Below are 63,116 nucleotides of genomic sequence, written 5' to 3' on the forward strand. Positions count from 1 at the left end.
GGAGCACAGTGTCGCGTTCCTCTGTTTTGGAAGCTTGGGATTCCACTCGGAGGACCAGCTCAAGGATATTGCCGTTGGCCTCGAGAGATCCGGCCACCGGTTCCTCTGGGTGGTGCGAGCACCTCTTCGTGACAACACGTTCGCGGTCCATGGTGACCCGGACCTCGACACACTCCTGCCGGAGGGATTCCTGGAGAGGACAAATGGCCGTGGCCTCGTCGTCAAGCTATGGGCACCGCAGGTGGACGTGCTTCGTCACAAGGCGGTAGGCGCATTCGTCACGCACTGCGGGTGGAGCTCTGTGCTAGAGGGGGTCATGGCTGGTGTGCCGATGCTCTGCTGGCCTCAGTATGCAGAGCAGAAGATGAACAAGGTGTTCATGGTGGAGGAGTTTGGGGTTGGTGTGGAGGTGGTCGGGTGGCAGCAGGGGCTGGTCAAGGCTGAGGAGGTAGAGGCCAAGGTAAGATTAGTGTTGGAGAGTGAAGAAGGGGCCCGACTACGGGCGCGGGTGACGTCGCTCAAAGAGGCTGCAGCCATGGCCTGGAAGGAAGGTGGGTCATCGCGTGCAGCATTTGGTCAGTTTTTGTTAGATGTGGCGGACCTAGAGGGACGTACACGTGCTTGATGCATTGGTGCCTCCTGTTACTACAAACATGCATGCGCACATTGTGCCTGTGATGTTCAATTATACAGCAGAACAACTACAATTTGGAAAGGATTCTTGCTCTTCTTTTTTATTGTTTGCTCCTAGAGGGACTAGGAGAGAGTGAACATTCAATCTGATGTATGCATCGAGTAGTCTTCGTGGCATAACACCACTATCAATGTTCTTTTTTTTTCGAGGAGAGCCACTTTCAATGTTTTGCCCTTGTTTACTTTTTAGAGATGGAAGAGTATATTAAATCCATTCTTAAAAGTAAACTTCCCAATGCACAGGTTGTTGTTTGTTGAAATTATTGCTTTTTTTCTTATTTTATCTTCTTTACCAATACACTAGCAAATATGCCCATGCGTTGCTACGGGTACATGAAAACTACATCGATATATTACCATACTATATAATATGGTCTATATGTAGCTAATCATGTTTTGATATGACTTAATATGTACCTTTTGATGAAATGGCTGTAGTTGAGAGTTCTAAGAGTAATATCTATTTAGATGTTTGCAAATTAATCAATTAATGTATGGACTTATAAATTATGGTTATGAACCACAAATTTGATTGTTGCATATCATTTTGTACCTTTTTTCAGATAATGTCTTGGGTGTTGAATATAATCCGATGAGAAGGACTGCATTGAAACTTTATATTTATTTCAATGCCCTTATTACCTACCTAAAGGACCTTTCTTTGAAAAATATATTTGTAAAGGGCTGTCATCTAAAAATGCAAGACTCATCTAAATATCTTACAAACTTCTGAAGTTTTGTATTTAGAGCAATCACTTTATTCTGAGGTAAAAACACGGTACATAGAGAATGGTACACCGATAATGCGAGTAACATCTGCAGAATTACTGCATATGCTCACAGTGCTCCAACTGTTACAGTTCCATTAATAGTTGGAACTATGACAACAAATTCTTCACTAGTGAAGCTAGGATACATCTTCTGCATCCACTATCCAAAATCACACCAAGTAGTCCACACGTGGCATTACAGGATGGATAACCCACACGGTGACACATTCAAGCAACCACCGCAGTCCCAACAGAGCTGGAAGTAGGAACAACATCAAATTCAGACCGATCTTGACCATCCCATATCTCGGGCAAAGCTTCCTTGATGTTATGAATGCTCTCCAGAGCATGGTCAGCCCCGGGAATAAGTGTCGACCTGCCAACCTGCAAAATTCAGGAAGTTTTGTAAATTAAGTTTTTCCATTGAACATGATGATGGTTAATGTGGAATCTGGGCTATGTACGACGTCTTACAATCACAGTATGGAAGCCTGTAGCCTTTCCTAAAGCTATGTTCCGAGTGCTGTCATCAAAAAAATATCTGAAAAATATATAGAAGGTAAATTTCCACCGGGGCATTCCTTACTTGTTTGAACGTGTACTTGGTCATGTTTCGGAGAGGAGAATTCTTACTATCTTCTTAGGATCAACATTTGCAATTCGAATTGCAGCTTTCATGGCTTCAATGGAGGGCTTGCAGAGGATGGGTGATTTGGGTCTGAACCCATTTGATTCATTCAGAACAACCAAGTCGGCAGATGTTTCATCCTTGAACAGCATGCAATTCTGGGACTGAGCATATCAAACCATTGCAAGATTTCAGTGTCTCAAAGCATATCACACCATTAAAGCAACCCTGTAAACCCAGCCTGTGCAGAGCCTCCTCCGCATGTGCTTTGTCAGAGTTTGGAATACCTGCAACAACTAAAATTAGGTTGGTAAAAATGCTCTCTTAATCATTTTTTCAAGCATGTCATTTGTGAGTACAGCAACAAAACAGAAAAACCGGTGCTTCTCATACTATTTTTCTCTGTGGAATTGAAAGTAGGAGGGTCCTCAAAACAGGGTCGGGCCTCAGATTGTGATATGGCAAGGTACCATGAACATTTGCATGAAACTCATCATTGTCAAACTCGTAGCCTAATGCCTACAGAGAATAGCGATGGTGTGATTAGAAAGGAGAAGAAAATGTACATGTCATGGTAAACACTCAATGAAATATGAGTTGTACCTTAAGGCCAGCCATTGTGGTGCCCCATCCGCGACCTCGGGGACGACCTCATCCTTGAGATCAGCCCTCACCTGCCGCGCCTTCCTCGCCGCCGTCCGATCGTCCCCTGAATTGCGCCGCCGATTCCGCGCGCTCCGCGGGGATCTTGTTCTCACGGACGACTGCTCGTGGGAGGCGCTGCAGGAGGACCAGTCGGGCCTCCTCCGCCCCATCGACACCAAGACCCTCGTCCACGCGCAGTACCGCCGCCGCCTCCTGCTCCGATCCGCCACTGCCGCCGCGGCCCGCATCCAGAAGGGTCGAGACGATGAGTGCACGCAGCCGCAGGCCGCCGCCAAGCGCCCGACCGACCTCGCTGCCGAGGCCGCGCGGGGCAGCGGCAGGGCACCCCGCTTCGGTCTCCGCCCGCGCCCAATCCCCTCCTGCGCCTCTCTGTTGTGGAGAAAGGAGAAGCCTTTTCCCCTTAACCCCCTCCCTTCCCTCTTTTTCCCACCCGAGCCCCCCTCTCTTCAGAATATGAACTGCGGGTTCATTACCAAAAACTTGAGGGGCTTTTTTGCAAAATGACCATGACGGTTGGAGGGAGGGGAACGAGGGAGCTGAGCTCTTTCCCCTTTAACCCCCTCGCTTTCCTATTTTTTCCAACCGAGCCCCCCTTATACTCAGAATTGGACTGCGGGTTGATTTCACGAAACATCAGGGTTTTTTTTTTGCAAAATTAGGGTGGCGGACGAAAATTGCTGGCAGAGACGTTGCTTGCTTTAATAATAGGTATAGATACAGATAGACGGACAATTAACTTTATTTTGTGAGTAAAGAAAGCTCTTTATTAACTGAACAGATTTGTTGTTACAATCATTTTGGATAAGGTGTGACACGCACGCAGGAGTTCCTCAACCAAACTGCAGAATGTAGTCTAGCTAACAAAGCTAATTCATTTGCTAGCTGATTACCCTCTCTCTCTTACTTGAGTCATCCTCCATTAGCCAAGCAGTTGGGATAGCTCAGTTCTGACTTGTCGATGTTCTCGCTCTGCAAGGCCGCGACTACTCATGCGCAATCCGATTCAATTATCACCGGCTGCCGACACCGTTGTGTAGCTAGGCGAATTCCTTCCACACATGCTGTGGTCTCGGCTACTGCAGCTCCTGCGCGTCTGAATAGTACGCGCCATGCACTGAAGTGCACATTTCCTTTACTGTCACGCGCGACCACTCCTATATTCTGTTAAGAAAAATATGTGTGATGTCTATGCGATTTATCATAGCGAAATGTAGCACTAGAGCGGCCTACACGCATGCGACGGTAACGTGCAATAATGCAGTCCGCAGTGGTTCAAAAGCACCTTGTGTTTGGCTGCTTGCAACATTATTCTCTAACTCTTGTCTGGTTTCAGATAGTTTCGTACTCCCTCCCTCCGTTCCAAATTCTGTTCCAAATTACAAGTTATTCTAACTTTTTTGGAGAGTCAAACTATTTTACGTTTGATTATAGAGAGGATAACAAAGATTTATGTCACCGAATAGATATACTATGAAAATATATTTAATGAAAAAATCAATAGTACTTATTTGATACCATGAATGTTAGTATTTATTGTATAAATTTGGTCAAACTTGAGATGTTTTGACTCTCTAAGAAAGTTGGAATGACATAAATTTGAAACGGAGGAAGTATTGCTCATTTTTAGTGGCTAGCATCGGTCGACAGCTAGCCAAACAAGCTAGCTGATCGAGCGTGGTCCTGTTCATTATATACACGTGGAATTTGAGCCGTATTCCGGTAGGTTCTAGTTCCGGTAGGTTCTAGTTCTTGTCACTTTAGTTCAGGCCGACAACAATTGAGCCGGGTGCTACTGCTATAAAGGTACTCTTTAACTTGTCACCCGTCTTCTCCTAGTTTCAAACCATTGCTCAATTACTCAGGCACAATAACCTTCATCCAGGTTCCTTGCGGCCTGCTAGCCACAAAAGCAAGCCACAACCATGAAGAAGACTATCGTTCTCTACCCTGACCTCACCGTCGGCCACTTCATCCCCATGATGCAGTTTGCCGACAGCCTCCTAGGGGAGGGATACACCGCCGTGGTCACCCTCATCAACGTTACCATGAAGCACAACATCCCCTTCGCCGCTGACGTCGACCGAGCCGCAGCCTCCAAGCCGTCGGTCACCTTCCACACGCTCCCCTTGGATCCAAAACCCTCCCACCATCACCAACAACGTGCAGCTGCTTCTCGGGTACTTTGAGCTCATAAGGCACTACAACAAGCACCTCCATGAGTTCCTCAGCTCCTTACCTCCACGAAACATCCACACAGTGATTGTGGACTCACTGTCCAACGAGGCACTTGATGTCACCAAGGAGCTAGGAATCCCTTCTTACGTTTTCTTCACCTCAAATGCCTCCGCCCTCGCTGCGTTCCTCCAGGTTCCTTGGGTCCGCACGGAGGGTCTGCCAAGCTTCAAGGAGCTAGGAGACGCCACTCTCAACTTTCATGGTGTCCCACCCGTGCCCGCTTCTCACCACATGGGTGAAATGCTCGAGGACCCCGAGAGTGAGGTATACAAGGTGATGACAAAATCGTATAGTAAGAATCTGGAGGCAGATGACATACTGGTGAACACGTTCGCATCGCTAGAGGCTCGGGCAGTGGAATTGTGGAAGCCCTCACGAACCCTTGGTTTCTCCGCCAAAGTGGGTTCACAGTGCCTCCGGTGTAGTGCGTCGAGCGACTCGTCGAGAGTGCCGCTAGCACAAAAGAAAAGCATGAGTGCCTGGCATGGATCGACGAGCAACCAGAGCATAATGTTTTGTTCCTTTGCTTTGGAAGCGTAGGGGCCGCCAACCACTCGAGCGGTATTGTCGGACCTCGAGAGATCTGGCCACCGGTTTCTGTGGGAGGTACTCGGCAACCTACCGAGGAGTATCTTGAGGTAGTAGATTGGTTGGTAGGGATTGTCGAACCTAGAATTTGATGGTAAAAGAGAGGACACAAGACACAGATTTATACAGGTTTGGGCCGCCAGAGTAGCGTAAGACCCTACGTCTTGTTTGAGGTGTTGTATATTGCGCCCTGCACTTGGGTGTTGTTTGGTGTTGAGAATTTGGTCCTCTATTGTGGTTCTATGAGGTCTTCGCCTACCGATCTAGTGACCCCTGTCCTCCTTTATATACTGTAGGGGACGGGATTACTGGTCGGTTACAAGGTAGGAGTCTTAGTAGGATTACAATGTATGAGTCCTAGTAGGATTACATGGGAATTCTAGTAGAAGTCCATATTCTTCCTTCCTTGTGGGTACCGGGGATCTATCCCCGACAAGCCCCCGAGCACTTCATAGTCGAATGCAGCAGTCTTCGTGAACTTTTCAGATCCTCACCGAGTAGTTTAGTGCTCCTCGAGTACTTTGTCTGGCTTAATCTTTAAAGTTCCTCGAAACTACCATGAAGCATGGTGTGCTCAAGCTCTTGATCGTCTTGATTTTGTAATCTTCATCTTTGGAATGTGATATGGAGGGCGGTGAAAGTCGCACTCCATATGAAATAGCCCCTGAGCCTTAGGTTGCATCGAAGAATCAGATTGAGGGTCAATAAAATCTTAAATCTTCTTCTTTCATCTTGAAAAAATCAACTGTTAGGTATAGCTTATCAGCCCTCGAGTTTTGAAATGATTAAATAATCAATTCGAGGGTCTAGCGAGCTTAATCTTCATGGCAGTCGTTATCTGAGTAGTTTTGCGGCATCCGGCCCCAAGCTTATGCGTTAGGTGAGCCGTAGAAGCCACTTCGAGTAGTTATTTGACGCTTAGCCCCCGAGCTTGGAAGCTAGCTGAGCCACTGGAGATATTGCAGGTAGTAATCGGCGCTTAGCCCCCGAGCCTAGGAGCTAGCGTAGTTATTGGAGGTACGCTGAGCGCCCTGGAGAGTCGTCGTCGAAGATTGACCTGAAAAAATGCATATATTATGTAGCATATTTGTAGAATATTGGAACTACTAAAATTTATTCAGTGATGAATATAATGTAAATGTTGTGTGTCATGCTCTTATTTTGGCCATATTTTTCCCGAGTAGTTAGCCTGTTATGTTTAGACTCTCAGTCCCTGCTTAGCCATTCCACTGTGTGTGATATCTTTGTCTCGTGTATGCATACCGGCACTATTGCTATGGAGATCTTTGTCTTGCGTCCTATTGTTTAGGTATGACAGAAGATCCAAGACTTTCATGAATTAAGGCGTGTTCTGCTCGAGTAGATTAACAACCGCTAAGAGAAGATATTTAAAATAAGTAGTCGGTATTGCGACAAAAAGACTGCGAGATTGCGTGTAAAGTAGTCATTGAAACTTTTCTACCTTTTTGGCTAGAAGAGCGTGTGTTGCCGTGCATAGGATTTGTGCCTCCGTAGGGTGTGACCGCTGCGAGCCTCCAACACTCAGTGCACCAAAGCCATGGCCGTAGCCTCCGAAATTCAATGTACCAAGCCTGTTGGCGGAGCTTCCGAAACTCAATGTACAAACCCGTGGCTATAGCCTCCATAATTCGGTGTACCAAGCCCATGGCTGTTGGTTAACATGCCCCAGGAATAATTGGCAAACCGTAGCTTTGAAGGGTAATTTTCGTCGAGAGGTGTACACAAATAAGTAGTTGGCGCGTTGCCCTGCTTGTGGAAAATAACCAGGAAAATTTATATGAAATAATTAAAAAAATAACTTAGCTTGATTCGTGGACGATTGTCGATGAAGCCGTAGCAGTCGTCGTGAAGTCGTGATGGTTGTTGATGAAGCCGACTAGTCGGAAGCGATTCTGACTAGTTGTTCCGACTAGTTGTCGACGGTGTGAGGTCCACCCTCGACTAGTTTTCTAGCCGAGATGAGTAGTTGAAGTAGTCATTAGCGAGTTGGCGTAGACGTCTTGCTCTTGCAGAAGTAGTCAATCGCATCGTCGGAGATTTGTTGGTGTTGCCACACAAGCTGAAGTCCTTCTGGTAGCTTTTTTTGGTGTGCATATAGCTGAATACACCATTGATTTCCAGTGCCAGAGGGAACAGTGGTAGCTGTTTCTTTATTTTGATGCTTAGCGCGATTTTCCGTCTCCGATCAACAAAGCTGGTCTCCTCTTTGGACTTGACTAAGGAAATCGATTCCCTGTAGAATTCCTTCTTGACGCTGTCCAATTCTATTCCATCTCGATCTTGATGCTTGGAAACGATCAGCGGCTGGTGAATTGCTCCACTCCGCACTCCATTTTGAATTCCAATTCGGCGAGAACAGATGCTAGCTCGAAATTAGCTTGTCTGGTGACTTCGCCTCAGACTCCGACACAGTTGGACACCGAGTCGCTGATTGGATAGGAGAACAATGTTCTTGTCTTATAGAGTAGATTGATCTTGATGAGGTCCTTCAAGCTCGCCTGTTGATCTCAACAGTCACCCCTACCTGGCGCGCCAGATATCGGTGTTTTATACCTGGCAACCTACTAAGGGGTATCCTGAGGTAATAGATTGGTTGGTGGGGGATCGTCGGATCTGTAACTTGATGGTAAAAGTGAGGACACAAGACACAGATTTATACAGTCTTGGTCCGCCAGAGTAGCGTAATACCCTACGTCCTGTTTGGGGTGTTGTATATTGCGCCCTACACTTGGATGTTGTTTGGTGTTGAGAATTTGGTCCACTGTTATGGTTCTATGAGGTCTTCGCCTACCGATCTAGTTACCCCTGTCCTCCTTTATATATTGTAGGGGGCGGGATTACTGGTCGGTTACAAGGTAGGGGTCTTAGTAGGATTACAATGTATGAGTTCTAGTAGGATTACATGGGAATTCTAGTAGAAGTCTGTTGAAAATGCATCTAGGCCCCTAAGTGGGTTTGGTGAATTGAATGACAGAACGATTAAAGGACTAACTTGTTGCCTAAGATTGTGAGCAGGTTTATATTAGTATACTCATGTTGTAATATTAACTCATCAAGTGAATGGTTATCATATGGGTCACAATGAAGGTAGCAAGCAAGTATGTGATCCCTTGAAGACAAATAAAAGAACAACAACAAGCAAGAGTTGAATGAAGCTTGTGGATGAGTTTCATAGGTTGATCTATAACTCTCCAAGCAACTTGATAGCTTGTCTTACCAAGAGAAAAGGGGTCATCAAGAAAAGTATGAAATATTCATAAGAAGGAAAATTGCAAGACTTCATAAGGACATGCTAAAAGACACGAGCATATGATCTATTCATTGGTCTCATTAGTGGAAGCTTGCAAGTCATGAGAGATTCTTCATCAACTTAGATCAAGCATTTGAAGAGGATTTCAAATGAGATTTCATTTATTGATGTCAAAAGCAAAGCTAAACTCAATGTGGCAAGAATGGGTGAAGAAATCAAACGAGGTACTAGAGATGAGGGACTAAGCAAGCTTTGGATAAGCAACGGCTTGTGCCATGTGCATATTGCTAGGGTGAAGGAGCTAGTATTCGGGAGATTTCAAGGTATCATTTCTAGGCCTTACCGAGGGAAGCAATGCAACGCCTCTAGTCTATCATGGTTGGTGAAATGGAGTGACTTAAGATTCCAAGCACACTTTATCATAGACAAAGGAGAGTCTCAAGTCACTAGCTCAAGTTGGATGTGCTCAAGTTGAAGGTTAGGTTGAAAGCCCTCAAGTATCTAAAGATCAAAGTATGGCAAGAATGAAGATTTAAAAGCTCAAGTGGATGTTATGGTATTTATATTTACCCTTGAGTATAGGTATGCCGTACTAACAAGAGGGATGCAACATTAGCTAATTGACAACACCAAAAGTGCTCTTAGTTGACCTATGTGAGTTTCACCCTGAGAGATATCCCTGAGTGAATTAAAAGATTCCAAATCTTCCTTTTAAGGGATGGCTTATCCTTTAGGTCAAACAAAAGTGAGTGTTGGAAACTTAGAATTGTCCCAGCCAGATCAGTTTAGGGGCCAACGGCTAGTTCTCAATATGGACCGGTTTGACCGGTCTAGCAGATCGGTCTGCCTAGTGTGCCAACGGCTAGTTTTTGTGCTTTGAGGTATTTATACCCCACGACCTCCATTCTTGGGGGTTGCTACTCCTAAGGCCAAACTAGTATTCCTAGCTCATCCTAAGCCAGGCCAAAGCCAAGAAAAGCTCTCCCCAACCCCTCTTTGTGAGGTTGTGTGATTCTAGTGAAATCTTGTGAGTTGGGTGTGAGAGAGAAGTCAATTAAGAGCAATTGTGAGCTGAGAAGAGCAATCCATAGCTTGAGCATTTGTGGTTCGTGTTGAAAAACCTTTGAAACATTTGTTACTCTTGGAGGTTTGACTCCTAGATGGCTAGGTGTCGTCGGCTAGCTCCCAAGGTGTGGTGAGTAGCGGCAAGTTTGTGAGGGCTGTGATCTTGCCTCCGAAAGGGAAAAGATCAACTAGTGGAGACGAGGAAAGTGGTTGAAAGAGACCCGGCTTGTTGGAAGGGAGTTGGAAAAGACTCGTATTCCAATAGGCTCCTCAACGGAGACGTAGGATTCATTGGGTTAAATCTAAACTTCAGATAAACAAATCCTCGTGTCTTCATTGTGGTTTGCATTACTTGTTGGATTCTAGCAATTTACTTGTGCTTCCGCTTCGATCTACTTGGGTGTGTCATTACTGTGTGCAGGGACCGCTTCGTACTACTGAATATCATCTACAAGTAACACTCCTCAAGTTTGGTAATTGCTAGAAGTTGAAGAGGGGTAGAGCAGCTGTTAGTCAGCTGCACTGCACCAAACTGGTCTGACCGGCCTGTCCAGGCAGCAGAAACTTAAGTGGTTTGAATTTGGGTAAAAATTGTCAATTCACCTATTCACCGCCCTTAGGCAACATCAAGATCCTTTCAGTTAGTATCAGAGCTTGGACTCACATTTAAACTTAACCATCATGAGAAAAGATGTCAACAACAAGTGAGGTAACTTTTGAGCCACTCGATTGCGATGGCTCAAACTACGTTTCTTGGTCTAATTATGTACTCAATAATCTCAGGATCATGGGTCCATCATTTGAGCACATTTTAGTTGCTAGCATTCTTCCTCCAAGTTTTGATATTGACCATATTGATTGGTCCGAAATCACTCAAAAGGAGTTAGAATGCTCGCAACTCAATACTTGTGTTATTAACTTCTTGCGTAGCAATCTTTGTGAAGATCTTCAGGATATCATCTTTGACATTGAAGAAGTTTGCAATGATGCACATCTCATTTGGAAGCTTCTCATTGCAACTTATGCTACTCCCGAATGCAATAACGAAGACCAAGTAGAGGAAGAGTTACCTAAGGAGTGCTCTAAATCATGTCAAATCAGCATGCACACTCAAGTATCACTTCTCGCTAAAAAGAAAGGCCAAGATGATTAAGACATGGTTCCTCTGCAAGAACTGGTCAGACTGGTTGGGCAAACTGATCAGACCGGCTCAAGCAGAGAAACCAGTTCAATGAGTGCCATGACCACTTATGAAGGCCCAAGCCAAGCTTCATTCCCTCCAAGCTCCATTACTTCAAATGATGAAGCTGATTTGTGCCTAATGGCCAAGAAAAAGGAAGAAGAAGGTTAAGAAAGAGAAAAGCAAAAAGGTTGAGTTGTCAAGTTCTTCCAAAGAACTTGAATTACTCAAATTTGATCATGACTCCCTAGTTCGTAAGTATAATTCATTAGCAAAATATTATGCATGTATTACTAAACTCTATCTTGTGTAGCATCATTAGAGGAGGTCAATGAAGTGCTTATAGCTCAACTTGACAAGCTCACTAGTAAGCATAAGGCTTTGCAAGCCACTCACAAGGAACTTGAGTGTTCCCATGAGAGGCTTGTGGAATCATATGCATACTAGACATAGCTCATGAGGTTATGGTAACATCGCTAAAGACTACCCAACCTCTCACACACACATGCTCATGCTCACAAGTAGAAATCAATTCATTTAGTACTAACTCTTGTTGTTCTCAAACAAGCCAATCTAGCATTGAGCATGTATTTGTAGAATCTTGTGATGACCTAGTAGCTCGAGAAAATGATGAACTAACGCAAGAGGTCGAAAGGCTCAAGAAAGACTTGAGTGAATTGAGAGGAAAGAGTCAAGTGCAACCTTCTCAAGATAACCATGAAGACATGGTGAAGAAACTTGAGAAAGGATCAACCGACACTTGCTCAACTCCTCAACTTCATCTCAAAAACAACAAGAGCAAGATTCAAGAGGAGAACAACTTTAAGCATATCAAGTGCTTCAATTGCTAAAAAATGGGGCACTTTGCATCAACATGCCCCAACAAGCTCAAAGAGAAGAAAACTTTCTCAAATAAGCAAAGAATATGCTACAAGTGCAAAGAGAAGGGACATATCGGTGCTGCATGTTCTATCGAAGCCAATGGGGGTAAAACTGACCCAGACCGATTAGACCGATCAAGGTCAGTGAAGTCTCTCCTCACCGCAGCAAGAAGAAGGAAGCCACACCTGTGGCCAAAATGTCCAGTGGCAAGTGCAAGCAAGAAAAGCAAGAAGATAAAGTGTCAAGAAAAGACAAAATTCATATTTGCTACACTTGTTGGCAAAAAGGTCACATGGGCAAGGATTGTCCCAATGGTAACGTTCTCAACTCAAACCTTGTCCATTATGATTTTAGCAATATTAGGAATGACAAAGTTGGTACTTATGGTATAAAAGTGATTGACTCACCTCAAACTAGCGTAAGAGCCATTTGGGTTCCTAAGAATCTTGTGACTAACCTTCGTGGACCCAATAAGGTTTGGGTACCAACGAATGCTTGCTAAAACTTGTAGGATCAACGAGGTGCATTGGGTGCTTGGCTAAGACAAATATATCAAGGATGTATCAAAATGGCCAAGAGAAAAGCTATGTTGTCAAATTCACATAATCAATGCCATCTCGGTAACCAAGTGCTTATTGCAATGTCCTAAGTCACTCATATCAGCTTATGAAACTCTGTATGGTACAATCTCACAAATTTTAAAAATATGTGTCATGAAAGTGACTTGGACTAAATTGTGAAGCTTACTCTCTTATGCCATATGATGTATTTAATGGCTCTCTATGAGAGCATGTATCCTGTTCTATTGCAGAAGTTTATAGAATGATTAATTAACTAACTCTTGGAACAAGACACAAGAAAGACGATCAAAATGGGATGTCTCTTACAAGACCGGTCTGACCAGTCTGGACCTGAGCTGCAAATTGATGAGGTCACCAAGTCCTTGATCATCACATGGAACCTTGAAGATCATGCATCTTTGGCAGTAAGACCTTTGGCACTAACTTAAGTTGGCTAAGTGATACATGTGCCGTGACCAAGATTGTGAATAATCTCCTCTCGTTCATCTATGGACAATGTGCAAATAACAAGAAATTCAAACTCTTCTTGCACCAATTCAGGGGGAACTTATTCAATGCTTGTGTCATTTGTGAGACTAACAATTTCTTCTAGTAAACTTGTAGTCTTGTATATTTGTGCACTTTATGCTATCTCATGGTATATTATGCTTTGGCTAAGAAAAATCAATGAGAGATAGCACTATTGTTAGAGAGTTAAGATACACACAAAAATAAATGGCTTAGGCAAAGGTATGCTTCTTATGCACTCTTGTCTCTACCTTATGCATCTAAGCCCTTTCTCATGCTAGTGTGTGCTCTTGTATGTGATTACCTCAAGTTACCTTAATGTGCCTCTTTTAGATATTTGGTTGATACCTTCTTAACATTGACCCTGCATCATAGGCTTTCATATAAAGTAAGGTATGAACTAAATATACTAAAATGCTTCCTAACTTGAAGTGGTTGCATGCTCTATGTGACATAGGATAGATGTTTGGAAATGCAACTAGCATGCATAGGATGTGTGTTATTTTGAAAATATTTGGCTCCTGTCCTTGTGACTCAATTGACCCGCTTGTGATTATTGTTCACCTTGATTGCTTGATGGCTAGTCACAAGTGGTGAGATTTTATTAAGTCCATATAATCTTTATCTATCTCTCTCACTTCTCTCTTGGAAAAAACAAGAAATCTTGATCTACTTGGACTGCCAATAATCTCTCTAAAGATTTGTCAAGTTTGGATTCATGTCTATCAAAATGCTTTACCCAATCTTGAGAAGAAAGAAGTGGACCAAAACCATCCTCAGCATTCATCTTGTCGCCTGGGTCAGACCGGTCTGACCGGTCACCCAGGAAATTTCTCATTTTTACCCCTCCGAGCTTTTAATTGTCTATACCTTTCTTCTTACCCCCTTTACTCCTCATTTCACCTGAGACCTATCCCCTCCTGTCCTCAACATCGGCTCCTCTCATCCTTGGGTGATTTGGAGATTTAACCAAGTTTTGGCTTGCCTCCTTGAAGGATTCATCTCTCCCAAGGCAGCCTGACCGGATTCTCAACCGGTCATCCGAATTCCCCTCAAGTTATTCTCTCCAAAGGTATTCAAATCACATTCTTTTCCAATCTATCAATTCCTTGTGTTGATGTGAAATCCCTGTGGTAGATCATCTCTTGATGATCCTTAGAAGCTATGCTTGTGATATGACTCAATTCTGTTGGCTGCATTGACGAGGATCACGATTTAGGGTTAGACTGGATAGACCGGTCTAACCGGTCAGGTAGACCGGTCTGACTGGTCTATACAGTCAAGCCCCAAATCTTGAGTTTCTCATGCATGCTCAACTTTATCTGTAAAGGATTGCTTCTAGCACCTAATTTTTCATATTCTATCAATTATGGCTTCCAAGATTGATGTATAGGACTATTGGTAAATTTCTGGGTGCAACCAGTCTGACAGGTTGCTCAGACCGGTCTGACCGGTCTGGCCTAGAAATGTCCCAATTTTCCTAGTTCTTAGCTCTTTAATCCTTACATCCGTCCAATATTATTCCTGGTGTCTTACACTATCTCTTTCACATATCTATGACCCAAGATCAGCAGCCATGCCTAAGGGACCGCATGCCGAAAGAATTAAAAAGAGAAGAGAGAAAGAACCGATTATGCATGGAGCTAGCTCTCGATCTTGGAGGCCGCAAGGACAGAAAAGAGCTCCTGCAGATGATGATATTGAGGAGTGTGAGGAGAGTGATCATGAGACTAGTAGTGATGACATTGAGGAGGAAGAGTTCACTATTCAGTATCGCAGTGGCAAGGAGCCCGCTGGCAGTGATGGGAGCAACAGTGATAATGATGAGGGTGGAGAACATGATGATGATGGAGATGATGGTGGAGACAGTGATGGTGGTGGTGATGATGAGGACGACCGTCAGATGCCTGAGATACGTAAGCCTCCTTATCGTATATCAAGGGGGCCTACAAACTACTTTGGAGACAGTATGATTGGGCTTGCCAAGAGGCTAAGGAGAGAGGATCCCTATAATGTGCCTAAGAATGATTTTGACTATAGATTTTGGAATTTATTTCAGCAGGATTACTACACCACCGTCATTCTTAAGAAAACCAAAATCACACATGAGGCACAGTGGGTAGATTGGGACTACATGAGGAATAAAAATGACCCTATCTTTAATGAAGTCATGGAGGTTTGTGCCAACAAAAGGGTAAAACACATAATGGGCTTCAAGAACAACTGGAATAGAGAAATTATTGCACAATTCTTTGCCATTATGTACTTAGGATATGTTGGAGATGAGCGGGCTATGATTTGGATGACAGAGGGTGAGAAGTACCACATAACCTATCCCGCATTTGCAGCTATGTTCCGGGTTGGAGACGATGATGCTCTCCCAAAGCTTCATGATGAGGGTGTTCTTGAGGTGTCAAAAATGCACTTTATGTATCCCAAGAACAAGAGAGGAGATTGGGGCAAGGTCAAACACTTATATACTTACTATGCAGTCCTAAACCGTCTCCTTAGAAAAAGTCTCGCTCCTAGGGATGGAAATCCCTTCGATGTCACACTCTTCCAAAGGAATTTGATGGTTGCTTTAAAACCGGGAGAGCCTCCGTTTAGTGTGGGAGATTTCATTTGGCAGGAGATCAAGAATTTATTTGAAAATACACAAAAGATCTGCAGCTATAGCCCTTACATCATGTATATGATTGAAAAGGTGACAAAGGCAAAATTTCCTAGAGATGTTCAACACAAGCCTTTGAGACCTCCAGTGAACAAGACTCCCACCATACCTTCTCCTCCACCAAAAGAACCAGCTATTCATGAGCATAGGATAGAGGAGAGGCGGCAGCAACAGCAGCCAGCTGCTGCCCAGGCTGAGACCGGTCTGACCGGTCCCCCAGGCCAGTCGGACCGGTCTAGCCCTGGGTAGCATATTCACTCACATAGGCCCTCCTCTCCACTAAAAAAGTTCTTCAATATGTTAGTGGGAATCTATAAAAGTTGGAGGGACATTGAAGTGGCACAGCAGAAAGAAAGGAAAGACAATAAGAAATTGAGAGACTCAATGAAATTATTGCATAACCAAATGAATTTGCAGCCTCCTCGGTCCTCTATCTCTTGCTCACCTCCAGAAGTTGAGATTCCATCAGTTGAGGCTAGAGTTGGAGAGTACATGGCAGCCGAATACCTTGATCAATATGGCAGCATGCTCTTTCCAAATGTGGGAGACTCATCCTTGGTTCCTCCTTCACAGCCATCTGCAGGAGGGTTTGATGCCTTTATCTCAGATCTTGGACCTAGCACTCATGGTATGTCCAACAGCACTCTCGCACCTCTTGAGGATATTACAGTATCGGATTCCATTTACCTAATGTCTCCCATGGATTGGTTGGATGATTGAAGGACTTCACTGGGCCAAGGACTCACCTGAGGATTTGTGATCAGCTACACCCTCTCTTGGCCCTTTTATGGATGATTGATGAAAAAGGGGGAGAAGAACTGGATTAAAGCCTCACCATCTTGAAGATTTAGTGTAGCTGGACAGGAAGACCAGTTTGACTGGTCTCAGGACCGGTCTGAGTCTGCACAGCTGTGTTGGCCAAGTATAGGCAGTGCTTTGTGATCCAGAATCTGTAATAAAAACTCTTGTTTAGTGTTTAAACTCTATGGTTTGAGAGAGACAGTCAAAGTATATGAAACTTAATCTTAATTTCTAGTGGACTTGATGTCTTGTAATGTGTGCCATTGTGTGTGTAGAACCTTATTTATGCACTTAAGTGACTTTGTGTTAGTTTGCTTTGCATGATCATGATTGGTGATTGCCCTGTGTATGTCCTACCTGGGTAGACCGGTCTGGCAGACCGGTCGGACCGATCTGACCCCTGACAGCACACACACCTATTTTCTTTTAAATTATCTGGTGATCACATGTCATATGCATCACGTGTTATTTGTTCACAAACTTTTTAATGCACCCAACGGATGCTGAAATTTAGGGGGAGCTCCATGTCTATCTTAAAAATGTGCAAGTTGGCATTTTAGGCCAAATTTTATGAGATCAAAATCAATGCACATACTAAGGGGGAGCTTTATCTAAATCTCAGCATTCAAAAGCTTCATTGATATATCTTATGTTAGATTCAATCGGATTGTCATCAATCACCAAAAAGGGGGAGATTGAAAGTGCATCTAGGCCCCTAAGTGGGTTTTGGTGAATTAAATGACAAAACGATTAAAGGACTAACTTGTTGCCTAAGATTGTGAGTAGGTTTATATTAGTATACTCATGTTGTAATATTAACTCATCAAGTAAATAGGTATCATATGTGTCACAATGAAGGTAGCAAGCAAGTATGTGATCCCTTTAAGACAAATAAAAGAACAACAACAAGCAAGAGTTGAATAAAGCTTGGGGATGAGTTTCATAGGTTGATCTATAACTCTCCAAGCAACTTGATAGCTTGTCTTACCAAAAGAAAAGGGGTCATCAAGAAAAGTATGAAATATTCATGAGAAGGAAAATTGCAAGACTTCATCAGGACATGCTAAAAGACACGAGCATATGATCTATTCATTGGTCTCATTAGTGGAAGCTTGCAAGTCATGAGAGATTCTTCATCAACTTAGATCAAACATTTGAAGAGGATTTCAAATGACATTTCATTTATTGATGTCAAAAGCAAAGCTAAACTCAATGTGGCAAGAACGGGTGAAGAAATCAAACGAGGTACTAGAGACGAGGGACTAAGCAAACTTTGGATAAGCGACGGCTTGTGCCATGTGCATATTGCTAGGGTGAAGTAGCTAGTATCCGAGGGATTTCGAGGTATCATTTCTAGGCCTTACCGAGGGAAGCAATGCAACACATCTAATCTATCATGGTTGGTGAAATGGAGTGACTTAAGATTCCAAGCACACTTTATCATGGACAAAGGAGAGTCTCAAGGCACTAGCTCAAGTTGGATGTGCTCAAGTTGAAGGTTAGGTTGAAAGCCCTCAAGTATCTAAAGATCAAAGTATGGCAAGAATGAAGATTTAAAAGCTCAAGTGGATGTTATGGTATTTATATTTACCCTTGAGTATAGGTATGTCGTACTATCAAGAGGGATGCAACATTAGCTAATTGACAACACCAAAAGTGCTCCTAGTTAACCTATGTGAGTTTCACCCTGAGAGATATCTGAATTAAAAGATTCCAAATCTTCCTTTTAAGGGATGGCTTATCCTTTAGGTCAAACAAAAGTGAGTGTTGGAAACTTAGAATTGTCCCAGCCAGACCGGTCTAGGGGCCAACGACTAGTTTTCAATCTGGACCGATCTGATCTCGGTCTGATCTCGGTCTGCCCAGTGTGCCAACGGCTAGTTTTTGTGCTTTGGGGTATTTATACCCCACGACCTCCATTCTTAGGGGTTGCTGCTCCTGAGCCAAAAACAGTATTTCTAGCTCATCCTAAGCCAGGCCAAAGTCATGAAAAGCTCTCCCTAACCCTTCTCTGTGAGGTTGTGTGATTCTAGTGAAATCTTGTGAGTTGGGTGTGAGAGAGAAGTCAATTGAGAGCAATTGTGAGCTGAGAAGAGCAATCCATAGCTTGAGCACTTGTGGTTCATGTTGAAAAAGCTTTGAAGTATTTGTTACTCTTGGAGGTTTGACTCCTAGATGGCTAGGTGTCGTCGGCTAGCTCCCAAGGTGTGGTGAGCAGCGGCAAGTTTGTGAAGGCTGTGATCTTACCTTCGAAAGGGAAAAGAACAACTAGTGGAGACGAGGAAAGTGGTTGAAGAGATCCGGCTTGTTGGAAGGGAGTTGGAAAAGACTCGTATTCCAATAGGCTCCTCAACGGAGACGTAGGATTCATTGGATTGAATCTAAACTTCGGATAAACAAATCCTCGTGTCTTCATTGTGGTTTGCATTACTTGTTGGATTCTAGCAATTTACTTGTGCTTCCGCTTCGTTCTACTTGGGTGTGTGATTACTGTGTGCAGGGACCGCTTCATCCTACTGAATATCATCTATAAGTAACACTCCTCAAGTTTGGTAGTTGCTAGAAGTTGAAGAGGGGAAAAGCAGCTGTTAGTCAGCTGCGCTGCACCAGACCGGTCTGACCGGCCTGTCCAGGCAGCAGAAACTTAAGTGGTTTGAATTTGGGTAAAACTTGTCAACTCGCCTATTCACCCCCCTCTAGGCGACATCAAGATCCTTTCAATTGGTATCAGAGCTTGGACTCAGATTTAAACTTAACCATTGTGCGAAAAGATGTCGACAACAATTGAGTTAACTTTTGAGCCACTTGATTGCGATGGCTTAAACTACGTTTCTTGGTAGATAACAAGCTTCTCATTTTATTTGGAGACCGAAGAATATCCCAATGTCATCATGCCTCTATCTTCACCTTAATTTACTTGTCATATATTACACATATGCATCGTGGAATCACACATAATATTCCTTCTTGTGACATTTATCTTCAACATAAGCAATCTTGAAAATATGAGACTATGAAACCAACCTCTAATCATTTTCTCCACCATTGCTTGTTTCTATGCTTAGATGCACTATGTCACATGTTACACTTGCTCCTTTTGCCATATGAGCTTATCAATACAATTCTTTGTTATAAAGGTTATTTACTAATAACTTTATACATGCTCATATGCTTAATAAGTTCATTAGACCTTTAATCTAGTTGTCATTCAATACATCAAAACCCACTAGGAGCCTAGATGCTCTTTCGCAGGGGCATGGACATGCTTGATGCATAGGTATGGCACATGTTGTAAATAAAAATATGAACGTTGTCGCTATAGTGTTCAATTATTCAGCACAACGGCTAAACATCAGAATGTACTCTTGCTTTTACCGGTTCTCTATAGCTGATTGCTGGCATATGTTCGCCGATGCCCTTGCTTGTACCCATCTCTCAAACTGTTTGATGGAAAGGCTCATTTATACTAAAATCATGCTTGCTCAAGCAGGTCGCACTTAGCCATTATATGTGCATGCAGCAATATCAAAAGGTAACATAAAAACACTATATAGGCATAATTATTTTGTAAAGATATTGTTGCACCCTTCTTTCTTCTGTACGGAAAATTTCAGTGCACCAACAACCTTCAAATGAGCAATCTCACGAGCATAACAAATGGTTCAACAGGTATGGGCATATTCTTTTAGTGACATCTGCCGGAACAAATACACAAAGCAATATAAATTTATCATGCAGGCGTTGGTTTTTTGGAGAATCAATGTCACTGCACAAAATTGCAAGCCTGCAACCAATCATCTATGTACTAAAACAAATCCACAAAGCAAAATCAATCTGTCAAGCAGACTTTAGATTTCCGGAGATAGGGCTGTAAACGAGCCGAGCTTGAGAGAGCTCATCGCCTCAAGCTTGAGTTTGTTATAACGTCGAGCTGAGCTTGATCTGAGCCTCAAAAATTGTCCGAGCCTACAATCAGGCTCAAGATTGGCTCATTTATAATTCGAGCCGATCTCAAGTCAAGCTTTAAGCGAGCTAAATACGAGTAGTTCGCGAGCCTTGAAATTTTTATTGTCACAGATTTAGTTGATCAAAGTCTATATAGTAATCAGACTTGAGTCATTATCTTGTTTGTAAACTTTGAGAATTTAGACAATGCAATTAGGCAAAAAAATAGATTAATTACATGTGTATATACCTCATAGGGTCACAGCTGGTTGTAATACACAAGCTTACTCGAGCTTTTCGATCTCGATTTCGAAAAGCTCACGAGTTTTCGATCAAACTTGAGCTTAGCTTGTTTAGAATTCGAGTTGATCTTGAATCAAGCTTAAGACGATCTTGAGTTTTTATTACAGCCCGAGGATCAAGGTTAGTTTGTGGCTGCAAAGACGTGTTTAGAAATACTCCAACCTTATATTTAATAGTCCAAGCTGTCTTGCAAGCTCTGTTTCATCTTTTTTTTTCTTTATGCTTATTTCTCAATTAGGTCATTTCAAAACTATGACTAGCAATATATATTTTAAAGTAATTTAGCATGCCCTTACAAGCGAGTCCACGTGTAGGAACCATAATTGTAGTCCCTGTGACCCTGTCATGTCTAGTCCCTTTCACTTTAGGGACGTTTGGTGTCTTTTATTTATTTTTAGCACGTGTCACATCGAATGTTTAGATACTAATTAGGAGTATTAAACGTAGACTATTTACAAAACCCATTACATAGATGGAGGCTAAATGGCGAGACGAATCTATTAAGTCTAATTAATCCATCATTAGCAAATGTTAACTGTAGCAACACATTGTCAAATCATGGACTAATTAGGCTTAATAGATTTGTCTCGATGTTTAGCCTCCACTTATGTAATGGGTTTTGTAAATAGTCTACGTTTAGTACTCATAATTAGTATCTAAATATTTGATGTGACAAGTGCTAAAAATAAGCAAATGTAACCAAACGGGGCCTTAATTTAGAGCCACAATTGAGCTGGGTGTGCGGTCTGCCATGCCGTTGCTGTCCCTACGCGATGGTCACTACCGGCTGGAGTAGAACCTAGAGTGATGGTGACATGTGATGCAATCAGCAGAGGTACGGTTAGAGGATCTCTTATTTTTCCACCCAATCTTCGGGTATTTGGATCTTTAGTCCGGACTAAAATTCATATCACATCGAATATTTGGAGGCTAATTAGGAGGACTAAACATGAGCTAAATATAAAACTAATTACACAGATGGAGGATAATTTCCAAGACGAATCTATTGGGCCTAATTAATCCATCATTAGCACATGTTTACTGTAGCACCACATTGTCAAATCATGAACTAATTAGGCTTAATAGATTCATCTCGCAAATTAGCCTCCATCTGTGTAATTGGTTTTATAATTAGTCTATATTTAATACTTCTAATTAGTATCTAAACATTCGATGTGATAGGAATTTTAGGAGCTCCTAAAGAAACAAACGGGGCCTTGCACTGACAACTTTCATATCTTGGTTCCTTGCGGTTGCGGCCTGCCTGCTAGCCAGAAAAAACAAAGCTGGCCATGAAGAAGACCATCGTTCTCTACCCTAGCCTCCTCGTCAGCCACTTCGTCCCCATGTTGCAGCTCGTCGACGCCCTCCTGGAGGAAGGCTACGCCGCCATGGTCGCCCTCATCGGCGCTACCTTGGAAGAAGATGCCGCCTTAGCCATTGCCGTCGACAGAGTCGTGTCCTCCAAGCCATCGGTCAACTTCGACACGCTCCCTCGAATCCAGAACCCACCTAGCGTCAACAACGATGTGGATATGCTTCTTGGGTACTTCGAGCTCCTGAGGCTCTACAACAAGCACCTCGGTGAGTTCCTCAGCTCCCTGCCTCCGCGAAGCATCCACGCGGTACTCGTGGATTCATTTTCCAACATGGTGCTCGACATCACCAAGGAGCCCAGGATCCCAGCCTACAGCTTCTTCACAACAAATGCCTCCAACATCGCCATATCCCTCCAGCTTCCTTGGATCCGTGCGGAGGGCCAGCCAAGCTTCAAGGATCTTGGAGACACCACCCTCAACCTCCACGATGTCCCACCCATGCTGGCTTCTCACTTCATCGAGGCTCGAGGACCCCGAGAGTAAGATGTACAAGGCAATGACAAACTCGGACATCAAGGCCGACGGCATACTGGTGAACACATTTGCATCTCTAGAAGCTCGTGCAGTGGGAGCTCTCAAGGACCCTCAGTTCCTCCGTGAAAGTAGGTTCATGATGCCTCCGGTGTACTGCATCAGGCCACTTGTCGGGAGTGCCGCTAATAGCACAAAAGAAAAGCACAAGTGCCTCGCGGGGCTCGACGAGCAACCAGAGCATAGGGTTGTGTTCCTCTGCTTTGGAAGCGTAGAGGTAGCCAACCACTCGGAGGAGCAGCTCAAGGAGATCATGGTCGGCCTCGAGAGATCCGGCCACCGGTTCCTGTGGGTTGTGCAAGCCCATCTCGGCGACAACCCAGAGAAGGCGTTTGGCGTCCAAGCCAACCCAGACCTCCACACGCTCCTGCCCGAAGGGTTCTTGGAGAGGACCAAAGGGCACGGCCTCGTCGTCGAGAAATGGGCGCCACAAGTGGACATGCTCCATCACAAGGCTGCAGGTGCGTTCGTGACGCACCGCGGATGGAACTCCGTATTGGAGGGGATCATGGTGGGCGTGCCGATGCTCTGCTAGCCGTTGTACATGGAGCAGAAGATGAACAAGGTGTTCATGGTGGAGGAGGCTGGGATTGGCGTGGAAATGGTCGGGTGGTAGCAGGAGTTTGTCAAGGCCAAAGAGGTGGAGGCAAAGGTAAGGCTGGTGTTTGTAACATCCGTAAAATCTACTAACTCAAATCATCCGCTAAAAATTCATCTTCAAAATATTTTGACCGTTGAGCTCCTGAAAATCCTTTCCTTCCCGGCGACTTCGCCGTCCGGCACCCAACGCTGGCAACCGTCTTTTCTTCCTCCGCAAATTCCGCCACGTGCTCGTCAAAAATCCGTCACGCGTGCCTGAACATTTTCCGCATTTTTCGCCGACTCTCCCTCTCTTTTCTCTTTTTCTTCCCCTTCTCCTTTTTTCCCTTTTCTTTTTGTTTCTTCTCTTTCTCCCTTTCTTCCTTCTTCCTCCTCCTTCTTCCTTCCTCTTTCTTCTTTCTTCCTGGACGAGCGCATGCTTGCTCCTCTAGCGCCTGGCCACCCGGCCCCTCTCCCTAGCCCACCATGCCCCCTGCCGCTCACCCCGTGCCTGCTGGCCCCCGACCCCGCACGCCGCTCGCCCCGCGCTCGCCGGCCCCCAACCGAGCGCCGACCGCCGCTCGCCACCACTCCTCGGCATGCCTTCCCACGCACTGTGCACCCTGTGCTCCTCGCCGCCCGAGCCTGACCCCACCACGCCCCCCACGTAGAGCTCCACTACACCACGCCATCGGCCGGGAATCGCGGCCGCCATTAATGTCGCCGATCGTCGCCCGCCCCTTCCCGCCGGCTATAAAAGGGCCAAGGCCCGCTGTCCCTCGCCACCACCTCACCCTCACCTCCCAGCTTGCCGCCCCCTACTTCCCCTATGCCACCGTCCCTGCGCGCCGCCGCAAGGCCAACCACCGCCGCCTCCCTGTCCACCGTCGGCACCCCTCTCCCATGACCATCCGCCCAAGGTGAGGGCCAAAATGGGTCCCCCACGAGCCCCTCTACCTTCCCCCGCCGTAGGCCTTACCACCGACGAGCTTGGCCGGCCAGCCCGCCGCCAGTTTTGCCCCCCACCTCCCTGTGCTCATGCGCCAGGAAGAAGAAGGGAAAAATCCCCTCCAATTTCGATCTAACCCCCTATTTTCCCCTATTCACAAACTAGCCCTCCCACCTCTTTCAAAGTTCTCTCACGAATATGTCCTTCCACCTTCCAGAAATATTCGCGAATAGGCCGCTGGTTCTCATAGTTTAGTCCTAAAACTTGTGTTAAACCCCTAATACACGATTATCTCGTCATTTCATGCGCCAAACTTCCTCCAATTAATCCCAAATTTGACCACGGCATCCTCCAATATACTCTTGCCGAGTCATCTCCAAATTTCATGAAAATACTCATTCCTTCTATTTTCCGTTCGCGTTCTCTGTTCGAGCTCAACGGGTAAAGCTTTAATTTTCTTTTATTTATTGTGTGCCTGATTGTGTGTGCCGCAGATCGCGGAGTACTCGAGGAGGAGCACGAGGACGAGTTTTACCACAAGCCCGAGCCCGAAGACCAGCACCGCAAGCAGGAACTCCCGGAAGGCTTTGAGGACGGCAAGTCCAATCTAACCCTTTGATGCATATTTATCCTAAATTTTCAAACACAACCTATTGGCCTGTTTTATAAATTGCATATTGTTTTACCGCTGAAACATGGTTGGATAGCCACCCCTTGATTGTTATGATTATTCCTTGATTGTCCTATAATTATCTCTAAATATGACTTGCTCTGTTTGGATGATAATTACTGCTAGAATGCTTAGGATCTTGTTACTCAATTCAATCATGACTACAATGTGTTTTGTTAAAGAATAAATGTATGAGTGTTTTTTAAAATGGAAAATAGGTTTCCAGAAATGAAGGAAAGACATGGTTAGATGAGATGGATGGATGTTTCTTGTGTGAAATGCCAATAAGTTGGGCTCTTACCTTGGTGGTTGAGCAAGGTTGGAAGATATCCATCTTATCACAAATTAAGGATCGAGTTGATGTGCCATATTGCCTAACCCAACCATCGTGCAACCACTCGACCGTTGTATGTGGCAATGGCTTAGCATAAATCCCATTAGCTAGTCTGTTAGTCATCAAGAGAGCTGGTGAGCAACGGGAGACCATGGAGAAGGAATAAGAACTGTGTGAACTTAGGTCCTGGTTAAGACCTTGTTGGTGGGTCATTAACCCCCTGGTTGCTTCCGTGTTGACTAGTCAGGCTTAGCTAAGGTGGGTAATAGCTTTGTTAGGATCTACACTGACATTAAGATGATCGTGCTGCGGTACCCTACTTTTGGGAAAATTGTACAACCTCTGCAGAGTTAAAACCTATCCGGGTAGCTGTGTCCACAGCATTGGATGAGTTACGACTTGGTCACATAACTAGTACTTGGAGATGGATGATTTTCATAGCGTGTGTTGGATTTCGGAAGTGTCCGACCGTTGTGCCGTGAGCTATTGAGGACAGGGAGTCCGGTAGCATTAAAACTTGGATCCTTAGTGTAGGATCAACCCCACTTAATGATTCGGTTACTAAAAGAAATGCTTTGTGAAAACTCTTTTGAAAATGAACCCTTGCATGTGTTAAAATCTAGCTTTACTGCAAATAAATCTTATACTTATCCTTGTTATATCCTGTGCATATTCTTGCTTGTTTCCCTTTCTGTGGTTGAGGTTGGACTTGTTGAGTACTTTTTTACTCACCCTTATTTTGTTGCTTCAGAGGAAGACCCGGACTTCATCGCCGAGGATTTCGAGTAGGAGGTCGCTTCCGCACCCAACGCTGCCTGTGGTGTTGGCCTTTGCAGAATGCTTCTGCTATCGCTTAGTTCTGATTGCAGGTCAGGGTCCGACTGGACTGCAACTTGGATCTGTATCGCTGTTGGTTTGTTTCTCCTTTGGGTATGGCTTGCCCGCCCGCTCCTTCGAGAGTTGTACGGTTTTTGAACCATCTATTGAATAAATATGTTATCAGCCTCCTAGGACTGATAGTTGTATCACATTTAGTCTCTACTTATGTGGGGACGCTTTAGCTGGTATCAGAGCTGTCGTTAGCTCTAGGACGCGACCATTAGGACTGAAAAAGCCTTTTTGACCAAAATAAATGATTTACAAAATTTCTTGCTTCCCCTGCTCAATTTCAAAACTGATTTACACCCCGATTCTTTCCAGATGGCTGAAGAAGGATAGGTCAACAACCACTACTTGGAGGAGCCCGATTTTTCCAGGTTGCTGTTCGCCTGCTTGGACCGCCTCAGAATTTATGAGCGCCCAGAGTACTCCAGCAGGGAGTACGAGGATCGTGGAACACTTCGGTGTGAGATGATTATCTACATCGGAAGGAGTAGCCGCTACCCTGACATCCAACCATGGAATGTGACTGCCACCGGCTTTCGGCAGAAGGACACTTACCAAGTGACAACCCGGAAGGCTCTGCGCTTCTTGTGCTAGATTTATGAAAAGCACATCGGCCACACTCCAATGAGATTACCCGCCTGTCAAGAAGAACCGTCTGGTCTGGCTGGCCCGGGTGAGGACCTTGGAAGGACGTGGATAGCGCGAGGATGACCCTACTATGCTCCACATGGCTGCCTACCTTCTCACCTTAGACGAGCTCTACGACGAGCAGGCTGCAAAGCTGAAGCAGCAGATTCGTAGAGCCGAGGACGCAGAAGTTATGGTGAGGAGACTCTAGGTGAAGCTGGCAGCAGCCGAGGCACGAGCCGCGGCCGCCCAAAGTAATGAGGCCGCCGCCATTGAGGCCCTTAAGGAGGCCGAGGATCGGCACTCCCAGGAATTGAAGGATGCCCATCTCGCGAATCGTGCAAGGAGGAAGATGCGGGCTTTTGAGGACGAGGAGGCCCCAATCCTAGATGGGATTCCCGTTGCCCAAGGATCCGACAAGTGGAAGAGTCCTAACGCTCCACTAGCACCACAACCTATGGAGACTTTTGGGAGAGGCTCTAAAGTCGTCGGACCACCCTCGGTGGAGAATGAAGTGCTGACACTCCTCATTCCGCCAGAAGACCACTCTGTTCAGAATGAAGACTCGCCCCACGAGTAGAGTACCCAGCACAGAGTTGTACCCCAAGCAATGAAACCATCCAGAGTTTAGAGTTGTACCCCAGTTGTGTTGTTGTACTGGTCGTGTAGTGCGTGTTTTGGCCTCACCCCAAGTGTTGTAACTGCCCCGGTAATAATAAAATCGTTTGTGCTTGTTGTTTGTTAGTTTGTGTGCTTGTCTACAAGTGGTGGATTCTATCTTTTCAAAAACACAAATTAATTAACTAAAACATCACTTTAAGTCCAAATCCAAGTCTCATGAAATTTCGCTCAATCTACAGATGCCTCCCAAGCGTGCCACAAGGACCTCTCCAAGTGAGGCCCATGCCACCCCTAGTGCAGAGAGATAGCCGGAAGGGCAAGGACCACCACCTGCAGTGCACCATGAGGAACAGGAAGTGAATCAGCCTGAAGGCAGAGGAGAAAGCCAAGTGGGAGCACAGCAGCCACTACCCCCGCCTATTCTGGGTCTGGTGCAAGTGATCAACAACCAAACCCTTCTGCTGGAAGCCTTAGCCAACGCCATCACTTGCCAGTGGCCCCATGAGCAGAGCATGAATGAGAAGTTGACAGACTTCCTTCGGACCAAGCCACCCACTTTTGGCGGGTCCGTCAACCCTCTGGACGCAGATGACTGGCTGCGAGTTATTCAGAGGAAGCTGGAGCCGTTTGGATGTGAGGGTAGGGATAAGGTTCTCTTGGTTGCCCATCAGCTCACTGGGACTGCTCTAGCCTAGTGGGAGAATTACCGCACAGCTACCTAGGATGCCTCCACTATCACCTGGGATGAATTTGTGGCAGCGTTCTACCGCTATCACATTCCAGCGGCCACCATGAAGCGCAAGGTAGATGAGTTTTGGGAACTGCGCCAAGGCAACAAGTCCGTGGAGGAGTACACCTATCAGTTCATGGAACTGGCCCGTTATGCTCTAGAGGAAGTGGATAAGGACGAGAAGAAGCAGGATATGTTCAAGAAGGGCTTGAATGCAGAACTGAGGACCCTGCTTACTCCTCAGATCTACCCTGACTTCAACACCTTGATGCACATGACCATCCTGACCGAGAGAGCCAAAGCAGACGAGTGGAGGGACAACAAGCATCGGTTCCTGGAAAGCAAGGCTCACCAGCAGGACCGATTCCAGAAGCCGAGGAGCTTCATCCATCCAGTACCCAAGTCCCAAGCTCCTATGCAGTACCGAACCCAGTCCCAAGCATCTTGTTCTCATCAACCCAATGCCCCATTCAGGAGCCAGAACCCTATCAAGGCCCCACAGAATAGTGCCAGTCAAGTTACCAGCAACAGCAGGGCATGCTTTAACTGCTGTGAGCCAAGGCATTTCATCGCCAACTGTCCATATGCCAACAAGCCAGCAACATCGGTTTTCTCCAACTCTGTAAATGGACCAAGGGCAGCATTGTCAGGAGCCAACCGTGTTCCAGTCCATAGCAAGAACAACCCCAGCAACAACAACAGCCAGCAGATGAGGCCACCCCAGCAGTCATTTGGACGAGCCCGTGTCAACCACATCAGCGTGCAAGAGGCTCAAGAAGCTCAGGGTGTGGTACTCGGTGAGTTTCTTGTCAGCTCAATCTTGGCAACAATACTTTTTGATTCTAAAGCATCACATTCTTTTATATCATCAAGCTTTGTGGACAAACACAACATACCTACAGTACTACTAAAGTTACCCCTATTAACCGAATGCCTAGAGCTGACATTCAGTGTCAACTAGGTTGTTACCGGGTAAGGATCAATTTAAGTGGGGTAGAATTCTTAGCAGACTTAGTAGTACATGAGTCTAAAGAAATAGATGTGATCCTTGGAATGGATTGGTTAAGCCTACATGATGGTCACATAGGGTGTGCGGATAAGATAGTACATTTGATCAATCAGGACGGTGTGCGAGTAACTTGTCACACTCGGGGAAGTGGACTAGACTCGATGGTTTTTAGCATGGAGGCTAAGGCCATAGAAGAAGTCCTGGTAGTCGGTGAATACCTTGATGTCTTTCCTTAAAAACTACCTGGAATGCCCCCAGACAGGGATATAGAGTCCGTAATCGACCTTATTCCTGGAACCTCCCCTATAGCTAAGAGACCCTATAGGATGGCAGCATCCAAGTTGGTAGAACTGAAGAAACAATTAGAGGAATTACAACAGAGTGGTTTTTATCAAGCCTAGCTCATCCCCGTGGGGAGCCCCAGTACTATTTGTCAAGAAGAAAGATGGGAGCATGAGGATGTGCGTGGATTATCGCGCACTGAACGAGGTCACCATTAAGAATAAATATCCTCTCCCCAGAATAGATGATCTGTTTGATCAACTGAAAGGAGCCAAGTATTTCTCCAAGATAGATTTGAGGTCAGGATATCATCAGCTCAAGATTAAGGAAAGCGACATTCCGAAGACGGCCTTTGTCACCCGCTATGGTCAATTTGAGTTCACTGTGATGTCTTTTGGACTAACCAATGCAGCTGCGTACTTCATGAATCTCATGAACAAGGTGATTATGGATGAGTTAGATAAGTTTGTCGTAGTTTTTATCAATGACATACTTATTTACTCCAAGAGTGTCCAAGAGCATGAACAACATCTACGGGTGGTGTTAGAAAAATTGAGAGCCCACCGACTCTATGCCAAATTCAGCAAGTGTGAATTTTGGCTGGAGAAAGTAGCATTTCTCGACCATATTTTGACCATAGAAGGAGTAGCAGTTGATCCTGAGAAAGTTGAGGTTGTTTCCAACTAGCAGCAACCCACCAATATTAGTGAAATCAAAAGCTTTCTTGGTTTAGCTGTGTACTATCTGAGGTTTATTGAAGGATTTTCCAAGATAGCCCAACCCATGATGGAGCTGCTCAGGAAGGATAAGAAATTCACCTGGACAGAGTCATGTAAGAGAAGTTTCCAAGAACTGAAGAAAAGATTGACGACCGCCCCAGTGTTGACCCTGCCGGATATTCAGCGGGACTTCGTCATCTATTGTGATGCATCCCGACAAGGATTAGGATATGTCCTTATGCAGGATGGGAAAGTAGTAGCATATGCTTCTCGCCAGCTTAAGCCTCATAAGCAGAATTACCCAACCCATGATTTGGAGTTTGCAGCCGTAGTGCATGCCCTCAAGATTTGGAGGCACTATCTGATTGGGAATAAGTGTGAGATCTACACTGACCACAAGAGTTTAAAGTACATCTTCACCCAACCAGATTTGAACTTAAGGCAAAGTAGGTGACTGGAATTGGTTAAGGATTATAATCTAGAGATCCATTATCACCCCGGCAAAGCTAATGTGGTGGCCGATGCCTTAAGCAGAAAATCCTATGGGCAGCTTGGACCCAAGGATACCCGTTTGCAAGAAGAAATGGCATGGTTAAATATTCACATTGTTCCGCAGAATCCCAACCGCAAGCTAAGTGTTTAACCCACCTTGGAGGATAAAATCAGGGAAGCCCAAGGTTCAAATCAGGACTTAATGAAAATTCGCAAGCAAACTGGAGAGAATAAGGCCCCGGATTTCAGGGTAGATGGGAAAGGAACCTTGTGGTACAAGAATAGAATTTGCGTACCCAAGGAAGGTGATTTCCAGCAAACCATCATGGATGAAGCCCATAACTCAGCATACTCCATCCATCCAGGATCCACCAAAATGTATATGGATTTAAAACAGAAGTACTGGTGGAATGCGATGAAGGTGGACACAGCCCAGTTCGTCGCCCATTGTGATACCTGCCAAAGAATCAAGGCTGAACATCAGAAGCCAGTAGGCCTACTGCAACCACTACCCATCCCGTTTGGAAATGGGATGAGATTGGTATGGATTTTGTGGTGGGTTTACTGAAGACTCAGAAAGGAAATGACTCCATGTGGGTAATAGTGGACCGACTCACTAAAGTTGCTCACTACTTACATGACGGACCACTTATGGTGGAGAAAGACTAGCTCGGCTCTATGTGGAAAATATAGTAAAGATGCATGGTGTGCCTAGCAGAATTATTTTGGATAGAGGAATCCAATTTACCTCTAGGTTCTGGAGAAATCTGCATGAAGCCATTGGCACCAAATTGGATTTTAGTTCAGCTTATCACCCATAGAACGATGGCCAAACAAAGAGAGTAAATCAAATTATGGAAGATATGTTGAGAGCCTGTGTCCTTACCTATGGCAAGAACTGGGAATAGAGTTTACCCTATGCAGAGTTCTCGTACAACAACAGTTATTAAGCCAGTTTAGGCGTGTTGCCATTTGAGGTCCTCTATGGAAGGAAGTGCAGGACCCCTTTGATGTGGTCAGAAGTGGGAGAACGCACTTTAGTTGGACCTGCCTTTGTAAAAGAGGCAAAAGACCGAGTGGCCGAAATCCGAGAGAAGCTGAAAGCAGCACAGACAAGACAAAAGAGCTACTCAGACAAGAGACGGGAATTGAGTTTCAGTGAAGGAGATTTCATCTACCTCAAGGTCTCAACGATTCTTCTTTCTTCTTTCTTCCTGGCCGAGCGCACACCTGCTCCTTTGGTGCCTGGCCACCCCGGCCCCTCTCCCTAGCCCACCCGCGCACCCTGCCACATAGCCGGGGCCACTCGTGGGCATGCGTTCGCCGCGACTCCCTGCTAGCGAACAAAAGCAAGTAGTGATCTCCTTCCTCCTTCTGTTTCTTCTTTCTTTTCTTTCCTATCTTCTTCCTTCCAATTCCATCTTCTTCCTTCTGATTTAACCTTCCTGGCAACCATGCGCTTCAAGCAGGGCCTCGCCGTCCCGCCGGCTATCTTCACAAGCGATTCAAGCAAGGTCATGCCACCCTGCCACCGCTGGCCACATCCGCTACCTGCGGCCGGCGGCGACATCGCCACCACCCACTCCACCTACCAACCGCTGCTGTCCCCGCGACCCCGCCCTTCCTAACCACACTGGCGTCCTTTGGCCCCACCCCTTCCCTGCCCACCGCATGTCCTCCACTGCCCGCCGCCAGCGCCCTCGCCACCCGTCGGTCCGGCCTTCCTCCCCAGCTTCCCTCTAAGCCCACTGTCGGGTTTAGTAGTCCGACAGTCCACTGGGAGGTTACCCAAGTGGTTGATTTGTAGGTGAGGGCGGTTGCGAAACCAAGAACTCGAAGGTGATCACGAGAACACAAAGGGGACACGAGGGTTTTAGACAGGTTCGGGCTTCTGGAGAGTAATGCCCTACGTCCTGTATTTTGGTGGATTGTATTGCTCAATGTTTAGATCTTCTCCCCTCGAGGGGGGGGTCCCTTGGCCACTTTATATAGGCTGACAACTAAGAGTTATAAAGTCAGTTTGAACTTAATCTACTCCGTAGTTACATGGAAGGTAATCTAAGTCGGATTACAATACGAGTTCCACGATATCCGAGCAGATTTGGACTGTCTAGTTGCCTTGATGTGTACTCTAAGTAGCTTCATGTCCTCAACCCGCACGTCTTGGTCGGGCGGGCCTACTTGTTAGGTCCGGCCAGTATCCTGGTCGGTGGGGACCCATGGGGTACCCATATCCCTCAAACCCTCAAGCGATGTGTAGGTGAACAGGAACTTTGAGGTCATCACAGCGAAGCTTGAAATGAAGTCGGCTATAGCTACGATGGCGCATGGTGATGGAGAGGTTGCGCAGTGCTAAAAAAAGAAGAAAATCCGAGTGAACGCAAAGCCAATGCACAGAGCGAAGACAAGTGCCGAGTTGATGGATGTTGGTGTCGAATAGGTCGAAGCGAAGGTTATGGAGGGCGTCGCAAGACGCACTCTGTAGGAGTAGCCCCCGAGCATTGAAGTGATTAGGATAATCGGTCCAATGGTTAAAGAAGAAAAAGTTGATCTCAAAAGCAAGTCCAAGTGCCCGAGCACAAGGATAGGCGAAGCCACGGAGGCACGCCGATCAGAATTAAGCGCCCAGCCCCCGAGGACGAGGACTGGCGGAGCCACAGAGGCACGCCGACCTGAATTAGGTGCCCAGCCCCCGAGCATGGGAGCCGGACGAGTCGTGAAAGCACGTCGAGTCGACTCCCACCCCAAGCCAGAGAGGTTGGCTGGGCGACGGGAGGCACGCCGAGTCATCGGCAGCGCCCAACCCCCGAGCCTGGGAGCTGGATGAGTCATCGAAGTGCGCCGAGTCACCTCCTGCCTTGAGCCAAAGAGGTCGGCCAGGAGATGGGAGGCACACCGAGTCGGCGGCCCAGCCCCCAAGCCTGGGTGCCAGACAAGTCATCAAAGTACGCCGAGTCGCCACCCGCCCTGAGCCAGAGAGGTTGACCGGGCGACGGGAGGCATGCCGAGTCATTGGCAGTGCCCAGCCCCCGAGCTTGGGAGCCGAACGAGTCGTCGAAGTACGCCGAGTCGCCGCCCGCCCCGAGCCAGAGAGGTCGGTCAAGTGATGGGAGGCACAACGAATCATCGTCGGCGCCTAGCCCTCGAGCCTGGGAGTCGGACTAGCCGGGCGACGGGAGGCACGCCGAGTTGTCAGCGGCGTCCAGCCCCCGAACCTGGGAGATGGACGAGTCGTTGAAGTACGTCGAGTCGAGACCTGTAAAATAAATCTTGCGATGTATCAATCTGTGTGATGAAATATGTGATGTAATGAACTTAATCGTATGCGGTCTGAGAAAAAGATGCTCCATCCCTCCCTTGGCACATACGACAGGACAACGTGTAGTTGAGGCTTGTAGCCTCTAAGTGCCTAATCTTACCTAACCAGCGTCCTGCTGAGAGCAGATCTCAAGCTTGTAGGAGGGGTGAACGCAAGGTTGTCTAGGTTTCGCGAGCTAGAATGTTGACCACATGAGTTAGTCGTATAGCCTCGAGAGAGGGAGGAGGAGAAAGCGTGACCCGGAGATCGGTGCCTTGGGGGAAGCCCCCGAGCTTGAGACCAAGCGGGCTGTTGAACAGGTCGGACAGCCCCTCGAGCGTCAGGAATAACTCGGGAAAAAGAACAGTAGGTACGAAGAACCTTGGAGGTTTTAGTTATTCAATAACAAAGGGAAAAAAGAGAACATAGCTTTCTTAAATCCTGAAGGTAGAGGCACCGTAGGTGCTCGATGTTTCATGAATTGGGGATGCCTCAGCTGTCCATCCATTGAAGTTGATTGGTGCCTGGTTGGATGATCGTAGGTGCTTGTCACCTCTTCACTCGATGCATGAAGTAACGCACCAGGATGACGTAGACGTACGACATGCAAACATCAAGGCAGAACAGATTAATATAATCCTTGTTAATCAAACAAACAAATATAGCTTATGACCAGATTATAGGAGGAAATAGAATGCGACTCTTTTTCTTTGGCCGTATCCGCATGGAGTACACATGGGGTCTCCTACTGGACCCCATCATCCAAAGCATTGAAGCGCTTGTTTAGCATCTCACGCAGGAAATAGAAAGTATATTAGTCACCCAAGACAAAGATTGGAATATCACGAAAGAAATGGTAAAGGAAAGTGTTTCCTGTTTTTCACGATCGGACTCAGATTCACCATACCAGGTCGGTAATTACTCTTGACGCTGGCAACCCGCCGCTTTGTAGTACGCCATGGGAGTCTCATGTATGCACACAACAGTCACAAGTTGGTGTTGCCTAACCTGGGCATGACGACAATTCTGCATACTCGCTGATAAGCGATCCTGCCTTGGTTTCGTCTGCAGCTCGTGTTGCCGACGTAGTCGGATCGGAAATAAGAGATCGGTTTGTGTTCAGCTATGGAAAAATCAAATCAATCTAATAATAATATTGAGAACGACCCACCCGGTTAGGTTGGAGGGTGTGGGTGGGTGGACACTTGTGAGGAAGTCCTTCATACTCTCGGGAAAGACGACGCCGGGGCAGGATGCCATCAAGGTTGCAAAAAGGATCTCGCAACCACCCTTACCTGGCACGCCAACTGTCAGATTTAGTAGCCCGGCAGTCCACCGGGGGTTACCCAAGTGGTTGATTTGTAGGTGAGGGCGGTTGCGAAACCAAGAACTCGAAGGTGATCGTGAGAACACAAAGGGGACACGAGGGTTTTAGACAAGTTCGGGCCTCCGGAGAGTAATACCCTACGTCGTGTATTTTGGTGGATTGTATTGCTCAATGTTCGGATCTCCTCCCCTCGAGGGGTCCCTTGGCCGTCTTATATAGGCTGACGACAGAGAGTTACAAGTCGATTTGAACTTAATCTACTTGGTAGTTACATGGAAGGTAATCTAAGTCGGATTACAATACGCGTTCCACGATATCCGGGCAGATTTGGACTGTCTAGTTGCCTTGACATGTACTTCAAGTAACTTCATGTCCTCGGCCCGCACGTTTTGGTCGGACGGGTCCACTTGTTAGTTTCGGACAATATTCTGTTCGGTGAGGATCCATGGGGTACCCATATCCCTCACCCACCAACCATGGAGAGCTCCCCGGGCAACCCCACATCCCCGAAAATCCTAACCCATGGAACCCCTTCTTCTCTATGACGGTGGCGGCGGCAGCTGCTGCTGTGCTTCTTTCTCGTTCACTGCTACTGGTAGCAACGAACGTTCGTTTTCTAAGGATTTTTGGCACATAGCGCACCGCAGCCACGATTTTTTTAATAACATCTTTAAAAGAATCAATGTGATTGTCACTCTCTTATGATCATAGCTCTCTCTCATAGTCTCATATACAAAAAACTAGAAATTGACCGTGGAAAGTGATCCTAAATAATTTGCTACATCTAACCCTCTAAATCTCTAATAAGTGCTTCTACTTTCTCAAATAATCCTTATAAGATTCGTTTCGTTGGCCTCTTATCCTTCGTACCGGCCTTTACAAGTTCCCATTCCATGCGAGTAGAAGTGCTCATAGTAGGAAAATCCTAATGTCATTCCTCTTCTGAGTCCGAGTTCAGATAGGGTTTGTGTCACCGCTGGTGAACATTGTGGCTAAATTCGGTTTTGAGATGCTTTTGCATCCAAAATTCTCTATCTGGTTTGGATTTCTCGTTCCTACCCATTCATTTCTCCGTCTCCCAACGTAAGCCAAACCATATAGTCACCCAATACGCGCACACAAGGATTACCATGGAATTTGTGTATGTGTGCGTATGTTGAGTTCTTGAGTGTGTTTTAGGGAGGGATCCAATTGGATCACTCCTTTGTACATTTTTTTCTTCTATTCTTAATGGTATGATAAACAGCTCACATGTGCGTTTACTAAAAAGAATATACCATAGAAAATGGATTCATATTCCTGCAAAATTCCAAAGATATTAATAAACATTGGATCAAATAAGAAGATTTCATTGATCACTACACAAAATATAAATTTGAATTGTCCGGGGATCATGAGAAAAAAATCTAGAGATATATGCAATTTCTTCTACAAAACATAAAATTTAAAAATGTTCTATTTTCCTGAAAAATGTTCCGAGCAAACTGTAGCAATGTTCTAAGCATGAATAAAAAAATGTTCCTATCTAAAACTGAAAATGTTTTGAGCACCAGGAAAAGTATTCCGAACAAAGAAAAGATGTTTCAAGTAAGAAAAAATTCACTTTTAAAAACAAGAATTGTTTCGAATACCAAGGAAGCAACAGAAGAATAGAAATTCTTCACTAATATAACAGTTTAAATTGTAGTACCATGCAATAATGAAATTAACTGGTGAAAGAATTCAAAATCTAACACATAATAATAAACTTTTAGTACTGAAAAACGAGTGACTTCTCATTCTAGACACTCAATTGGATCATTCTTGTGGACAGATATCTGAAAATTTCTTCATGATAGCATCTTGCAAATGCAGCAAGGCAACTCAGTTATATTGTGGAAAGATCTCTGGGATTCCACCACCAGGCGCCCGCCGGCTGCCCTCCCTGATCCGCACCCTCTACTCTTTTGTTCCACGTGTATCGTGTTTTTAGTTGATTTATATTTGTATACTAAAATTTACAGAATATTTGTTGAAAATAGTGGTAATTTTTTAGAAAATATAATAAATTCAATGACTATAATAATTTGAGTCTACTTATTAATGGCCAGATGCTTTGCTTTTTTTAAAGAATCTTTAGTATTTTTCTCTTTCTCTAGAGTGTCCTAGGTAACTTCATCTGGAAACTTCAAAAGACACCTCCAATTAGTAATAATAAGATTGGATATTGAAAATTTTGGCCAGGACTATCAAGGTTGAAATCCTGGTTCCGCCGCTGTCTAAAAAAGGTAATAACTAGAAGCACGAGCAGTAGAGCACTCACTGTCTACATCAACAAGCCGGATGAATACGTATGGCTTAGCACCAAGCTCCTGTACTCTGGCTGTCTGGCTGATCAACAAGATAAGTGACGAGTTCTCTCGATGCACGATGCTTCCCTTCTCATAAGTCAGAAAGCGTCACCCATGACGCAAAGCAATGTTCAATCGAGGGCACACGCACACCCTGGTATTGGATCGACTCTATACAGTACGCATCCATGGGTGCAGGTGCAAGACCCCGAAGCCCTGCGGCTGTTTCGTCATCGCACACGAAACAGCCGTGACGTAAGCCGCCGTGTTCTGACCGCTGGCTTGGATTATTCCGTAGACGAGTGAGCAAGTAAAGAGCCAAAGAGTACGCTTGGCCAGACTTCGAAAGCATGCCACCATAGAATGGTACTAGTAGGATTGAGGATTGAAAGCGACAGGAAACATGGGAATCTAGTGCGAACCGCACCAGAGAGCATTCCACGAACGCGCCCCACCAGTGCTCCCCTCTCCCTCTTTTCTGAAAAGATTTATGATGCCGGCAGCTGCCGGTTCTTTATCAAGTCGTCAGGGCCAGTAGATCGCCCGTTCAGTTGGTCCAATTTCCGCTCTGCCAATCCCAGTCCAGTGCACAGCTGCAGCAGCCCTGGACGGAAGCTGGAATTGAAGCTCCAGGCCGGCGATCCATGGCGAAGAAGACGTTCGTGCTCTACCCGTCGCTGGGCGTGGGCCACCTGATCCCCATGGTGGAGCTGGCCAAGCACCTCCTCCGCCACGGCATCGGCGCGCTCATCGCCGTCGTCGACCCGCCCGACACCGACGCCGTGTCGGCCGCCGCGGTGGCGCGCCTCGCGGCGACCAACCCGGCCATCGCGTTCCGCCTCCTGCCGGCGCCGGCCAGCCCCGACGCCGGCGCGCACCCGGTGAAGCGCAGCCTCGACACGCTCCGCCTCGCGAACCCCGCGCTGCGGGGCCTCCTCCGCTCGCTGCCCGCCGTCGACGCGCTCCTGCTCGACATGTTCTGCGTCGACGCGCTCGACGTCGCGGCGGAGCTCGGCGTCCCCGCCTACTTCTTCTTCGCGTCCGCGGTGGGGGACCTCGCCGTCTTCCTCAACCTGCCGTACCTCTACCCAACCCTTCCGTCCTTCAGGGACATGGGCAAGACGCTGGTGCGCTGCCCCGGCATGCCGCCGATTCAAGCGCTGGACATGGTGATAACGATGCAGGACAAGGAGAGCGACCCGACCAAGGTCCGGCTGTACCAGTTCAGGCGCATCCCGGAGGGGAGCGGCGTGCTGGTCAACAGCTTCGACTGGTTGGAGCCCAGGGCCCTGAAGGCGCTCGAGGACGGCGTCTGCGTGCCCGGCCGGCCGACGCCGAGAGTCTACTGCATCGGCCCGCTGGTCAACGACGGGAACAAGGGGGAGAACGGCGAGATGCACGAGTGCCTCGCCTGGCTGGACACGCAGCCCGAGCGGAGCGTCGTGTTCCTCTGCTTCGGCAGCAAGGGCGCCTTCTCGGCCGCGCAGCTACAGGAGATCGCCGGCGGATTAGAGAGCTCCGGCCACCGGTTCTTGTGGGCGGTGAGGAGCCCGCCGGAAGAGCATGGCCAGTTTCCCGAACCGGACTTGGAGCGACTGCTTCCGGCGGGGTTCTTGGAGAGGACGAGGGGCAGAGGAATGGTGGTGAAGAACTGGGTTCCGCAGGCGGAGGTGGTGCGGCACGAGGCGGTCGGCGCGTTCGTGACGCACTGCGGATGGAACTCCGCGCTCGAGGCCATCATGTCTGGGCTGCCGATGATATGCTGGCCGCTGTACGCGGAGCAGGGGATGAACAAGGTGTTCATGGTTGAGGAGATGAAGATCGCGGTGGAGTTGCAGGGGTACGAGGAGCTTGTCAAGGCGGAGGAGGTCGAAGCAAAGGTGAGGCTGGTGATGGAGACTGAGGAAGGGAAGATCCTTCGGGAGAGGCTCGCAGTGGCAAGGGAGAAGGCGCTGGAGGCTACCAAGGAAGGGGGTTCTTCTGAAGTGGCATTCGCCGAGTTCTTGAGGGATTTGGAGAAGAAGAGCAGCTACGGAAATGGGGAATGTCGCTGATCAAAGCACTTCTATACTTTAAGGATTCAAATATCGCCGATTTTGTCATCGATATAAACAAATTAAATGTTGCATCTGTAGTATTTCAGTAGAAATTGGACCAGTTAGTTGGCAAAGTCGTCAAGCAGAGAGCCACTGGTGTGCTAAATGCAGGATCTCAACGTGATTGTCAATTGTTAATTTTCCGAATCAAGTCCCCGATTATTGTACTTATCATATCTTATAGCATAATGTGATTTGTGCTAGAATATGCTAATGAGGAAAGTTTGCAGTTTTACCTTAGCCACAGCTTGGTAGGGGCAGTCCAATAGATACTACATCTGTGTCAACTCTTACTTCAATGTTCTGAATCGACTCTATTAATTCACATGGTATAGCAATTTTTGATTTATGATAGAACATGCTGTGAGGAAATTTTGAAGTTTTCATTATCCTCAGTGTTTAAGCACAGGTACTACATATCATTCCTGAATGCAATGCTTAAGCTTAAGCAGGCTGTCAAATTCTCACAAATCCAAGCCATGTTGTCTCATTGAAAGAGTTCAGACTTCGGAGTGGGCATTGACGCAAACCTTAGAACATGTCAGCTTCCAGGATCAACCATGATGCTCACCCCCTGTGCTCAATCACTTGGCCAGCTTCAAATCGTTCAAGAACTCTTCAAACGCCACCCAGGACTGCCCGCCTTCGGCCAGCGCTTCTGCCACCTTCTCCTTCGCCAATGCCAGCCTCTCCCTGAGCTTCTCCCCTTCCTCGGACTCCATCACCAGCCTCACCTTCTTCTCCACCTCCTCGGCCGTCACCATCACCTCATCGTACCCGTCCACCACCACCCCGACCTTCATCTCGTCCACCACGAACACCTTGTTCAGCCTCTGCTCCGCGTACTGCGGCCAGCACAGCATCGGCACCCCGGCCGACGCCGCCTCCAGCACCGAGTTCCACCCGCAGTGCGTCACGAACGCGCCGGTGGCCGCGTGCCGCAGCACCTCCACCTGCGGCGCCCACATCTTGACCACCATCCCCCTGTCCTTCGTCCGCTCCAGAAACCCCTCCGGGAGCAGCGCGTCCAAGTTCGGCTCCGGGCGCGAGAGGAAGAACTTGCTCGGGTCATCGGGCGGGCTCCGCACCACCCACAGGAAGCGATGCCCGGAGCTCTCCAGCCCGCGAGCGATCTCCTTCAGCTGCGCTGCCGAGACAGCGCCCAAGCTGCCGAAGCAGAGGAACACCACGCTGCGCTCCGGCTGCGAGTCCAGCCACGCCAGGCACGCGTGCCGCTGCTCCCCTCCCGCCGCCGTCGCGTCCTGGCCCTTGACGATCAACGGCCCGATGGGGTACACCGGCGGCGTGGGGCGGCCGGGGACGCAGACGCCGTTCCTGAGCGCGCGAACGACCCGCGCCTCCAGCCACTCGTAGGTGTTGATCAGCAGGCCCCGAGCCTCGGGTATGCGACCGTAGTGGCGGAGCCGCATGGCGCAGGTCCGATCCGCGCGGTCGAGAACCGTGTGCGGCATGTCCGACGCCGGGATCGGCGGGACGCCGGGGAAGCGAAGGAGCGCCTTGCCCATGTCCTTGAAGCTAGCGCCGCCGTCCGTCGCGGCGAAGTAGTGCGGGAGGTGGAGGAACACGGCGAGGTCGCCGGCGCAGGAGGTGTAGTAGATGTACGCCGGGACGCCGGTGGATGCGGCCGCGTCGAGCGCGTCGACGCAGAAGAGGTCGAGCACGAGTGCGGCGACGGAGGGGAGGGAGCGGAGGAAGGCCGCGAGGGCGGGCACCGTGAGGCGGAGCGCGTCGAGCATCTGGAGGAAGGGGTCCGGGTCCGGGATGGGGTAGTCCGGGGGTGGGAGGTGGTGGAAGGAGACGGCGGGGTTGGCGGCAGCGAGCGCGGCGATGGCGGAGGCGGAGGAGGCGAAGAAGTCGGCGGTGGAGGCCGGCGGGGTCGGGACGGCGATGACGACGGTGAGGCCGCGGCTGAGGAGCAGCTTGGCGAGCTCAACCATCGGGATCAGGTGGCCCACGCCGAGGCAGGCGTGCAGCACCACGATCGGGGCCGGATTGGGGTTGGGCTCCATCGGCGCCGCCGATTTGGACGAGACGATGAGATGAAATTCTCCTCTCTGCGATGATGCTCAACAGCTCAAGTGGTGGTCTAGTCACTACTTCGTGGTAAGGATTAAAAAACGTCTGATCGCAGGAAGCATCGGACGCTCGTAAATCTTACGAGTCCACATGCTGTAACTGTAACGGGACCTGAAATAATCAACAATGTCAATTTGTTGCCGTCTCAAGTCCAATGCGACTCCTTCGTTATCGCTGCCACTCCTTCGTTATCGCTGCCACAGATCCAGCTGCTTCCGTTCCATCCTCCAATCCTGCCTAACAGCTCATCAGTTATCTTCTCGTCGAAGCTCCCCGTCTATCCCACCTCTCTCCCTCCCTCTCCATCCTCTTAGGAGCACACCAGCAAGATTGTTAGCTTCTCCATGCTGCTTGAATAAAATCCATGGTGGAATCACGCAGCTAAGGTCATTGGACCCGCTCCCCGAATCCTCTTCATCAACCACTTTTACACCACCCTCTCTCTTTGTTTTACAATCCAGTTAAAGCGAGAGACGGAGACATCAGCACAAGCTTTTCGTAGCCACGGCGTCGGTGATGACAAGAGTGCGTGTTGCATGAAGTAAATTGGTTTGTTACAGCAATCCTCCTCCTCCACCGTTTCCTGACGTCGGATCCCGCTGTGCAGTGCTCTTCCTGTCAGGGTTTGCTGCATGTTGCAAGCGTATGTTTCAAGTGTTTCAGATGTTTCAGAAGAATGTTGCAAGTGTTTCATGTGGATGTTCCAAAGTAGATCTAGATATTGCGATGTTACATATGTTTCACACACATGTTGCAAGTGTTTTATCTCGATGTTGCATTTTCAATGAGAGATTTGAATGTTCCATGCAACAGAAACAGATGTTGCGGCGGATTTTTTTCCTCATCATCAATAGATGGCTAATAAATTTTTTTCAACATGTTTTTTGATGTTGCAAATGATGATTTTCTATGTTGCAAACGTTTATTTTCTATGTTGCAGATGTTATTTTTTGATGTTAGGATGGACCAACGGAGTGTTCGATGGGAAGTTTTCCCATCGAACGTCCGGGCGCAAGCAACGCCCTTAAAAAAAGTCCATTTTTAGCTATTGACCTTTAGCTTCGGTTTGGTTTTTACCATCAAACTCCAAAACTAGGAATCTTCGACCACTCAATTGTGTAAACCGTGTTTAATAAGCCACCGACCCCTGCTTTGACTGGTTTGGAGCAGTTTTGACTGCCACGTTGGATTCTTTAGCCATGTCACCTTGCTGACTCGGATGAGGCCCACACGTCAGGCCTTGTCTCTTCCTTATCTCTCCCCGACGACAGCTCGTCCCCCAAATTGAATCCGCCGGAACCTTAGAACATAGGCAGAGGGTGGCGCGGCAACGCGACTTGAATCCGTCGGCGGTGAGCATCTTCGGCAAGTGGAGGACGCAACCACCTCGCATGAAGCACAGGTCAGTTGTTCTGGTCCGTTTGTTTTCGTTACCCTCTGTTGATGGCAATTAGCGCATCAATTGGTGAACCGCAAGGGCACGGATCAGTTGTAACTTCTCCCTTAGAGTATTCTCCTAAGGTTTATTAATCCGTGAAATAAGTGGATTACTGGCTCTCACTTATACTAACCTTACCAACAAAACCGAGCAATATGAGTTGTGTAAAGAGACAAACTAATCTAAACTAAACAAGAAGCAAAGGTTGATACAAGATGGCAAACAAAGATAGATATGCGTTCCCTCCCTAGGATCTAAGTTCACATAAATATGCATCTACTATACAAATAAGTGATGCCTTCACAAGCTATCACAGAAATTATGTGCTCGCTCGGCTTTTTCCCTCCTGCATATTGTCACTACTCAGGGATACTCAACAACTCCGCTCACACATCTATATCAAAGAATCAGCAGAGTTAAGCTAATCACCACGATTACCACAAACTCTGCTAAGGATATATAAAGCACTAACATTTGTAAATAAAGCATTGCAATGACATAGACCATGAAGCATTGATTATGCATAATGTACATGTAACAGTTACATATCAAAGATCCAAACAATCCTAGGGATGAACAGAGGTTTTACCCCATCATCTTACAGAGATTGACGCAAAAAGGGGTGAAAGAGACACTGGAGAATGTCGTCACCGAAGATCGTGGTGAGGGGGTGCAGGAACACCCTAGGCCGATCGGCCTAGGGCTCCTCAGGCCGATCGGCCTGAGGGCTTCCTTGCGCCTCCTGACTCCCGCCAGCGTTGGTCATCGTGGTGATCTAATCTAATCTCAGTTTTTCATCTTGTGGCAGCGGCGGCTAGGTCTAAACTCATCGGGATCCTTCTCCATATTGAAAGTCTTGGGTATTTATAGTTGACAGCGTCGCTTGGGGTGCCTTCAAGGCCAAGTATCTTGAAAATAAGAAAATAACCCTAGGGACGTCACGGGCTTCCTCCTGGTGAAATGGAAGGTCGATCAGAGTCGAAAACGGGCTAGGCCAATCGGCTTGGACCCTTGTAGGCTGATCGGCCTACCCTGTTTTGGCCTCCAATGCCCGAGCGCTTCATACAAAAGTTGTAGATCTCGTCGAACTATGCAATTTTTCCTGTAAATTCACCCCAATCGAAGTTCGGATGAGGAAGATATGGCACATGTAAGTTTCAGCTCCTCCTGCGGGCCTACAGTTCAATATTCGTGTTTGGGCCTTCCAATATCCAAAGTCCGAACCCAAATCCAACTTGTAGAAAAACCCTTCATTTATATCTTATTTCCTATGATATTGCAATATGGTCCAAAACACAACACATGCAAATATGGGGTTATTTCAGGTGTAAGTGGCGGGTTAGTATAAGAATATGCCTGAAAACACTAGTTAAATGGCACTAAAAGTGTGTCAATAACGAGCGTCAACAATACCCTCATGCTTAAATCTTGCTCGTCCTCAAGTAAGTCAATCCTTGCTTACAAGGAAATCAACGTTACCCTCCGATGTCATCCCTGCACTCAGTTATACATAACAAGACATATTGCTCTCTCTCAAGTGTTTGGCACTAGAGTTCAAGTTGTCACCGGCTTCTTTTTCATTAGGGAAGATAGACTAGCAATAAAGAATAAGCCACAATAAAATAAATGCAATGCTCTCCAAATAAGTGAACTTTAGACCCTTACCTTGTTTCATGGTGAAGAGTTTTTCAAAAATATGCATATCCAATATAAGTGAGATTCTCTTGCAAAAGTTCATGAAAACACTCATCTCATTAAGTCACTCAAGCCTATACTAGATTATTTTCATCCTATTGTACTCATATATGAAAGTGGAAGGCTTATGTGGAGCTTGGTAGGTAGAAACAATCCTAGCAAAACATTATATCCAAAATATTGTCAAATTAAGAGAGAGATCTATTGGAATTACTGAGACTTGTCAAAAAAGCCATGGAAAATAAATGTTGGAGAGAGAGGGATGGAACACATACATTTAGATAGGTGGATATGTGCAAGTGGCAAATGAATGATCCTGAGGCACAAATGAAGTTCTCGTTATCGGATTGCACGTGGTTGGAAAATAAGTATGGATCAATCCTTAATCTTGAAAGCATTAGGAACATTTTAATGAAGCTCAAAGAACTAAGGAGTATTTTATTCTTTTTCTCCTTTATTTATTTATTTTTTCTTTTTCATTCCTTTTTTCTTTCTTCTTTCTTTCTTTCTCCACATTTTTTTCTTTTTGCTCCTCAGAACTTCTTGCAACATAGCACTTTTCTCAGCAGTAGTCAGAGATAATGCGATGACTCCTTCCCCATGCTTAGACGATGCTCATCCTCAAACATGAAAGAGGAAGAAAGATAAACTTCTGAGGTAAGTACCAAATTTTTCAATCTTCACCAAAAAATTATTTTATTTCTCAGGAGGGTCATCCACGCCAAAATTTAGAGCATTCAGGGGTGAAAATCACCCAGGCCGATCGGCCAGAGGGTGTCCAGGCCGATCGGCCTAGCCCCTTCTTGCTTCTGTTTCCTCCAATTTTTATTCCATGCACTGGTGGACGCCTCCAAATATTAATTTTATACTAATATATCTTCTGGTTCTTTGTCGAAGTATTTTTCCATACTCAATAATAGGTTGTGGTCAAGAAGGTAGTCACAAAAATGATAATTTTGGTTTAGGTTGGATGCCCAGCAAGGTTTGCGAGATTCCCGATGTGGAAATTCACAATGCATGGATAGAAAGGCTAGCAATAAAATGTTACACAAAGGAATGGCCAGCTTCTAAGTCTCGTACCATAGAAATCAATCTTAATCCAACTCATCAAAATATAAGTTTGCAATCTAAAGGTTTCATCATAAAAGATCATGCATGTGTGTAGGCTCTGGTAGGTAGAACTTTGCAAGAGATTCGCAAATGTAGATAGCATATGAATTAAGTCTCAATAAAAGCAAGATGAGTTATCAAGTCATCATTAAACTTAAATCAGAGAGCAACTAAAAGAATGTGGGTCTGGAATATAGTTATTTAACCTCCACAATTAAAAGAGCTAATATTTAATCAATTTAAGATCATATTATAGAGAGCATTTAGTCAAGGCATATACAACATCATGTAGGTAAAACAAAGCGGCAACTTTCATCATTTTTCCATAAGCAAAGCCAATATAAAACATCGAGGTGAGCACATGGTTATGCCTATTTATTTAAAATAAAAACAAATCTAGGTTGTCCTCCTAGTAGCTATGTTATTATCACACAAAGGTTGCACTAAGTCGAAGGTTGAAGCTTATATATATAGGCAATTAGAAATAGATGGAAAACGAGAATGTGCAAGAAAAATTTACCATCCCGTTGATGCTTGCGATGAAGTGTAGCGAAGCCTCCCCCATGCTTAAACATTGTGCTTAGCATGAAAGAAAAACAATGGGTATCTTTTGGCGGTAATAATCCTTGTACTCCACGTGTCATTTTCGTCCAGCAAGCCCTCCCCCATGCTTAGCATTTTGCTAGGTATGGAAGAAGAAGATAGCGCATCTTGTGATCATCCTTGACGCTATCTTTTATTGTCCATCGTGGTTCTCTTCTAACATCTTCGTCTGTCAAATGTTTCATGTCTATGTTTCCATGTGACAATGCTCCAAAGGGTGTGATTCCATCCTAAGCTTCAGAATTTCATCTTGTACAGCCAATGGAAGCATTGCCCAAGCTTCTCTTCATTGTCGTCATCTTCATCTCCTTTGTTCGGCTATCATCTTCTTGCAATCACCTTTTCTTCATGATTTTCACATGCGTCTAGAACAAAATATATACCAAATTATAGATCTATTGGAATGTGTACGAAATTATCTTTCCAATGAGTGACCATTCATCAAAAACAGAGTTCAAATGAGAGAGTTATACCCATTTTATTTTAACACTTCTTGTTGTTTAGAACTGATTTTAGGACGTGCGGCTTTTGATGATTCGGCCATAACCGCTTATTGGAACCTCCAAATGCCTTGCCACTTGATTCGTTAGAAAGAAGACTTTGTAGGGCTTATGAATATCCAAAAATATTTTATTGTTTGCCTCTGAGGTGATGCAAAATTTCCATGACAACAATAGCTTTGAGTGCTTCTCTCTGGAGATGTTGATGATCTTGATCTTGTGGTCTTTAAGGCACAATGTCACGCATCCTTCGGCTTCAAGGTCATCACCGTTGCTGCACCAGCAACTAGCATGGCGGCAAAGGTTCTTCATCTCCATAATTCTTGCTTTTACCGAGGTGACAGGATCATAGTAGGCCTCTGCCCTTCGTGTTGACGATCTGGATGGCTTTCTTCATAGAACCTCCTGAACATCTCACGGGAGAAGATCGGTGGTGCCATGGTGCTTTGAATTTTGTTGCCTCCGAATCTCATTACCATCAAATCATATTATCTCTTATTTATCATCTTTTTATCATGAGAGCATTTTTCATCATGCCTGCAAAACAATTCAAGTGCACATACTACCCCCAGAGTGATGATTGGGAGTTGAAACAATTGACAACAAACCAACAACACATCCTAAGATTCTTAACTTGTGGCATAATTAGTCTAGTGAAAAAAAAAAGATAAAAACCTAATGGGTGTATGTGAGTGCAAGGTGTATATGCATATGAGAGGAAAGCATATAAGCAAAGATAATGTTTACGCCTAGTTCTAAAAACCATGTTTATAACTAGTTTGCTGAATTTCTCCGCAGCCATAGACATTAATTAACCAGGGTCAAAATACCATGTCTATCCCAAGATAAAAAATTCTTTAAAGCATAAGAAAAAAAAGCGTATTACAAAACTTATAAACCAACCAATGCACCATGAAAACAAGATGGATAGCTAGCAAGGTTTATTAAACTAAACGTTGATGGTCTGCAATCAAGTTTAAACACCATATTTACACAAGAATGCTAAAGGAAAATGTCCATGAAGCATTAACATGGATATTAAAGCATTTATCATAAACTATAAAGAACAACCAAGCCAACTATATGCAAAGCATGTTTAGAATGCAACGAAGGTGCAAGAGAACTTTAGGACGCACACATGATGGCAAAATGCAATGCATGCAGAAAAATAAATATGAACATGATCATGATGATCGTCTAAAAATAAAACAAATTCTAGATTAATTAGCCACAAGTTAATCATCATGAATGGTTATGTGCTCTCTTTTTTTCATTTTCTAAAAGAAACAAATCTGAAAGCTGAAAAACGCTTCATTTAAAGTCATAGAACTCGACTTCTCACATACCTTCTCGTTGTCACAAAGCCATGATTCTTTATGCAAGAACTAAAGGTGTCCATACACCTTTCATTCACTTCCCATATTGCACATGTTAATTTAGGCTCAATACAAGACTTGCCCAAACTATTTTCTCTCACATCGTCATCTCCTTTTTCGTCGTTCTTTGCTGCTAACTATTCTCCATCAAATTCCTCTATGTCCAGCATCAAACATGCACCAAACTTCTACTCCATTGCAAAATTCATCAAATTACCTTTCCAACAAGTGGTCATTTACCCAAAATAGAATTCGAATGAAAGAGTTGCGTCTGTTTTACTCCCGTACTGAGTTCTGTCCTGAGCTGATTTCAGAACGCGCAGCGTTGAAAGATTTAATCATAACACTTCGTACGGATCTCCAAAATTAGCGATTCTTGATGAGTTGGAAAGAAGATTTGATGGGCCTTCTGAATATCTAATTTTCTTCTATTTTACATCTCTGATCACGGGCAGAAAATTGATCACAATAGCAACATTCAACCTGAGATGTTGATGATCCAACTTGCAACTCTTTTGGCATGACTTCTCCACATCAATTGGATCTCATGTTCCTGCCTGGTTAGTGAAATTTGGCCAATCACCTGGCAAGTGCTCTTTTAAGGTCATTAGCTTGACCTAGCGCAAAGCAAGATCGATATTTGCAAAACTTATTGTAAACATAAGCATCCGTAATCACAACCACAATTGATTTGCAAAAGAATATCATGGTGCAATTAAATATAGCATATATTTCTTGCATAGCACTAAGATCTTCACAAGGCAAAGGTTCTGAAGGTTCAAATAAAAGCATTGCCTCTTTATCATTCTCAAGAAATTCTAGCCTATAAATATGATAAACAAAGGTGCAATGCATAGAATTTAATATATCGTCCATACTATTGGATGAACATAGGCAATTCAAGATATCATTATCAAAACCAATATTACCTTGAGAGTTTAATGTGTACCTTGACCTTTGAGCTTTTTCAACAAGAGTGACTTTTGATTCATCTACTGGAGTTGAAAGCAGATTGATCTCAATAATTGGAGGTGGTTCTTCGTCATCACCTTGAAATTTCATCTTTTCTCTATCATGTGGAACATGCAATTCATTAGCAATATTACCAGTCACCTCTTCTTCGAAGTCTTCATTATTTGGGATTTTAACCACATCTTCATCTTGAAAGTCTTTTGCATTGCCTTCATTATCTTCCATGTGCCACATGTCATTAAGATCACTTGTTGAAAACTCACTCTTTTCTTCATCTTTGAGCACTACCATGTCCTCATTCTCTGGTGTTCCTGCTTTAATAGCACACAAGCTATAAACTTATGCAGAGGGAGCTTCCAGGTGTGCAAAATGCACCCTGGCCGGTTGGCATGAACACATCAGGCCGATTGGCTTGGCCTGTTTCTGCATCTTCTCTGTGTCATCTTTCTCCCACTCGTTCTTCACATTGCGCGCTCTTGTTTTCTGAAATTTATCCTCTGAAACTTCAGCCATATCACCAGAATTATTAGAGAAGAGATCTTGAAATATTTCTACAGATTTTTCAAGTTGGGGGTGATTCCCATCTCAGTACCTCTTCTCTTCATTGTCTTTCTCTCTAGTGACTCTAATTCTTCTTCTTCAAACATCTTCTGGATTGATTCCCCACTCATATCTTGATCAAATATATCATCAATTTTTTTAGTTTTGCTTCAGTGTTTTTTATGTCGTATGTTGCTGTTTAAATGGTCAAAATCAATCGGAATCCAATCAAGCTATTCGAATTCCGCCAATGGTCTAGCATTCTCGAAAGGTCGGCATGCATTCATGTTAGTTTTAGCAGTTGTAATATGCGTAGCGACTTCTCTTACTTGAAGAAGTGGTTCTTTGATTTTTGGTGTGGCCGGTTCATCTTCCTTGAGCTCTGGTTCATCATTTTCAAAAATTTCAGCAAGCATCTCGAGCTTGTTCTTGTCGCTTTCCTCCTTCTAGCAGAGTTTCTACCACTCTCGCTCCACACTTTCTACATTGCTTATCCTTTCTAAGATCTGTGTAGCTTCTTTAATTGTTTTCACCATGAAATTACCTCGTGCACATATTCTTACATATTGGGTAGAGTGAGGGGTTAATGAAAAATAAAATGAATGCAACATCATGTCACCAGAAGGTCCCAAATTCGAGCCTTGCTTGAGTAGTCCATTAAATCGGTTTCAGGCTTCACCAATTTCTTCATCCTCTCCTTGCTTGAAACAAATCACTTGCATCCTTAAACATTATACCTTACTTAAAGGAAAATATTGTATGCAGAATTCCTTCACGAGCTCATCCCATTTTCCCTTCACTTCAATAGATGCAAGTGTGTACCACCTTCGCGCTTCACCTTTAAGAGAGAATGGAAAAATATTCCACATGAACCAAGCAGTCGAAACTCCTTGTTGCACCATGTTGCATATCATCGTGAATTGCTCCATGTGTCTATATGGGTTGTCGTCCTCCAATCCTCTAAAAGGGCTTGTCACCACTAACTTGATGATTCCATGATTCAATTCATAGTGGGTTGTAGCAATTTCCAAATTTGATTTTTGCAGCTCAAAGTCCCCTGATGATGGCATTGCTAATTCCCTTAGCGACATTTCTTTGTTTTCCAATGGTGTGACAAACAGATACATCAAGGCACTGAAAAGAAAAATAAAAACAAAAAGATCTACACGAAAATTAAGTATTAGTGGGTTCCCAAAATCAATACAAAGATCAAACACAACAAACTAACTTGTTCCCCAGCAATGGCACCAGAAAAGCTTGTTGACGGCAATTAGCGCGCCAATTGGTGAACCGCAAGCGCACGGATCAGTTGTAGCTTTTTCCTTAGAGTATTCCCCTAAGGTTTATCAATCTGTGGAAAGGGTGGATTGCTAGCTCTCACTCGATACTAATCTTACCAACGAAACCAAGCAATATGAGTTGTGTAGAGAGACATACTAATCTAAACTAAACTAAAAGCAAATGTTGATATAAGATGGCAAACAAAGATAGATATGTGTTCCCTCCCTAGGATCTAGGTTCATATGAATATGCATCTACTACATAAATAGGTGATGCCTTCACTAGCTATCACAGAAAGCTCGCTCGGCTCTCTCCCTCCTGCATACTATCACTACTCAGGGATACTCAACAACTCCGCTCACACATCTATATCAAAGCATCCGCAAAGTTAAGCTAATCACCACGATTACTACAAACTCCACTATGGACATATGAAGCGCTCACATATGTAAATAAAGCATTGAAATGACATAGACCATGAAGCATTGATAGGCATAATGTACATGTAACAGTTACATATCAAAGATCCAAACAATCCTAGGGATTAATAGAGGCTTTACCCCCATCATCTTATAGAGATTGATGCAAAAAGGGGTGAAAGAGAGTCTGGAGAATGTCGTCACCGAAGATGGTGGCGAGGGGGCGCAGGAACACTCTAGGCCGATCAGCCTAGGTCTCCACAGGCCGATCTGCCTGAGGGCTTCCTTGCACCTCCTGACTCCCGCCGGCGTTGGTCATCGCGGTGATCTGATCTAATCCCTATTTTTCACCTTGTGGCGGTGGCGGCTAGGTTTAAACTCATTGGGATTGATAACCGAGAATTGCGGTGATCCAGACCAATTTACATCCTGTAGGAGATACCTAATCACCAGCCATGCACAACTGATTGGTTTGCACATAACAACCTTTCAATTAGCCGTACCCAAAGATCGAAACTATAATTACCGAACACAAGGACGCACCCCCACATGGGACGCCACGTCTGGCCTGATCTCCATGTGAGTTTTAGGCTACGCCCCTACCTTTCTCCCACACGCCAAGCACGGGTAAGAACATTTCCAATCAGAGAGCTAACTAACCTACCAGGCTTGCTGGTTCCCACAGGCTGTAAGCAACTAGGTAATATCACTTGATCAGCGGTTAAAACAACGAACCGGCCTTAAATAAATTAATCTCAGATGATAGAACTACCAACTCTAGCTTATGTCCACTTTCAAAAACCAAACCATTTCCTTGAGTTTAAGTGTATGACAATATTAACCTTAAGTGGTTGAGCAACAAAAGTTACTCAAAGGTGAATCTAAGCATTTCTAAGCATAGATAATTACTAATTATTTGAACAGGTGGCAAAGATGTCCTACAAACAAGGTTGGATTATGCATAAGAGTAAGGTTTCAAACAACTCCTAGACTTAATGCATAAATAAGGAAATAACCACTAATTTGGATACATGAATAGTAATTTCTAAAATTAAATAGGTGTAGATGCTCCGTGGCTTGCCTTTGGTCACAAAAAAGTTAGTTCTTTCAGGAGATCCTTCAACACAAGGAACAACTTCAATAACCTCCTCGAATTCCTTAGGTCCTTCAGATAATTCCACGAAATCCACTTCCAGAGCTTAAGGTTCTACAATATGATGCATGTCACAGTTAGAATATGCAAAACTTTTTGAAACACTGACTATACAACTTATCTTCATGATAAAGTTGCAAGCCAACACTAATCTACCCATAAAAGATTAACCCACAAATTATTTTCTTAACTAACCTAACTTAAGCCTTTTCTTTTATTTAGAAAAGCATTAAATAATTTCTAATCTTAAAACCTAATTCCTATGGATTAATAAGCATTTTGTGAACAATAAAACATTATTCAAAATTTTATACATTTTATAAAGGTTAAGTATTTATTTAAATACCTTAAATAAAGGTACTAAATAAATACCTAAATTTTATTATCTTATCCTAGGGTTTAAAAATTTTAATGCATAAAGTAAAATAAAATACACCTAATAAAATTGGTTTCACTAATTTTGGATATTTCTACAATTTAAAATAAATTAAATATGAAAATAGAATTTAAATCTAATTTCTAAAACTCTAAATTAGTTTTTACCGGAAAACCCCCTTGGAACTCCTTTACTCACTCACCCCTGTGACATCCTGGCCCAAGGCTTAATAGGATTGATAGAATACTCGTACCAACAAGTTGCAACTTCTTTTCCGGAAGCTCATCCTCAAAGAACTCCGGGGTTAAGCGTGCTTGGCCCGGAGCAATTTCGGGATGGGTGACCGACCGGGAAGTTCTTTCCGGGTGCGCACGAGTGAGGACAAAGTGCGCAGAAAAAACTTGTGTTGGTCTGTGAGGGAGTAAGCGGGCCCGGCCCCGGGGGGGCGGGACGCCACAACACCCGCCCTATCCTTTATCACTAACACGCGGGCACATTGTTCCATCTTTGAGCTCCAATTTGAATATCGAAACTTAATTTTGTTTGTCCAACAACTACTGAAACTTGTTAACCTCATAATAGAGATCCCATTTTGCATGATCTTATCCAACCTCTACATATAGAAATCTTCAAAAACGCGGTCCAAAGTGGGCCACTTAGCACTGATTTCAGAGTCTAATGGCAATTGCCATTCAATTTCAACAAAGCTCCACCAGTGTGAACTTTCAAACTTTGGGCCTCATTTAAAATTTGAATGTTTTGAATTCTCTAGCCAACAACTTCTCCAAATTATACACTGATGGTCCAAGTCCACTTGTGATCCAAAACATCCCCGAGCTTAGATGAAAAATTATTCATAAAGCAATTTCAAAGTTGGCTAGTTGCCACTATTTCAGACTTGGAAAATTTTTAGATTGCGAATAGTGATCCAAGTCAACAACTTTGACTAAGCATTTGAGATGCCTATGACTTGAATTTGATCTCAAACTTGATTTCTTTGAATTCTAAACACCTTCAACTCTTGATTCCACATTTTTATCAAATTTTTACAAATTTGAATCTTTAATTTGAATTTTTGTCAAATTTGACTCAAATTTGAACTTGGCTCATAATACTTCTTTTTAATCCAAATTGTATCATTAACCTCTTAATGACCTTCTTAGGCTTTTAATAACACTAGGTGTTACAGTTGGAAAGAAAGAGGTCTCATACATAGATAGAGACAAAGTGTCTCTACTTGAGATTTGGGGTCACCTGAAGGATCATTGCAATGTCCAAGATGGAGCTCTATTGCATTGGCTATATCCTAGAAAAGACCTGATTAATGGGCTTCGTGTACTAGTAGATGACACTGTCGGTGTTTTAGACCGGCAACCCGCCTAGGGGGTACCCTAGGTGGTCTTTTGTGCGGTAAGGGCCGTCGAGAATCAAGGAATCAATGGTGACGCAAGGAACACGATTTAGACAGGTTCGTGCCGCTAGATCGCGTAATACACTACGTCCTGTGTGTTTGTTTGTATTGATCTTAGATGCACTTGGAGTTGTTCTGTTTGAGGGGGGTCCCTGCCCGCCCTTATATACACGGGAGGACAGGGTTACAAGTCCGAGTCCTAGTCGAGTACAATCACAGAGTTCTACTCGGCATGGCCCGAGTAGCTTTCCATATCCATACTTGACTAGTCCAAGTGGGATAAGTCTATCCCCTTGTCCTTATCACATCCGAGTACGTCCCTTAGTGGGCCATCCAAGGTCTACTCATGGGCCTGGGGTGCATGCCCGACAAGGCCCCGAGTACATTGTAGTCGTGCGCCACAGTCTCGAGTACTGTGGGCACTATCCGAGTAGTTCGTCGTAGAGGTTGTAGTGTCCGAAGTGCTCGAGTACTGTCGCATGGCTGGAAGGTACTCTTCTTGATCCTTTGAGTTGCTTCTGTTCCGGGAATTTTTTATATGGTAGTGCGATGACAATCGCACTCCATATGGAGTAGCCCCCGAGCCTTAGGTTGAGTCGAAGAGTCAGGCTTAGGGTCAATCCTGCTTCTTGGCTGTTTTACCCTTGGTAACTGAAAAAGAAAATTTTAACCATCGGGTACGGTACCCGCAACTCCCAAGCACTTAGGCGATTTTTGTCGTTGAAGTGGTCAAAACCCATTGAAAAGAGTAGCCGTTTGGTGTTTAAGGCAATTAATTTGCTTTAAACCTTTCCGTTGCGTAACTGACGCTTGGAATCCGGAGGTGGCGGAGATATAACTGGGGGCTTTCTTTCGGTTAGGTTTACACGCCACTGTAATAGATCTGCTTTTCTTCCTCCCCTGCGCTTCTGTTCCGCATTTGCGCCATCGCGATTGTCTAGTGCTGCCGCCGCCATTGCTGCTCCCTTGAGAGAGATCCGAGGGTGAGTGCATTTTGCTGAGGTTGAAAACAGCGGATGCGCACCAAGAAGATGGGGAAGAAACCCGAGAAGGCTCAAGGCAAGGCTCCAACGGCGGGAAAGGTGAAGTCAAACAAGGGGAAGGAGCTGGTATTGCCAGCACCGAAGGTAGGGCCAACGAACCAGACTGCGCCGCCGCCGCCTGAAGCGACGTGGCAGCATTCGGTGATGAAGGAGGAGGTTGTTCAGGCGCTTGTCGACGCCAAGCTTTTGCAGTCGAAAGGGGTACTCGAGTGGTGCCCTGCTTTTGCGAATGCGTGACAGTTCGAGGAACACCCCAACGAGATGGTGATGCTTGCACACTTTGTGGAGAGGGGGTTGGCAGTGCCCACCTTCGACTTCTTCAAAGGTATCCTCGAGTACTATAAGCTTCAACTTGTACATTTGAACCCCAATGGTGTACTGCATATGTCAATTTTTGTGCACCTCTACGAAGTTTACTTGGGGGTTCCTCCTAGCCTTGAACTGTTTAGGAAGTTGTTTCGCTGTAAACCTCAGCCTAGTGCACTTAGGACGGAGGTCTTTGTAGGCGCCGGGTTCCAACTCAGGAACTCAGGCGCATATATTGAATACAATTTGACTGACTCCCATGGGGAGTGGAAAAAAAGGTGGTTCTATATTGGGAACCATGATCCTCGCTTGCCGGTGGTTACTGGTCATGCGCCACAGTACGCAGAGAACTGGGTGAGCGAACCTGAAGATACCCCGGAGCTTGACCATTTGCTGCACCAAATTACCGAGTTGAAAGCACTCGGTTTGACTAGGATTACCGTGGCGGCCAGTTTTCTCAAGAGAAGGGTTCAGCCTCTTCAGAAACAGGCTCACTCAGGGGGTGAGTACTCAGGATTTAACGATCCATCGCGTATGTCTGATGAGGATATATCTGATGATGATGTGGAGGCGCCGCTGGCCAAGTTCTTCAGGAACTATCAAGGAGTACTAGTTATTCCTTCAGCTCTTCATCAGTATAATGCTTGGTATGAGCCAGAAGTGGTATGTCCTTTCACTTGATTTGTACTTTTTTGAACTTTTAGGATATTTGTTTTGAATATCGACTTGTTTTTGTAGTCCCGAGTCCTTGCTGGCTATCTGGCGCAATCAGAGGAAGAATCTGTTGTTGAGGAGTCAGAGGACGAGCCTTCTCCTCCTGTGAAGAAACATCGAGTAGTCCGCAAGAGGTCTGCTGCTAAGTCTGCTTCAACTTCTCCTACTAAGAAGTCTCTAGGTACCAAGGTGTGTAGCCGTGTACTTCACTTGTAGCTGATGGATTTGAACTTGTAATCTTTTTTGATCACTATGTCTGTCTCAAAAGGCTGACGACGCAGCGCTTGGTGATGATGACGCTACTTCGGATGAAGTAGTCGTGACTGCCCAGGACGGTGATGTTACGTCTGTTCAGAAGGTGCTAGAAGGGGTGCCGCCAGCAGATGCTGGAGTAGCCTCCGAGTTGACAGTCCAGGCTCCATCGGCTTCCGCGCTGCTGGTCTCTAACTAGGCAGTCCTAGGTTTGCCTGCCGGAGGGATTGGCATTGCGAAGGTGGTATCGCCAGTAGTTGCTAATGATTCTTTGTTATCCAATGTGATTGCTAGTGGTGAGTTCTCTTCCCGACTTTTTTGTTAGTCCGAATTTGTTGTAGTCTTGACCCTGTTGTTTTCAGGTCTTGGCGAGAAGACAGCGCCAGCAGCTACTCCTGTGGTGCCGAGTACTCGACCGCCTGTCACCGAGAAGAAGCGTGTGCGATTGTCACCACGATCAACTCGGTGAGTTGTTTGTCCTTGTTTGTACCATCAAGCTTTCTTGAGGCCGTGAGATGACTTTATATTTTGATGTAGGGATACAGAGAAGACTATCCCTATGGAGGCAAGAGTAGAGTCGTGTCCCCCGACTACGCTTTCTGCTCCTTTGGAGGATTTGATTGTTGAAGAAGTATCCGGAGTTGATGCTGGTCGCCTTGGAGCTACCATGTCTATGCTTCAAGAGGTGATCCGCTCGGTGGAGGACCCCTCGGCTGCTTCGGGTTCAGGAAATATAACTTTGACGGCATCTACTGGCGGAGCTCTGGCTGTAGTGGATGTGGAGAAATCCAAAGAACCAACTGTTGCAGGTATGTAATCGGGGTCTTGGTATTGTAGTCGTGGTATTGAATTGACTTATGCTTGTGTCTCAGGTACCGCCTTGGGTGCAGCTCCGCACTATGTGAAGAGTACTGAGGGTCTAGTACTCGAGCTTCCGTCTGAGTCAGAGTTTCAGAGGGCCGTTGATGTTTTTCGTAACTTACAGGTGTGTTTTCTTTGCTTTGTCTAACAGAGTTAATGATTAATGGACTTCACCGATTGCATTGCTTTGTAGGAGCTGTATGACCAGACGCAAAGGAACACTCGGGCCCTTCAGGAAAGAAACCATCAATTGGAGCAGGAGTGTGCCCGACTTACAAAATCCTTAAGGGTTCATGAAGCTGGAGCGAAATCCTTTGCTGTGGAGCGGTCAGATCATGAAGTCTTGCAGCAGAAGCTGGAGAGCCGCTGCAAGTCTTTGAATAAAAAGTATCAAAGTGAGTACTTTGCATCTTCCGAGTATGTCCGACTATAGTCAGTTGTGTTTGAACTTGGCCGTTTTTGTAGAGATCAAGAGGAAAAAGGCTGCTGCGAGTAGCCAACTCCTTGACTAGAGAAACGCACACGACCGAGTGGAGGATGAAGCTGAACATCTTCGGACCACGCTGACGGAAGAACAAGCTGCCTGCGAGCATCAGCATGACAGGAAGATCCAGAATGGGGTGATGCTTTCTATGGCCATGGTGGCATGCAGGGATCATGCCCAGACCATAGGAAGACTTCGAGGTGAGCTCCAAGAGCTAACTGATGCTGCTCAAGACTTGGTGAACACTATTGCCCCCTTGGAAGAGGACGTAGGGCCTCAATCACTAGTCGAGCGTTTGAAGGTTGCTCCGGGTAAGGTGGCCGGCCCCTGCAAGGCTGTTTGCAAACAAGTCCTTATTGTGGTCAAGTCATACTACCCGAGGGCAGATTTGGTGGCAGCTAGTGACAGCGTTGCTCGCAACTGCACAGAAGAAGCTTATGCGCAGTACCTCGAGGAGACGGAGCCAATCGTGTCCAAGATGTCTAAATTTGTATCGCTGGAGGAGCCGTCAAGTTTTATGCACTCTTGTAAATGGCCGGGTACTCTAAACAATACTTTGTCTGATGAATGAACCCTTGTACATATTGTTGTTGTTTGAAGTGGTTGTCTTGACGTGGGTGAGGAGTAGTTTATTCCGTCTTGCCCGACCCAAGGTCTCGGGGTCGGACACGCCCGACCCTTTGAGGATGGAACTCCGCCTCGCCCGACCCTTGGTCCCAGGGTCGGATGTGCCCGACCCCTTGTCGTAAGGCTTCGTATCGCCCGACCCCTGGCCTAGAGGGTCGGACTTATCCAAGCCCCCGAGACAAGGATGCGTTTTGAGCGCAGGCCATGCTTGGCTGGAGTAGTTCTGAGTTTTGAGTAGTCGTGGTGTTTGTCGAGTACCCTGCTTTTTGAACTGGGGGTGCACGGGTGTACTGTACTTTTTTGTTCTTTGTGGCGTGAATGCTTTCACGTGGGTAGAGTCAGGGGTCGTCAGACACATCGATCATGGACGCATAGTAACTCCTGGGTGGTTGGTAGTTGTAGCACCTAGCTATAAATAGGCCACCTCTGGAGGTCAACCCGAATCAAGCTTCTGAGTAGTGATGGATTGCCTTCGGTTGCTATTGTTTGAGAGTAGAGAGCCTTCAAAGAGTACACCGGTGCTAGAAGATTCCTCGTAGATTGAGACCACCTTCCCTCCACAGACTCTAGCGCTCGTAGGGATAGCCGCGATGCTAGAAGAATCCTCGTAGGAGGTTTCATCGCGCGTCTCATCTTGCAGCTCGTGATCCAGCGGAGTACGCGCTGGAACTCGCGGGTGATGGGTGATGAGTGCCGCGGTCTTTATCCCTCTCACTTAGAGGTGGAGGTGTGGTCGTAGAGTGGGTTGGCTCGGCAAGGCTAGCAAAAGAGCAGCCTTAGTTCCCTCTTGGCGCGGCGCGCGGGATTCATCGTTGCTGCTGTCAAGGCAGCGGCGGTGCAGGAGTACCTGGCATTGCCTTGGGTAGAGGACTTGGATATGGCTGTGTTTTGCGCAGCTTCCTTGCATGTAGGTCCCACCCGTTGTAGTCGGCAGGTCTAAGCGGCCTTGTGATATTGTAAAAACCTGAGGCTTAAATGCAGCCCGCCAGTAGGCAGTTGCTTGCAGTTCTCTTGTATTGTATTTCGAGTACCCGAACTCATATGTAATCTTGATGTATCTTCGGTCTCGAGTAAAGAATTACTCTACCGCTGAGGCTTTGTACAAGAGCTGGAATGCCTGTTAGGTTGGTAGTCTTGAGTCAAGAATAGTACATCTTCTAGTTGGTAGTCGAGCTATTGGCTCGTGTAGTTGACGATTTTTTGCTCGAAGCAATTACTCGAGTTCTGCTATGGGTAGTAGCGACAAAGGTGTTCTATATTCCAAGAGTTTGGTACTTGTTCTCCTGAGAGCTCTTGTAGTCTGTAAGATCTGGGTCCCGTAACCTTGGATACGATGTAAGGACCCTCCCATGGCGAATTGAGTTTGTGCAACCCTTACGTGTCTTGGATTCGTTTGAGGACCATGTCGCCCAAGTTGAAAGATCGTTCTTTGACGTTGCGGTCGTGGTAACGCCTTAACCCATCAAGGTATCTGGCAGATTGCACTAGCGTTGCGCATCTTGCTTCTTCTAGACTATCCAGATCTGTGCGCCTTGTTTCTTCTGCCAGTTCTTCATCGTATTGTTCGACTGAAGGAGATTGCCACATGATGTATGCGGGTAGTATAGCTTCTGAGCCATATACAAGAAAATAGGGAGAGAGCCCAGTAGTCTTGCATGGTTGGGTTCGTAGTCCCCACAGAGCATTGGGTAATTCCTTGAGCCATTTGCCTCCTTTTGTGTTGCCGACGTCATATAGTCGTTTCTTGAGAGCTTCAAGTATCATGCCATTGGCACGCTCGACTTGTCCGTTAGCTCGCGGGTGAGCAACTGAGACATAGCGGACATCGATCCCGCTATTCTCGCAGTACTCCCAGAAGTCATGATTGTTGAAGTTTGACCCTAGGTCTGTGATGATCCTGTTTGGAAAACCGTAACGGTGTACAATTTCGTCCAAGAAGTCGAGGACTCGGTCCGCCTTGGGGTAAGTGACTAGTTTGACCTCGATCCACTTGGTGAATATGTCGATTGCCACGAGTACTCGGTTGAATCCTCCTGGAGCAGTTGGTAATGGCCCTATCATGTCGAGCCCCCAGCAGGCAAACGGCCATGTTGGAGGTATTGTGACTAGCTTGTAGGCGGGGACATGTTGCTGTTTAGTGAAAAATTGACATCTCTTGCACTTCCGAACTAACTGTTTGGCGTTAGCTAGAGCCATTGGCCAGTAGAAACCTGCCCTGAAAGCCTTGCCAACTATTGTTCGTGAAGATGCGTGGTTTCCACAGATCCCTTTGTGAATTTCTTCTAGGATTTCTTGGCCATCTTCACGGGTAACACACTTCATGAGTACCCCTGATGATGCGCTTTTCTTGTAGAGCTTGTCTCCGACTAGAACGTAGTTTTTTCCTCGTCGAGAAACTTGTTCAGCTTGGTTTTTGTCAGAGGGTAACTTGTGATCCTTGATGTAGTCGATGAAGGGTGTCCTCCAGTCGACTTCTATCATCATGATTTCTCGAGTGTCGTCAGTAGTCTGGACTACTGGCGGTGTAACTTGTTCAGGTATGGATGGCTTGATCAGTTCGTGTACGAAAATTTCTGCTGGAACCTCTGCACGAGTTGAGCCCATTTTTGATAACACGTCAGCGGCTACGTTGTTGTCGCGGACGATGTGATGAAATTCCAAGCCTGAGAATTTGTTTTCCAGTTTGCGAACTTCTTTGCAGTAAGCGTCCATGTTGTCTTTGTTTCGATCCCACTCGTCATTGACTTGGTTTATAACGACTAGTGAGTCGTCGTACACCAGTAGTCTTTTGATGCTGAGGGAAATTGCAAGACGAAGGCCGTGTAGCAATGCTTCGTACTCGGCTTCGTTGTTTGATGCCTCCCAGAAGATTTGCAGTATGTATTTGAGCTGATCTCCCTTTGGGGACATAAGGAGTACGCCTGCACCGGCCCCTTCAAGTTTGAGGGACCCGTCGAAATACATTACCCAGTGCTCTGGCCGCTCGACTGGTGTTGGTACTTGATTTTTAGTCCATTCAGCCACGAAGTCGACCAAAGCTTGGGATTTGATGGCTGTCCTTGGTTTGAAGTCCAAGGTCAGAGCTCCGAGTTCAACTGCCCATTTAGAGATTCTACCCGTGGCATCTCTGTTGTGGAGAATTTCACCGAGCGGGAAGTCAGAGATGAATGTGATGTTGTGTTCTTGGAAATAATTGCGTAGTTTCCGGGAGGTGAGCAGGATTGCGTATAAGAGTTTTTGTATCGGTGAGTACCGAGTTTTGGAGTCTGAGAGTACTTCACTGTCGAAGTACACAGGTCTTTGGACCTTGTAAGCGTGGCCTGGTTCAGACCGTTCGACTACTATTGCCGTGCTAACGACGTGAGTAGTAGCTGCTATGTATAGGAGCAAGTCCTCGTTTGGAGATGGAGCAGTGAGTACAGGAGGCTTTGACAGAAAGTCTTTGAGTTGCGTCAGTGCCTTGTCTGCCTCTACTGTCCATTTAAACTTGTCCTGTCGTTTGAGAAGTTTGAAGAAAGGTAGTCCCCGCTCTCATAGTCTCGAGATGCAATTGAGAGCTGGCATGCAGCCTGTAAGTTTTTGCACATCCTTGATGCTAGTTGGTGCTTGCATGCACATCCTTCATGCATTCAGATGGCAGATACCATTGTGGAAGGGGGAGTGGCAGAAACTTATGTTGAGGCCCCAGAACGAGAAGCTGACGATGATCTTGGACATGAATAACCTAGCAAGGTCACTGCATTGACTCAAAGCAAAGAAGATAGAGAAAGAGATATTCAGTTTGTCAGAGCATGATACAATCCAAGCAAGGTGGTGAAGCAAAATGCAGTACCTGAGACACCATCTCAACCTTCAGTGGCACACACAAGTTGTAGGTATTCAAGGAACAGGTGATGACAATTAATCTAAGGGGCTTCCACATGAAGATTCAAGTGACAGTGACAGTTATAGTGACTACTTACCTGGTGATGAAGCATCATCTGGGGAGGATGAGGAAGCTACAGAAATAGTTACAAAGTTCAAACAACTCAAGACAAAGTTGAAGGCTGGTGAAGCAGCAAATCTGGATGATGTAGTACTGAAGAGACCCAAAGAAGTGTCAACCATGTATGATATAGAAGATGATGGTAATGCAACTTCATATGAGGACAGTACTGGTGAAGAAGATTCGATAGAAGAGCTAAGTGAAGGTGAGGTTGTCACCAAGAGAAGTA

The 63,116-nt window shown here is 45.7% G+C and overlaps 3 protein-coding genes and 2 pseudogenes across 3 annotated transcripts; 3 read left to right on the plus strand and 2 right to left on the minus strand.

Moving 5' to 3' along the window:
• Positions 1-953, plus strand: part of LOC117848319 (anthocyanidin 5,3-O-glucosyltransferase-like) — a 2,722-nt pseudogene extending 1,769 nt beyond the window's left edge.
• Positions 954-1,483: 530 nt separating this feature from the next.
• LOC140222151 (uncharacterized) lies at positions 1,484-3,677 on the minus strand. Its single transcript, XM_072292353.1, has 5 exons — positions 3,662-3,677; positions 2,695-2,729; positions 2,481-2,610; positions 2,246-2,375; positions 1,484-2,004 (listed from the first exon to the last, which is right to left on the minus strand). Exons 1-5 carry the CDS (start codon positions 3,675-3,677, stop codon positions 1,920-1,922), a joined length of 396 nt encoding a protein of 131 aa, XP_072148454.1. The 3' UTR covers positions 1,484-1,919.
• An 18,346-nt stretch (positions 3,678-22,023) lies between these two features.
• On the plus strand, positions 22,024-26,446 carry LOC117849046 (UDP-glycosyltransferase 88B1-like; annotated as a pseudogene).
• Positions 26,447-37,885: 11,439 nt separating this feature from the next.
• Positions 37,886-39,884, plus strand: LOC117850266 (anthocyanidin 5,3-O-glucosyltransferase). The gene has a single exon (XM_034732084.2). The coding sequence runs from the start codon at positions 38,193-38,195 to the stop codon at positions 39,600-39,602; it is 1,410 nt and encodes a 469-aa protein (XP_034587975.1). The 5' UTR covers positions 37,886-38,192; the 3' UTR covers positions 39,603-39,884.
• Positions 39,885-40,006: 122 nt separating this feature from the next.
• On the minus strand, positions 40,007-41,974 carry LOC117850265 (anthocyanidin 5,3-O-glucosyltransferase). The gene has a single exon (XM_034732082.2). It carries the CDS (start codon positions 41,672-41,674, stop codon positions 40,229-40,231), a length of 1,446 nt encoding a protein of 481 aa, XP_034587973.1. The 5' UTR covers positions 41,675-41,974; the 3' UTR covers positions 40,007-40,228.
• Positions 41,975-63,116: the final 21,142 nt, after the last annotated feature.

The sequence above is a fragment of the Setaria viridis genome, chromosome 3, assembly GCF_005286985.2.
Source record: "Setaria viridis chromosome 3, Setaria_viridis_v4.0, whole genome shotgun sequence".
Taxonomy (NCBI): Eukaryota; Viridiplantae; Streptophyta; class Magnoliopsida; order Poales; family Poaceae; genus Setaria; species Setaria viridis.

Excerpts from the sequence above, each read along its gene's own strand:
- LOC140222151 (XM_072292353.1), bottom strand. Across the intron at positions 2,376-2,480 it reads TCCACAGAGAAAAATAGTAT|TTCCAAACTCTGACAAAGCA; the intron begins GAGAAGCACCGG and ends TTGTTGCAGGTA. Across the intron at positions 2,005-2,245 it reads ATATGCTCAGTCCCAGAATT|ATATTTTTTTGATGACAGCA; the intron begins GCATGCTGTTCA and ends TATATTTTTCAG.
- LOC117850266 (XM_034732084.2), top strand. The coding sequence starts at position 38,193 with ATGGCGAAGAAGACGTTCGTGCTCTACCCGTCGCTGGGCGTGGGCCAC.
- LOC117850265 (XM_034732082.2), bottom strand. The coding sequence starts at position 41,674 with ATGGAGCCCAACCCCAATCCGGCCCCGATCGTGGTGCTGCACGCCTGC.